Source organism: Schistocerca gregaria, chromosome X (assembly GCF_023897955.1).
Source record: "Schistocerca gregaria isolate iqSchGreg1 chromosome X, iqSchGreg1.2, whole genome shotgun sequence".
Taxonomy (NCBI): Eukaryota; Metazoa; Arthropoda; class Insecta; order Orthoptera; family Acrididae; genus Schistocerca; species Schistocerca gregaria.
The window spans coordinates 222,203,414-222,275,502 of NC_064931.1; the positions used below are offsets into that span (position 1 = coordinate 222,203,414).

At 41.6% G+C, this 72,089-nt stretch overlaps 1 long non-coding RNA gene across 1 annotated transcript; it reads left to right on the top strand.

Moving 5' to 3' along the window:
• Window positions 1–12,350: 12,350 nt before the first annotated feature.
• LOC126298595 (uncharacterized) lies at window positions 12,351–36,731 on the top strand. The gene is made up of 3 exons (XR_007552628.1): window positions 12,351–12,415; window positions 14,340–14,413; window positions 36,106–36,731. It is a non-coding gene; the product is annotated as an uncharacterized LOC126298595 (long non-coding RNA).
• The last annotated feature ends 35,358 nt before the right edge of the window (window positions 36,732–72,089 follow it).

A 72,089-nucleotide genomic window follows, 5' to 3' on the forward strand; every position in this document is an offset into this window, starting at 1 on the left:
TTTGGGATCTAAGAATAAACACTCCAAAGACGTGCAACAGTCTTAAAATTTTAGGAAACAGTTTTAGGGTTGAGTCTCCCCTTAAATTAACTGTGTGCAAAATCTGAATTCACTGTTTGCAAAGAGAGGTTTTTAAGGAACATATCCCCAATGTAGAAATATCTTTAGGTCAAATAGCAATAGAACAATGCCTGGATGCTGGACAAGGTGTCAGGAAATGTAACTGCAAATCTAAATGTACCATAAATAGATGTACTTGTCGCAAAAATCAACTGCTATGTAATTCAAAGTGTCACCAATCTCTAGATTGCAGTGATAAGTTAGCATAATTTTATCATAAGTTTCGCAAATTAATTTCCTTTTAACTGTAATACTGCTTTAAACCGTTTGGTTCTTTGTATTATAGCTTTTTAATGGACTCATGATTGAGTATCAACTAATTTGTTGACGTTTTGATTGCGTTGACTTGACTCGTTAGATATTTATAAATATGTTGATTTAAGCGTACAGAAACGTTGCTGCTGTTCCAGCAAAGATCTTATTTTCACTGTAACGAGTGCCTAGTAGGTAATGTACAGATTATCTAGATAATTTTGAGATTATCTAGGTAATTTGAGAAATGAACAATTTGAGGCACTTCAACGGTTCACCCTAGTTAATCTGCACACTACCTCGATAATGTGGGGAATAACTGATTTTTGTGCTTCAGCGGTAACAGGAACGCCATTTTCCTCACCTTGTGTGTGTGTGTGTGTGTGTGTGTGTGTGTGTGTGTGTGTGTGTGTGTGTGTGTGATAATATATATATATATATATATATATATATATATATATATATATATATATATATATATATATATATCCTGTGGTAAAATTGACTGTTAGTGTTGTGGAACACGTTATCATTGTCACGTCAGTTCAGCTACTAAATATTTCCTTGTGCTGCGATGCCATTGAATCTAGTCACTGAGTGCCCCTAATTCGCGCTATACCAATCAGTCTTAACGTTTCCGCTAGGTTTATTTTCGAGTATACATGTATATCGAACTCCTTTGTGCATTTGGAGCAGTACCATTGTATCGTTTGGTGTCTGCACAGAAACAGCACGCTTTCAGACTTATATTTAATTTATGGCAGTTTATTACAAGGGATACTCATTCCGCTTACTATCGTGTGCTTTGACATTGTTTCTACGATAATCACGTAGAGAAGACGCACCAAGAAGCAAGTGCTGTGAGTGAGACACTGGACTCATATTCGGAAAGAGCGGTCCGCCCACTAGTTTTACATTTTCCATTGCTTCCCTATATCAGTTGAGATGAGTATTTGTATAATTCTGATAACAAGACCGCTTCCTATCACTTCTACAGTTCGAGCTTGTGTTCCATCTCCAATGACCTGTTCTGCGACAGAACATTAAACCCTGATCTACATCCTGACCTCCCGGAAAAATAAAGCTGAAACAAATTCTCGCTATGCACTCTGATAGTGAAATGTTCTGTGTGTCAGGTACACTATTAAGCTCTGGGCCCCTCCCCCGAATCAACCAACCAAGCTTTTGAAGAGAACTTGCGTATTAAGAATAAAGTAGCTACCACTGCCCTAGAAAGTAACTGCGAATGCATAGAAGTTAACGTTTCACAGAAACAAAGGCAAAAAAGAAACAATGAATTTATGCCTTGGGTTCCTGACATTAACTTTGCAAGTCCTCTAATAGCTCTACTACACTCCTGGAAATGGAAAAAAGAACACATTGACACCGGTGTGTCAGACCCACCCACCATACTTGCTACGAACACTGCGAGAAGGCTGTACAAGCAATGATCACACGCAGGGCACAGCGGACACACCAGCAACCGCGGTGTTGGCCGTCGAATGGCGCTAGCTGCGCAGCGTTTGTGCACCGCCGCCGTCAGTGTCAGCCAGTTTGCCGTGGCATACGGAGCTCCATCGCAGTCTTTAACACTGGTAGCATGCCGCGACAGCGTGGACGTGAACCGTATGTGCAGTTCACGGACTTTGAGCGAGGGCGTATAGTGGACATGCGGGAGGCCGGATGGACGTACCGCCGAATTGCTCAACACGTGGGGCGTGAGGTCTCCACAGTACATCGATGTTGTCACCAGTGGTCGGCGAAAGGTGCACGTGCCCGTCGACCTGGGGCCGGACCGCAGCGACGCACGGATGCACGCCAAGACCGTAGGATCCTACGCAGTGCCGTAGGGGACCGCACCGCCACTTCCCAGCAAATTAGGGACACTTTTGCTCCTGGGGTATCGGCGAGGACCATTCGCAACCGTCTCCATGAAGCTGGGCTACGGTCCCGCACACCGTTAGGCCGTCTTCCGCTCACGCCCCAACATCGTGCAGCCCGCCTCCAGTGGTGTCGCGACAGGCGTGAATGGAGGGACGAATGGAGACGTGTCGTCTTCAGCGATGAGAGTCGCTTCTGCCTTGGTGCCAATGATGGTCGTATGCGTGTTTGGCGCCGTGCAGGTGAGCGCCACAATCAGGACTGCATACGACCGAGGCACACAGGGCCAACACCCGGCATCATGGTGTGGGGAGCGATCTCCTACACTGGCCATACACCTCTGGTGATCGTCGAGGGGACACTGAATAGTGCACGGTACATCCAAACCGTCATCGAACCCATCGTTCTACCATTCCTAGACCGGCAAGGGAACTTGCTGTTCCAACAGGACAATGCACGTCCGCATGTATCCCGTGCCACCCAACGTGCTCTAGAAGGTGTAAGTCAACTACCCTGGCTAGCAAGATCTCCGGATCTGTCCCCCATTGAGCATGTTTGGGACTGGATGAAGCGTCGTCTCACGTACAGCACGAACGCTGGTCGAACTGAGGCGCCAGGTGGAAATGGCATGGCTAGCCGTTCCACAGGACTACATCCAGCATCTCTACGATCGTCTCCATGGGAGAATAGCAGCCTGCATTGCTGCGAAAGGTGGATATACACTGTACTAGTGCCGATATTGTGCATGCTCTGTTGCCTGTGTCTATGTGCCTGTGGTTCTGTCAGTGTGATCATGTGATGTATCTGACCCCAGGAATGTGCCAATAAAGTTTCCCCTTCCTGGGACAATGAATTCACGGTGTTCTTATTTCAATTTCCAGGAGTATATTTCCACCCGGTTCTGAATTTTTGCTCCACTCGAAAACTGCATGAGGAAGAAATAACGAAGTGACACTTCATTGGTTTAACATTTTGGATCCCAGAGTGCTATGACTATCTGAAGCTATTTAATGGTTTCTGTTCTATACTAAAATAATAGCCTCATTCTTTTTCTAGTTTTCACACGATGTGACTCATGTTACTTCAACATTAGTTTACTATCGTATAACTTCTCCAATGGACGCAATTTTTATGTAGTACTCTTAAAATAACATTCTTAAACATGGAACAGCTAGCGGATTTAATAATATTGGTTATAATATCAGAGTGTTCATCTCTTCCGTACTGTTAACATGCTCTGACTCGATTAAGCTGTTTGAAAACGACATTTTGACTCAAACAGAAAGTAACTACTTAAGCAAATATGGCTCAGTTGGTAGATCAGATGCACTTACAATGAAGAACGAAAACGGTACTGCTAACTTGTACAGATAAGTCAGTTTTATAAATTGAAGAGACGAAAATTTAATTTGTAAACCAATGTAAAGTTTAGTGACACAGTTCTTGCTGAAGAGATGAATAACATTCTATTACTTCTGTCTCAGATATATATAGACTTTCATATGGCATGGTCGACTATTTATGATTTCTCAGGCAGTTCTTTGACCCAGATTCGAAATACTAATACAACACTTTTCATTTTGTGTATAAAGTCTGTTAACTCATTTGTAGATTACCACTATTTATCAGTACATTGTTTTGATAAACAACTGTTAGAGAAAAAGACGTATACTACAAATAATCTTGATTTTCTGTTGGTTTTAACAGTTTGTGTGTCTAAAGGTAAATCAAAATCTTTTTTTTCCTTTTAATGTGTACTGGTAATGACTTGTGAGACAAATGCCCATTTCGTGGAAAATTGTCATATTCAGTTACTTTTGCAAAGAGCTAGTTAGCTGATTATCAAAAGCAGTGAAGATACAAGTAATCTTTAAAGACATTCTAATGTTCGAGACGTGTAATAGCTGAAAAATTTGCATTCAGTGCACAGCTAGACCTCATGTAATATAAGTGTATTTTCCTGTAAGAACCGTACTGCCTCTGAACAAATTCTGCATGTACAGACAGTTGAATCCATATCTAACATATTGGATTTAGCACGCTAGTTTGGGAACAAATAATCGCATAGCAGTCTTGTTACGCGACTCTTATTGATTTTCTACAGGCGCTGCCAGTTTGTTACTGGCTTCCCCATCCCCTCCCCCAGTACAACCGTCGTTATAACGATTTTTAACGTGCCACAAATGCCTTGGATTTCGATAGTAATAACTAAATTTTTAATAGAATTATTATTGAATAAGTAATAACAATAATAATAATACTTTGTTGCGATATCGCAGCATTTTTTGTTTTGAGGTTTTTTTCGCTTAAAATGGGTTGGCATAATATTGAGGAGGCGAACTCCAATAAGAAAATAGGTGAATTCCAAATAGATCATATCGCAGTTTCGTATCCACGACACAAGGAGATATTAAGTGTTCAAGCACACAAAGGAAAAAATTTTGACAGACTGTTTCCTAATCCGAATGAAACTAAATTACAAAATTAAGCAAAAAGACTTCAGCAACTGCTAAATTTGACACTAGCAAAATCCAGCCACTGCTGTGAGCAAATGAAGTAGACAAACTGCATACACAAATTCTTAACAGCCCAAACACATGATTATCAAAACTAAGAAAAATCAAATTCCTTTACAAAGATGGAAAAACATAATTTATAAAACTAAGACTGAACAAGAAGTAAAATCTCGACATAAAATATGGACTAGCAACCAATCAGCAAATGCACATGACATGCTTCTATCAGCTAGAAAAGAAAATTATGCAAATAAAAAAACAATAACAAGTCACCTCTGTGAAATTGGACATTCCCTAAAAGACACCAAGACGTTTTATAAAACCTTTAAACAAAGCAAAATGGATACAATCGCCAAAACTGCTGCTTCAAGAAAGAAAATGGATAAGTGGTACTTACCAACCAAGGAAACTGCAGAGAACTTTGCAAATATTTTGAAAAAATACCTAAATTTCCTTGAACCTCTTGGAAATATTTCCAGCAGAACATCCACTAGAAAGAATCTGATGAAGACGGAAGTGTTGCAAAACTCCTGAAATGAGCTGTCTCAAAAATCTTAAAAGAAATTATATTGATTACGCAAAACATCTTGCAGAAAGATAAAATTTCTAATGACTGGAAAACTGCATTGACGTACCCACTACATAACAAGGGAGACAGAACGGATGTTAATAATTATAGAGTTAGTTTTCTTCTTCCCACCCCATACAAAAGCATCTATGTGTCTTCTGGACCACGCTCTACAACTACCTCACTGCAAAACTGGCGAGTCTCAAGCATGTTTTAGACATAACAGATCCTGTCCAAAACAAATTTTAATTGTGAAACGAATTTTCAGGCATAAAAAATTTAAAATAAGAAAGCAGTTTGTAAACTCGTATCTTGTAAGAAGGCTTGTAAATTAGTGGAAGTTCTCTCTCTTCAGAATTCTGGACGAACAAAGTGTGGATCTCAAAACCACTGCAGTTATTACTGAAGCATTAAATGACACAAAATCTTAAGTAAAATTCAGGGGAGAAATCTCGGAACATGCTCACCCCTACTTTCTGTGTCTTAGGAAAAGTAATCCAAGAACGGCGGAAACTAAAATCAGAGCTAAAAATTGGCAAACAAATGAAATCAGGAATAATCAACATTAGTATAGACGTCTTAGCTTTTGCAGGCGATCTGGCGATTCTATGCGGTTTTCCAATTCCACAATCGATTTTCGCTGGCATGTAAACACATAACCGTTTTTGAAATGTGCTTGGATTGTCAGGGTACGTCTTGTTTTCAAAATATTCTACTCATATACTACTTAGTACCCTCCATCTTGCGGTGTACATATATCAAACTACTTTTCGGGGAGCTTGATAACAGTTTAAAGTAAATAAGTTCTGTCGACAAAACTGTGGCCCAATTTTGTAACGATACACAAAAGGCTAGAGCGGAAAAAACAACTAAAAGACTTGTGCCAGTTTGTAATAAGTGAAATGTGGTTTAATAATGCTGCTGCTACTACTTGCAGTCATTCTTCCTCAGTTGCTAGTTCAGTTATTTTATCATATAGATACGAACTAATGTTATCCGTGTTTATCAGCTGAATGTTTGGAATTACAACGAATGTATTCTTCAGATTTTCGAAAATACACACAATTTCATACCACTAACCTATTATTTCCATGGTTTAAAAATGATACACAATCTTACGCACACAATTGTGAACACTGCTATTAGCTTAAAGTGAAAACTGGTAATGATTACATCTGTCCTGGATAAACCGCTCCTGGCTGCTGTATCTAAACGAACTGATTTTGGTAAATAGCGACTGGCCGCCATTGGGTCAGCTGCGCATGAGCGAACGCCTGAAGCGTTTCCTGCCACCTAACGAATACGGTTGGCAATAAAGCAATAGTTTTCTGACCCACCAGGTGGCAATACAATCAATTCTGGCGAAGGGTAACGTCCGTCGAAATGAAACAATTCCAGTCACCAAGCTAGGTTTCGTAAACCGATTTTCCAATGCCGCTTCTGGATAGCCATGTAAACACTTCAAAATCGATTCTGGAAATACGCTTCTAATTGCGGTTTTCCAATTCCACAATCGATATTCGCTCCCATGTAAACACACAACCGTTTTTGAAATGTGCTTGGATTGTCAGGTTACATCTTGTTTTTAAAATATTCTAGTTATGTGGTCGGGTTGACGTATTTTGCAGTAGAGAAAAAATAGAGCATGAAGCTGCCTATCTCTAACAATTAAGTGAAGAAAAATAGCAAATGTACTGACTAAATTGGAAACGGTAACGGCGTTTTCCAGAAGCCATATTTAACTGGGCTACCAAATCCGCTTCAGACCTTAACATTTAAACACGATAGCGAAAAATTGTTTCCGAAATTCGGTTTACGTCTTTCGGAAGATGTGTCACATGCAGACTTAGTGAGTAAGAGACGTGATGTCATTGTGTCGTTAAACTCAATTAGAAGTCAATTACGTAATGAACAAATTATTCGAAAAATAGTAAGTGCTTAGTTATGTTTACATTTCATTGTAATTGACGCATGTCTTTACAATGCAAGTCCTTACTATGGCTTATTATAAATATGAGTGAACTGTTAGTTCAGGCGGATAGGGAATGAATCCTTCTACTAACTTTTCACTTCAAATTTTTGGAAGGGTAGCGTTTAATGATGCTAGCCCGTAATATATAACAGAAGTACCAGTACCAATTATTTGAGGTTTGCTAGTAATGGTAGGAGAAAAGCTGTGTAATGTCTTTTAATAGACGCCCAGCCCATTAATGTATCCGCGCCTGCACTTAGCACCCTGCATTGTTCTGTGAGTATGTAAATCAAAAAACTTCTTTTATCTAAGCTTTGTTAACAATTTGAAGCAAATAAGTTCTGTTGACAATACTGTGTCGCAATTTTCTAATAATACGAAGAAGACTGGAGTGGAACAAAACATTTAACTAAAACTTCTGTGCTATTTTGTCACAAGTAAATTGTTTTATAATATTGCTACTATTTGCAGGCATTCTTCAACAGTTGCTACTTCAGTTTGTTTATTATGTAGATACGAACAAATGTTACCCGTCTTTAGCAACTGAATGTTCTGGGTTACGACAAATGTATTCTTGGAATGTTCGAAAATACAATTTCATATTAGTAAACTAATATTTCCATGTTTTAAAATACTCCAAGAACTTACGAATACAACTGAACCAGTATTATTAGTTTCAAGTCAAAATTGGTAACGTTTACTTGTCGTAAACACTGGGCAGTACGGCGTCCATAGGGTGGGCAACGTGTGCTATATCGATAAACCGCTCCTGGCTGCTGTACGGATACGAACTGATTTTGAAATTTAGCGGCTGACCGACATTGAGTCAACTGCGCATGAGCTGACTGCTGGAGCTTTCTCCTGCCATCTGACGAATACGGTTAGTATTACATTGAATCAGTTCTGTCTAATGAAAACGGGCATCGAAAATAAACACTACCAGGAAGACATGTGGTATAATACTGTCCTTCGAGCCAATTAGAAGTCAGTTAGGAAATAAAGTCCTCGAAAAAAATAGGAAGTGCATATTTATGTTTTACATTTTACTGCAATTGGCGAATGTCTTCTCAATTTAGATCCTTGCTATGGGTTTTGTTAAGTATGCGTGACTTCAGCAGGATAACAGGGATTGCTAACAGTCCTTGTTTTCAACATTTTCATTTCCCAATTTTTGGAAGGGCAGCGTTTAGTGACGCTAGCCCGCATTATAAAACCCAAACAGGCGACCGAATTACATGAGATTTGTTACTAACTGGAGATGTTAACTGTGTAAGGTCTCTTAACAAACCCCGCAACACGTAATTTATCCGCGCCTGCGTTTTGTACCCTGCGTGCGTAAATAAAGATTTTTAGGTAAGCTTTGTTAACAATATGAAACAATTAAGTTCTGTTGACTATACTGTGTCGCAATTTTCTAATAATAGATTGAAGACCACAGCAGACCAAAACATCTGACAAACCTCCTGGGCCAGTTTGTCGTAGGTAAATTGTGGTGTACTAATACTGCTCCTATTTGCAGCCATTCTATCTCAGTTGCTACTTCAGTTATGTTTATCATATATAGACGAACAAATGTTATCCGTCTTTAGCAACTGAATGTTTTATTGAAATGTTCGAAAATACAATTTCCTGCCAGGGAGCTATTATTTCCATGGTTTAAAAATACTGCAATAACTTACGCACACAACTGTAAACAGTATTATTAGTTCAAAGTCAAAACGGGTAACGTCTGTTTTGTCCTAAGAACTGGACGGCACTGCTCCGGTAAGCATGTGCAACGGGGGCTATATGGATAACCCGCCCTTCGCTGCTGGGACGGAGACGAACTGATTTTGAAATTTAGCGGCTGGCCACCATTGAATCAACTGCGCATGAGCGATCTGCTGGAGCATTCCCCCTGCCATCTGACGAGTACGGTTGATATTAAATTCAATCATTTCTGTCTAAGGAAAACAGGCATCGAAAATAAACACTACCAGGAAGCCATGTGGTATAATACTGTCCTTCAAGCCCATTAGAAGTCAGTTAGGAAATAAATAAAGTCCTCGAAAAATAGGATGTGCATATTTATGTTTTACATTTTATTGCAATTGACGAATGCCTTCTCGATGTAGGTCCTTGCTATGTGTTTTGTTAAATAAGCGTGATTTCATCGTATCAGATGGGAAACGCCTGGTCCCTGCTTTCAACTAAAACTTTACGCAATTTTTGGAAGGGCAGCGTTTAGTGACGCTAGCCCGTATTATACAATCCAAAGAGGAGTCCTAATTATCTGAGGCTTGTTACTAATGAGAGATTAAAAATTTAGTAAAGCCTTGTAATAAACACCGCAACTCGTAGTTTATCCGCGCGTGCAACGTTTGGTGCGTGCGTAAATAAAATATTGTTAGGTAAGCATTGTTAAAAATTCTGTTGACAATTTTGTGTCGCCATTTTCTAGTAATAGACAGAAGACCACAGCAGAACAAAACATCTGACTAAAACTCCTGGGCCAGTTTGTCGTAGGTAAATTGTGGTTTACTAATACTACTCCTATTTGCAGCCATTATATCTCAGTTCCTACTTCAGTTATGTTTATCATATATAGACGAACAAATGGTATCCGTCTTTAGCAACTGAATGTTCCGATTTACAACGAATGTTTTATTGAAATGTTCGAAAATACAATTTCCTGCCAGGGAGCTAATATTTCCATTGTTTAAAAATACTGCAAGAACTTACCCGCACAACTGTAAACAGTATTATTAGTTCAAATTTATTTTTAAGGAAGAGTTAAGGCTGTTACTCAAAATAAGAGGTCCAGAAAAAAAAAATACGGCGAAACTCGGGCATGATGTCAACTGAAGTTTTTGCCACAGCAGTAATTGCAAGTAGAAGGTGAAAATTTACAGCAAAAATAGAAGAGAGTTATTTTTAGATTGGGAATGTTAATCGGTGTTCAGTGCATCTGCTTTTCCTTTTATCTATCTTGCAACATCAACTGTGCTATACATTCCTTAATTCGTGGGTTGAATGCAGATGATTTTCCGATGCTTTTACTACTTGCCTTTCACACGCCTTTTAAACGGTTACCATGCCTTAATACCATCAGAAAGATTGTTGCTAATGGTTCACAGTAAGAACACTACTCTGATGGGAAAATAGACGACAGCTTGTGAACCGCGATACGTTGCAGGAACCTGCACATCGGCGACATCTATCCGCATTGGAAGCAAACCATCACCGCGGTACCTCCGTACCTCAGCGAAATTCCCTCTGATATGATGTAATTGCTTAAAAAGCCTGTTAACTTATTTACTTATTGTATGTCGTAATTTGCTGAGCGATACAGGTAGGGATAGACACCGTGGATAGACATAAGAATTTAAAATTCGTAAATCACGTCTGACAACCGAACAGCAGACGCTTCCAAGGCAGGGTATTACCCCGTCCCCCTCTTCTTCCGGCCCATAAAAATTATGTGGAATTGATAAAGTACAAAAAAATTATACACGCGTGAAAGAAAGATTTTGCATTTTCACCAGTATCTTGTCGCCAGACGTTGGCTATGTTGGTTCCTGCAACGTGAATAATAAATGCACTTCGATCTAATTCTGAGAGGTGGAAGAGGGATCAACTAGGAGTTTTTCTATTACTACTTTATTTGTTGAATATTTCACACTTGTTAATTACTACCGCTGCTTTACATACCTGTTCTGCTGCAAGTTCTATCATGAACATCTGTAAGCATCGAATAACTATCTTCGGCTGCTCCCCTTTAGGTAATAAGGCACCAAATTCTTAAGAATATTTGTAGCATTAATTCATGCTTTTAGCTTTTAATTTATAGGAGTCATTTTTCTCTCCGGAAACATGGAATGTATACTTCATTACCAAAGTGGCCGATTCAGATATCGTGGACACTTTCCAAAAGTGTTGCCTAGGAAGTATCTTTTTCTCACAGTTTTATGGTGTCAAAAATTACTTAGTAATAACTTCTGAGACGTAAACGCACATGTTACTGCAAAAATCGAGTTAAAGTCTCACTGGAGGCAATTTACTGTACATATCACTGTTTTCAATATTCCTTAATAATATTATGCTGTTTATTTCCTTTATTGTACTTTGTACGCCCACAGATACAACATGATCTCGGATAACGTGGTTCACTGATGTTGCTACGGACGGTACGAGATGCTGAAATGCGGAACATTGTATGGGCTGCCTGCTGAATTGTTGTGAGGTCATAATTAGAAAACACAAAAGGGGGTAAGGGGGGGGGGCGCAGCGGGCTGCACTCCTATAATTGCAACATTCTGTCAGGTGTTGTCACAAGTAATAAACGTTCACAGTGTTCTGTGACAGGAAGCAGCAATTGCACACCTCATCTGCATCTCTTTTGAGTTTGCAGCTGTGGAGACTGAATGTGGTTTAAGTAACGAAAACAGAAGAGTATCTTAATCCCCAAATATCTCTATCTTTTAGGCAGGCGGAAACAGCTAGAGAATCCATCACAACTGACAAAGTGCTTTTATTGCCGAAGAAGTGATGCAGCAAACTGAGCATCACAACGTGATAGTTGCACTTAGTGTGGAAATTAATCAAGCGTATCTCGCGGGGTCGCGGGTAGAGCCAGACTGTGTGTTTAGCTTTTAGTTCAGTCACAATGACGTATGAAGAAGAATGATGAACACTGTTTGTCCTCTCCCTTCCTTAACGTTTGCCTGTAGCGATTTAGAGAAATCTGGGAAAACCTGTATTAAGGGGGTCGAGTAGGGAGATAAGGAGTTAGTGAGAAAGAGGATTGTACCTTTACTCAGCTCGTATAATTTTCTTTTCTTGGGCACTTAAAACTGAAACTGCTGTCAGCAATCCTTAGTTAGCAGCTGTGGAATTCGTTTGCGTATGTAGTCTATGGGCTATTCTGACTCTCGCAGCTATACTAAATATCCATTTAACTGTAGCTAATCTCCGTTCTGAAAACTGTTTAAAAAGGTAAAGGTCGAATTTCCCGCGTTACGCAACGGAACAAGTATTGCTCCGAGCGGACGGAATCGGTACTAATTCTCAACTACGTCCCATCGTCGGCTAGCGTCGGTTCAGCAGATGAAGTTAGTTGTGCTTCAGGTAACCTTAACCAATGATTTTACTGACAGAAGTATTGGCACATTAAACGCTACAGATAGGATTGGGTACAGAGAGATGATTGTTGCATCTTTAATAAAGCAGTACATGTTTTAGTTGCGTCCGAGACGAGTTCGTCTGTCCTGATACACCCATGTCGTCTGCTGCGATTAGTGTAGTAAATAAGCGGTTTCAATTATTTGATGCAATCAGTGACAATGTTAATTGTTTGTAACTATACTGTACGTGTCGTTTGTCGGTGAACTAAAATTGTGTGTGGAGTGATTCTGATTGTAAGGGCTCATGCTTAAAAACTTCAGATGAGGGCTGTAGTTTACGGCGTGCCCTGTGCTACATATCCCCAAAGTAAGTTTTAAATATCTTGTTGACTTTTCTCAGTAATATGTGACTCATCTAAAGTGACTGATTATCATTTTAATCATTATGAAGCACGTATACACTTATCAATGAGCTGTTTTCACTTTGAGCTTTAAGGATGCAACTAAAACATACGACTTAACTGTAGTTTTAGGTGGAGATACTTCTATTACTCGTTAATCGCGTGAACTTATTCTTGCTTTTTAGTTTAGACTTGCACTTGCTTATCTAGCAATCTTTCTGTTGAAGTTTTCATTAACACTTTTACATTTTTTAAAAGTTATTTACTGCTTTTTTAAACCTTAAACTGCGTGTGTAGCGTGCTGTGGTGTTCCCTTATCTGCGCTATCCGAAATTCCAGATAAGTGAAAATCCGATGTAATAGCTGTTGTTGGCACAATTCATATACGGTGTGTATACTGTTCCTAATTTTAAGATATGCCTGCATAAAAATACCTGACCACACCTTACTTGTGAGTTAAAGGTGCTGGCAAATAATGAACATTTTGAAAACGTTTCTTCATACCAATTCTTCCTACTGTATAGACTGATTTCTGCATAGAACGTGCTTGTATTTTTTGTACATTAATATTTAAAAATTTACAACATCCATTTACGTAAATGGCCAACGTGTAGCCATGTTTTTCCAGTGAAAATGTACCTTTGTAAACCTGCTGACACGTTTCACAACAAAAGAGTTGTCGCTTATACGAGACACTTTAATTAAACGAAAAATTTCTAACATTAAGTTGATCTGTGAGTTGAAGATTTAGCTAAATTACTGGAATAATTATTCGAAGATAAACTGAGTAACGTACTGGAAGTCCTCCCCACCCACTCTTAGTTTTTATCAAAAGCAAAATGCAGTTATGCGGGAAGCTATACCACCATACCAGAATATTATCCTGAATGTCAGACAAGAACGTCTCTTGCAAAGCATAGACGCAATTTTGTCATTTACTTCCTGCATCTGATGTTTTATAGAGTCAACAGAGCATTGTAGATCTGACTTGTGCTTTGTTACTTCGAAAAAAATCAATATGTTCTCTCTCTCTCTCTCTCTCTCTCTCTCTCTCTCTCTGTGTGTGTGTGTGTGTGTGTGTGTGTGTGTGTTTTGAACTACTGATCAAAAACGAAATATTTTTGTAATTGTTGATTCTTTTTGTTTTTATGTTCGCACGTGCGTAACATTTTTATTGAAACATATACCTTCGGTGTTTATCTTCGATCGTGCCCTCTGGTACGAGAGAAAAGCACCTTTTATTCTGTGAGAGTAATAAGGATCCCTTATTTTCTAATTTCCTTCTGCTGCTCTGTGGTACTGCTTCTCTAGAAGAATAATGTGATCCTCTAAGTCATTTTTTGGTATATTTAAGCTTAGTGTGTTACAACTATCGACGTCACAGACCAATACTACTAGAATATATCATCAATGTTAAGCGCACAGCGAATTTAAAATATAGCAAATGTCTGTAAAGATTCTGAATGCCACATTATAGCATTTCCACTCGGGCACTATATTTTCTGGTCTTCAATTTGCTTTTTATAGGGACACCATGCATTACCAATCCAATGGCAGTGAGGAGGAAAATGAAGTCCAGACATTTCCTGAACATTATTCAGGTTTGTTACGACATAAATCATTGTACAGGTATCATTACCATCGTTTTTCTAATACTTAATTAACTTCTGAGTGTAACATGACTCCCGTTCAAACATGTTTCCTTTGATTCGTTGACATCAATAGTTGAAGAAAGATGTTTGACACGGTAATCATAATACTGACCGCAGTTTTCTGGCTTTTTAAAGTTAACTCTAAAAGCTTCCTAAAGTAAACCACTACACAGCTGTTTCGTGATGCTTTCAGAACATGCTTTCGCGAAGTGTTATACAATAGTGAACAACAATTTTTCGCCTGACATCTGAACTTAATCTATACATCTTGTATGTATTATCATGTTCTCCTCCTCGTGTTCGTATTGTGCAGGCGATTCAACTTTCCTCCACCAATCTTTATACTTGTTTCGATACAGACGGAAGCTGAAATTCGGGTGCTCTTTGGCGCTATTGTGTATTATGTCCACTTCCTTGAGGCACTGTGTTTGCGATCAAATAGATTCGATTAACTGAGTCACACCTGCGCTTGACTTTTAATAAGCATCTAATGATAGAAGTAAATCTATACTCCGTTGATTTGGTAGATTTGTAGGCGTGGCCAAGAATACAGGACTGTAATCATTAGTTCACTGTTATGTACAATAGCAGCAAACATTGCGATATAAGTTTTCGAAAACTGCTGCGTGAGCAATGGCGACAGACTAATTTATTCTTTCAGTTTAACAGCATAAAAGTTGCGATAAATGAAAATTAAGGGACACATTACTACTAGGTCTACTTACAGCATTCACGTCTTCAACCGTATTACTCTAAATTCATTCAGCTTTCCGAACTCAGGTTGGCGCAGACCAGTCTGTGCTTGTTTCTTACACACTTCCCAAAGTATTAGAATCCAACAGCCTAGTTTTACAGAATGTCTGAGTCACTAATTCGGAGAGGTAAGTTTCTGGGATGCCTACCCCATCAGTAATACAAATCAGTGCACTCATTCTTTGTCCAGGGAGTGGCACAGTCTAAAAGACCGGACTTCTATTCGAAAGAAGTGACCTTGATAGCTTTGCCATGCATTTTTTTTATTAGATCTAACATTTATTCTCTAAACCTCTTGACACGCATGACGGTATAGCTCCTTTAACAAAGCTTTAAGTGAAGGGTGCATGCTGAGAAGCTGATACCAGCGCCGCCGCCCCCCCCCCCCCCCACCCTCCACCCCAACCCCCAGAAAAATAAAAAAAAGCTTTAGTTCCCTTCTCACAGAAACGTAAATTTGTTCAGAAAAATGGTACAAAACATATGTGCTTAAATACGCAGCAATTGAGCCTTGTTTTTCAAACCCAACACCGTTGCTCCACGGGTCCAACTGCAGCTCATTCTGAAGGGTGGAGTCTGCAAAACACCTGAGTGAAAACTCCCTTTACACCCTTTAGGCCTATCGTATAGTGGTAGAGTGCCAAAATATTCACTGCTAGTTGGGTTATGTGCGTCTGCGCGTGAAGTACCGTTGTATTGGCGGGATGTGTCACAAAATTATTCTTTAAGGAGTAACGGACTAAAAAAAACGTATCCTTGACAATTTTTTTGGATGGAGGAAAAGGTGATAGAGAAACAATATTTGGGGTAGTTATTGAGCATATACTTAAATATATTACAAAAAATAATCTTTTGGAAAATATTACAAAGTGACTGCACTGCAGAAATTCTCCAGAGGCATGTTAAATTTGAGGTGGTCTGCGGCATGCACTATAACTGATTTGATTCTGGAGAAAAGAAAAAAAATCTGTTTAATCTACAAGAGTGTAGCAGGTGAAACGTAGGGGATTTTAGAAACGTGTAATTGTTTGAATAACGTCATTCAGTCTTCATAAATAGAGACAGTCATTTGTTAATAAATATTGTTCAAATTAGGTAATGGAAAATACCCCGTGTGGATTCACTGTGAAATGTTATTTGAAATTTGTGGTTAAATTTTCGAATAAAGAGATTGAAAATTGTTGGAGCTAGGCTGCGTGCCGTTTCGAAAAATCATATCCGGGGAAAAACGCGTTTGAAGTTTTGAAATGCTGTATAGACATCAACAAATGAGAAAATTCTACTTGCAGAAAAATCTTGCCATCAGTCTGCTATTCCAGGACTGGCCTCTTGTACCGTTGCCGTTGCGATCGATCATAGAACGACTGAATTATCGGTAGTGGCAATTCAATGAATGCACAAAACTTTACTATTCCGTTTAGCCCTATTCCAAACAGGCGAGTTGTTAGGACGATTTGACGGTTATTTTCTTATGTGCTACTTGGTATAATCACTTTTGGGGAGTTCGGACAAACAATTATTGTGATGGCTCTGAGCACTATGGGACTTAACTGCTGTGGTCATCAGTCCCCTAGAACTTAGAACTACTTAAACCTAACTAACCTAAGGACATCACACACATCCATGCCCGAGGCACGATTCGAACCTGCGACCGTAGCAGTCGCGCGGTTTCAGACTGTAGCGCCTAGAACCGCTCGGCCACTCCGGCCGGCAATTATTGTGAAGCCTCAGCCTTGAGGACATCGTCCTTGCAATGTGATGTCATTGCATGTTTTACGTTGTACGTGTTGAGAAATTACAGAGAAAACTGTAAGAAAACTTCTAATCCTATAGCTCAATCCTTAGCTCACGTCAAAATCCTGGTCACTGTCTTTCAGTTTATTAGCACCGGCACTGACTTCTTCCCCTCTGCTTTGCTTCGAAGTCGCGTTCGATACGTTTTCGTACTTTTTCCGCCAGTGTACACTTTCTTACCCCTCATTCCTACTTGAAAGACAAACTTGGCTAAATCGAGTTGCTACTAGGAAGGCTAAGAAACAAAAAAAGACAAAACTGTATACTATAAGATCAAAACTATCGAAAAGTCAATACTGTACACGAAAATCAAGATTTGAAGCGAAGCAACTGTCTTTCCGTACATGTACTGAGCCGTTTCGGGTCATTCGAGGCTCTAGAACCGCAGTTTGGAAGTCGATAGATTTTTTTTTTACAGGCATTATAATTTTTGCCTCATATTGTAGAAAGTTCAAATAATCTCTTAAGCCAATAAAAAATTATGTTTGAAAATTTTACAGCAGGGTTACTCCTTAAGGGCCGCATGCTATTTACTTCCTCACCATCTTCCAATCACTGATTCGCACAGTGTGTTCCATAGCCCTCATCACAAAGGAGAGCCTTTGGGGATGTGGAACAAATAATGTTACGCATGTACTGACAGAAGCAGCCAATATAGGTTAGAATCAGCTAAGACTACTGCTAAGCAACAGAAGTTGATAACTGTGAGAATTACTTCTACACTGTTGTTAATTACGGCTATTAATTTTATTTTACACGTGTCACCGTTATCTTCAGCGTGAAAGCTCATATGCTGCAGCTCTCCATATATTTTATTTTGTGCAAGTCAGATCATCTGTGCACAACTACTACGATTTATACAAACTTGAGCCTCCTTATTGCAATGATGTCTTTGTATCCCTTTACAAGTTTTTTACTCCCTTCCCCACCCACACCTCCCTTCATTACCAAGTTAACCATTCCTTGACACCGTACTTTAGAATTTGACCTGTTAACCGATTTTTTTAAGTCAAGCTGTGACAACTTTTTTGGCCTCCATTTAGACTATTTTTTCATTAGTCACTTCATGTACCCACTAATAGTGAGCACTATTCTGTGACACCACATTTCAAAGATTTCTATTCTCTTCTTGCGTGTGCTGTTCATTGTCCACGTTTCGCTTCCATACAACAACAACAACAACAACAACAACAACAACAATTTCATTAGCACCATCATCATCATCATCATTATACATATTTTGGGCGGAACGCAAAAGCGCGAATTCTACTTGCACTAGTCCGGTTTGTTTTGTGTAATTTCTGAGCTCGGGTTGCAGCGACATTCTTTAAACAAGTTTTTTCGGTCACTACTTAAAAAGCTCAGGCTCAGTCAGGAAAGGCCGTTGCCTATTTACTGGGTTACTTCTGGCTTTTATTTGAACTAGTCCACATAAATCACCGTAAATTTAAATTCAGAGATGCACATTGGCTCTAATACGATATTGTGTGTTACTGCAGCGTGACCTCGCTATATGCTATAGTGAGCCCTATCTTCGGCAGTATGTCTACAACAAATAGGTAGCACGGTTTAAGGCCATGCTTAAAACAGAATTTCTCCAGTTAATGGAAAGTGAAATAATGTTGTGCTTTCTGGTGATTTTCTCTGACAGAAAAAAGGCTCTGAGCACTATGGGACTAAACAGCTGTGGTTATCAGTCCCCTAGAACTACTTAATCCTAACTAACCTAAGGACATTACACACATCCATGCCCGAGGCAGGATTCGAACCTGCGACCGTAGCAGTGACACGGTTCCGGACTGCGCGCCTAGAACCGCGAGACCACCGCGGCCGGCCGTAAAAAATACCGAGGGGAAAAAATTTGAAGTGCCGATCAACAACTCTGTGGCTGATTACAGGCTTCAGCGTAGTAGTTGCATCCCGCACTACAGATGATAATGTATTATGTACTTTTTCAAAATAATAATAATTTTGGGTTGCACTGGAACATTTCTAACATTAAACAGTACTATGATACGTTACTTAACACAGTTGTAAAACTCTGTGTGATATACATTCGTTGATGTTATATCACCTTTTGCATTTTGATTGTTTAAATTTTTGAAGGTTGTATCGGACATCAGATTGTAACGTCGGAAAAACACTTTTTGTTGTAATATAATTTTAATTGTTCATTGAAGTGATACGCGCTGCTCGATGCAAACTCGTGAATTCAACAGTTAACGCTCTTAAGTCTTCAAGGTCTTTCATAAAATCGTAGCGAAACCCCTTAACCGCCTTCATATAGGAACGATGCTATATTTATAGTTGCCTTGCATACAGAGTATGGAAACCCTGCGAGAAATGCGTGGTTGAACATAAATGCAGATGCAAGCCACGCCTCCAGGTTGCGCTCTTGTATTTGACGACAAACAGAACCTGTGCAATATCCTTAATATGTTTTAAGTGTCTGTCTTCGCCAGAACAGTGTTCTGTGTAGATGTGAGCGCATTCTGTCGGAGATAAGTGAATTGAAATTGAAATGTCCCCTTAGAAGAATTATACACGACTGTGCTTAAACTGACAATATTTTTAGCGCAAGGCAATCTGACTTTCAAAAATCACTACAAAAGAATGACCCTGACTAACATTAACCTATACGTCTCACAAATCACTTACCTCACAAAAATCTTGGTTACTCGAACTACTGCCAGCTAAATAAAAGATTCAAACTACGGAAGGCACTAACTACTGATAGGCATTGTTAGTGAATGAAAGATTTTAATAGAGAACAGACAATGTATTTACCTTAATAGTCATAATCTATATAGCAGTTCATTACATCCAGTCTTACAAATTTCAAAACTCCGCCCTTTCTCTCCCCACATCCAACACTGCTGGTGGCTCACCTCCAACTGTGCAACACTACACGCTGTTAGCATCCAGCTGCCCAACTCTACAATGACAAGTATTACAACATTGCCAACCAGCCACTGACTGCACACCGCAGAGCCAGTGATTTTCATACAGAGCACTACGTGGCGTTACCAATAAAAAAACCTAAACAGCCTACTTACAAAATGTAATCAAAACGTTGGTGGTCGTATGGTGATTCTTCCGTGGCCAAGAGAGCTGAAGTGTTTGGTGTTTCAAGAGGCACAATATCGAAGAGTTATACCGCAGGGAAAGCGGAAAAGCATCAACACTAAGTCACACCGCGGACGAAAATGTGTGTTTAGTGATTGTGACAGAGTCGTTGGAGAGGATTGTAAAGAAAAATAAGAGGATAACAGCAGTAAAGAGCATTGCAGAGCCGAATGCGCACCCCTGAAGCCTGTCAGAACCAAAACACGATGGGAAACATTACGCAGGGAAATGCAATGCAAGCTAGAAATAGAAAGTCAGTCATCAGTAATGCAAATGTCGGTAAAAGGAAAACGTGGTGCCGAAGACATAAAACCGGCACTATGGAGCTGTGGAAGAAAGCAATTTGGTCGGATAAGACCTCTTGCACACTGTTTCCATCTTATGGCTGAGTTTACATACAACGGGTGAAACCTAGCGTGAGTTCGGGGCTGATTTGGACACCCAGCTCGTGGTATTCTATGGGCCTCGTGGTTACTTTGTAACGTCGTATTACTACCTAGGATTATGCTACCATATTGACTAATCAGATTCATCCCATGGTACATTGTTTGTTCTCCGATGGGGTTGCTGCGATAAAAAGGCGACAGATGCCCTATTCACACACCTCTCATCGTCCAGCAGTCGCTTTCTGAGCAGTTGGACGAACTGTCGCATCTCATCTTGCCACCACAGTCCCCAGGTCTTAATATAACTTAATCTTTGTGGTCTACTTCGGAGAGAAGGTCGCGTTATCGCTATCCATCTCCATTATCGTTACCTGAATTTGCCACTATTTTGCAGTAACAATGGTATAAGGTTCCCTTCAAAATCATACAAGACCTGTATTTATCCATTCGGGGAAGACTAGAAACTGCAACCGGTTTTCTACACCGTATTAGGCATCGTAATGTTTTGTTTTTGGTGTTCCCTCATTTTTCAAAGGCCGCCCTCCTCCTCCCCCTCCCCTGCCCCCTGTACCTGAACACTACATTTAAGATCTCATCTTTAAGTCAAAAGCATATGCTTGGTATGTACATTTTTAATATAATTGTACAGTATTGTTACCTGTTGATCACTGAATACACTCGGTAAGAACATTGTTCCCTAAAACATGTCCACCTCTTTGGTTTCCCGTAAAGCCTTAAATCTATTACGTGACGTACTTGTTGGAACTGAATAAGTCTCACGCATTTCCTTGAGTGTCATTTCAATAAGTCTTAAGTTTTGTTCATGTTATTTTAATCCCAGTTCCTACCTGTGTGCTTTATCTTTGCCTGATTAAAAAAAGAATCGTAAACATTTAAGTTTTTGTGGTGCCTGTGCTGTGCGATACAACCTGAACGTACCGTTATCATACTTTAACACGCTCACTGTTATTACTTGTTCTAGACATCGTCATAGCTTACAATGAAGAGAATATAATATAGTTTTGTCTGTGGGTACAATAATATGTAGTATTTCTTACATGCAAACAAAACACAAAGCTGTGAAGTTACAAAAAAGGAATTAAGCAATAATTCTAACTTATATGTGCATAATAAGTGTTGTCGAAAGCTTAGTGGGTCTATATGACTCGATTGAAGCGCAGTAGAGATAGCTATTCAGTAACTGATATCTATATCTGCAATTAAAATACAGATCGTATTTGCGACTGATTGTTTTCCAATTCGTTGGCTTTAGGGCACGATGTGCCGATTCAGCCATTTCAATACCGGAATATCAATAATGTCACGTACGTAAGGAAAACACTACACCCAATCTCCAAACCAAGAAAATACCTGACCTGACCTGGCCGGGAATCGAACCCAGTCGCTTTCGCTTAGCAATCCACCGTGTTGACTGCGCAGTTACCGATGTGGACTTCCACTATAGTTCAAACATGTTTTTATCATCAGAGTGACTTGGTACTACGGCTCGCATCACGTCATCGAGAGGGGGTCAGCTAGATGAGCGGCGTTTAACATCCACAGAGTACGAAACAATTTTTGACTGGTTGCCGTCCAAGACGGAATTGTAGCCACAACGCAGTAAATGAAGCTGAGATGACTTCAACATTAAGAATACTATCGCGCAGGCAGTCTGATAAGTAAAACCTATCTCATCTTCTAGAGGCCACAGTAAAGTAAGTAAATTTAACTAACGTCTGGTATTTACACCCAAACGTCTTTCAGGCGTAAGGGGTGGACCAATTGATTTAATACATGAGAGAAATTAAAATTTGTTGATTGATCTGCAGGACGCAATACAGTTAAAATCACCACCAAGCAGAATACCCGGAGCACTCTTACATAGTAGATAAATAATTTCCTCTTCATTAAAACGCAAACGATCCACTGTGCGACCAGTGCCTGAGGCGGCATAGAAAAGAACCAAGATAAGATTAAAAAGTTGACAACGTAAGCTCCTGCCAGAATCCAAATTTTCCACCTTAGCAATAGGAATGCCTTTGCGAAAGAATAAGGTGGTCCACGTAGAATATTCGGGTGGCATATTAAAAATCATTAGACCGAACATGTCCACTTTCTTTACGTAGGAAGCAGATTCCCTCTTGACCAGTATACATGACACGAACGCGGAACCACACAATTGTAAATATGATGGAATATTGCAGTTGACATGCATTTCCACGGAACGAATACCACTGTAATCTGTGTTGAGTAGTCCAACGTTCACGACGGAAATTTTTCACGTTATCATAAGGAGTCAATATGTCATTTATAAAATTGTCATCTACCTCCGGCGTGAGGTTGAACACTCGAACATTTGTATAGTTAATTTCAGCATCTGCGAGTGATACCATACTAACGGAATTATCGCGCTGCTAGAACGGGACTTGCGACCTATGTCGCGACAATAATATTTCAACATGAAGGGCATCCACAAATTTCACGTAAAACACGTACTCGTCTGCGTCAAAACAGGCAGTAGGGACCTGATCGGAATTCACATGAATTATTTCTAGAGACCCGGACTGCACGTGACGCGTTGTTTTATTGAAAGTAAAGATTACAGTACCTTTTCGTGGAATACACGTGGAAACCATGGTAGCCATAGCAGAGCAGCCGACGCCGCTGCAAGTCGACGAATACAAACGAAGAGTAAGGCGGACCGGAAGCGCAGACAGAACAACACTAACGAGGAAAATTTCACTCAAGCGACGGTGCGGCAAGTAAGATAAACAGGAACCTTCCCGCTCAAATGGTTCAAATGGCTCTGAGCACTATGGGACTTAAAATCTGAGGTCATCAGTCCCCTAGAACTTAGAACTACTTAAACCTAACTAACCTAAGGACATCACACACATCCATACCCGAGGCAGGATTCGAACCTGCGACCGTAGCAGTAGCGCGGTTCCGGACCGAAACGCCTAGAACCGCTCAGTCACCACGGCCGGCTCCTTCCCGCTCGGTGCTCGAAATGGAACTAGTAGAGCGGCAGGTGTTGTCACTGGCTCTTAGTGTTTAAATACAGTTCTTGTCTGATACAATCTGTCGACATATACCGTACTACCCGACGTTCAGCTACTCACGTTTTTATCTCACCTTGGAATTCTCTATTCTACGTACTGTCCCTTCATCTACAGTTCTCAGCAACGACTCATGTCATGATACCTGCCCAATAAGTCTCTCTCTATGGATCATTATGCATCTCATTAGGCATTTTTGATCCTTGACTCATTTCAGGACGTCCTTCTTCCTCACTCGATCAATCCATCTGATCATCAACAATCTCCTGTAATCCATGTTTACAAAGCCTCATTTCTGTTATCCGCACTGTACATAGCTCACACTCTTACGAAGATGTGCTTTAAACACAGCTTTTCACGAATTTCTTTATGGTCTGTAGCGTTATGTTTTTGGATATTAACAGCTATTTCGTTTTAGAGAGCCTCTATGCTGTGTGCGAACCTTGCTACTATATCTTCTTTGATTATTCTATAGTTAAATCAGTCTATCACTTAAAGTTTCTCTTGTCCTAGTTTAACATTTAGCCATCCAATATGTCCACCTACGGCGCACTCCACCAACTCTGCCTCGTTGTTGTTTATGTGCGTACTGCAGGGATCAGCTAGCACGCCCGCCTTAATTCCTGTTCCCTTTCGGATGATATTCAGATGTGTGTGAATTCCTAAGGGACCAAACTGCTGAGGTCATCGGCCCCTAGACTTACACACTACTTTAACTTATGCTAAGAACAACACACACACACACACCCATGCCCGTGAGAGGACTCGAACCTCCGCGGGGTGGGCCGCGCGATCGGTGATATGGCGATCCCTTTCGGTAACGGCTGTAGTGTCATCAGCGAGTCTTATCATACGAGGGTCAGTCAAAAAGTAATGCCTCCTATTTTTTTTCTACGTTTAATTGTCAGGAAATTTAAATGCAGTTACATAGGTTGAAAACCACAACATTGAGGATCATTTTGTCATTTTTCAATGTAATCTCCGCCCATCTCTACAGTTTTGGTCCATCTTTGAACAAGGGCATGTATCCCAGCACGGTAAAAATCAGAGCTCTGCTTCCTATGCCATTGACGCACGGATGTTTTGACGGCCTCCTCATCTTCAAAATGAATCCCACGATGAGCTTCTTTTAGTGGCCCGAACAGATGGAAGTCTGATGGTGCCAGGTCAGGGCTGTATGGGGGATGAGGCAAAACTTCCCATCCAATTTTGACAATCTCGTCAGAGGTGTGACGACTGGTGTGTGGTCTTGCATTGTCATGCAAAAGAAGAACATCTGCCATTGATTTTGTTGGGCGAACTCGCTGAAGACGTGCTTTAAGTTTTTTGAGGGTTGTGACGTATTGAACAGAATTTATTGTGCATCCCTGCTCCAAAAAATCAACCAGAATCACACCCTCTGTATCCCAGAAAACTGTTGCCATAACTTTCCCTGCCGATCGCACAGTTTTGAATTTTTTCTTCCTCGGCGAGCTTGTGTGACGCCACTCCATTGACTGCCTCTTTGATTCGGGTTCAAAAAAATGCACCCATGTTTCGTCCCCGGTCACAATTTATTTCAGAAACTCATCTCCCTCCAAACGGAAGCGCTGCAAGTGTTGGGAGGCTATTGTTTTCATTGCCTCTTTATTCTGATCGGTTAACATTCTTGGAACCCACCGTGCACAAACTTTTGAGTACCCCAATTGTTTAATAATCGTGATCACACTGCCTTTACTAAGAGAAATAATGCGACACACTTCATCTGCAGTCACCCGACGGTCACCACGAATGATGTCATCAACTTGCTGAATATTGTGTGGAGTCACTGCACTCACCGGCCTGCCGCTCCGCTTTTCGTCAGTCAACGGTGTTTGCCCTTCAGCTTCCTTACAACGACGAACCCATCGTCTAACAGTGCTGACATCCACTGTCACAACACCATACACCTTCTTCAGTCTTTCATGAATGCATATGGGCGTTTCACCTTCTGCATTCAAGAATTCAATCACACAACGCTGTCTGAAACGAACATCGATGTCGGCCATCTTACAAACTTCTGCTGTGCTGCCACCTGTTGACACAGAAAGTTACTACTGCAGTGGATTGCAGAAGAAGGTTTGAGGAATGGCGCCAAATTCAAATTTTTCACTTAACTTAATTTTTTTAAGTAGAAAAAAAATGGGAGGCATTACTTTTTGACCGACCCTCGTAAAACTTTCGTATCGACGTAGTCCTTGGCTCCTCAAAATACAAATGAACAAATGTTTCAAATGGCTCTGAGCACTATGGGACTTGACTTCTGAAGTCATCAGTCCCCTGGAACTACTTAAACCTAACTAACCTAAGGACATCACACTCATCCATGCCCAAGGCAGGATTCGAACCTGCGACCGTAGCTATGGCTTACGTATTCAGGCTACCCCAGAAAAAGAAACCGACACGCTTTAGGGACAGGATGTTTATACAAAACAATAACAAAATGTGAAGTAGAAATGGGCTCTAAAATGCGTACCATAAGAGCTATTAACACTTGTTTAGTAGAAGACACGTGTTTCACACGGCGAAGCTCATACCTCCTAAGGCATGCATTTTTTTCTTGTTTTGGTGTAAGGAACTTGTCCCTAAAGCTTGTAAAACTATTTTATTCAGTTCCACATTACTATTACACTTCTCCAAATCTACGAATGTAATGTATTTTTCCTTTTTCCTTCAGTTTGCCTTTTATTACCAACTGCAAAGCTTAGGTTGCTTCTCCAGTCCTTAAAACCAGACTGGCCTTCTCCTGAGCTGCTTTCAATGTTTCTTTTCATCCTCTGATAACGTGCTCTCGTGGGTATTCTTTACGCTTGTAATAAGAGACTGATTGTGTGATATTTTCACATCTATTCACTCTTGTTTTCTTTGGAATCGAAATAATTCCATTCTTTTCCAAATGTATTGGAACTTCCTTTTCACGTTAATCACTTTTGAGCTTGTACAGTTCTTGTTCTGCAGGACAGTTTGCGCAAAGCTATTTGAAATTCAAAGGTAGGGATAGGGATTGCAAATCCCTCTCATATTCTTGCTCGTCGTCCCCATTGTCATTTGGCTTATTTTCTCCTAGGATGAATCCATATTTTAATTTTATTTTCATCTCTAATCATTGCTCTCCTTGTCTGTGCGCGTTAAATTGACTTGATTATCATCTGTGCGGCATGTTCGTTACGTTGCTCCAAATTTTTGTCTATACAGGGTGCTTCGAGATTGCTACTACAGTCTTCTACGGGTCTTAGAGGGGACTTAATAGATAACGTTTTGATTAGGAAACTACAGCGTGTTTCAAAAATGACCGGTATATTTGAAACGGCAATACAAACTAAACAAGCAGCGATAGAAATACACCGTTTGTTGCAATATGCTTGGGACAACAGTACATTTTCAGGCAGACAAACTTTCGAAATTACAGTAGTTACAATTGTCAACAACAGATGGCGCTGCGGTCTGGGAAACTCTATAGTACGATATTTTCCACATATCCACCATGCATAGCAATAATATGGCGTAGTCTCTGAATGAAATTATCCGAAACCTTTGACAACGTGTCTGGCGGAATGGCTTCACATGCAGATGAGATGTACTGCTTCAGCTGATCAATTGTTTCTGGATTCTGGCGGTACACCTGGTCTTTCAAGTGTCCCCACAGAAAGAAGTCACAGGGGTTCATGTCTGGCGAATAGGGAGGCCAATCCACGCCGCCTCCTGTATGTTTCGGATAGCCCAACGCAATCACACGATCATCGAAATATTTATTCAGGAAATTAAAGACGTCGGGCGTGCGATGTGGCCGGGCACCATCTTGCATAAACCACGATGTGTTCGCAGTGTCGTCTAAGGCAGTTTGTACCGCCACAAAGTCACGAAGAATGTCCAGATAGCGTGATGCAGTAATCGTTTCGGATCTGAAAAATGGGCCAATGATTCCTTTGGAAGAAATGGCGGCCCAGACCAGTACTTTTTCAGGATGCAGGGACGATGGGACTGCAACATGGGGCTTTTCGGTTCCCCATATGCGCCAGTTCTGTTTATTGACGAAGCCGTCCAGGTAAAAATAAGCTTCGTCAGTAAACCAAATGCTGCCCACATGCATATCGCCGTCATTAATCCTGTGCACTATATCGTTAGCGAATGTCTCTCGTGTAGCAATGGTAGCGGTGCTGAGGGGTTGCCGCGTTTGAATTTTGTATGGATAGAGGTGTAAACTCTGGCGCATGAGACGATACGTAGACGTTGGCGTCATTTGGACCGCAGCTGCAACACGGCGAACGGAAACCCGAAGCCGCTGTTGGATCACCTGCTGCACTAGCTGCGCGTTGCCCTCTGTGGTTGCCATACGCGGTCGCCCTACCTTTCCAGCACGTTCATCCGTCACGTTCCCACTCTGTTGAAATTTTTCAAACAGATCCTTTATTGTATCGCTTTTCGGTCCTTTGGTTACATTAAACCTCCGTTGATAACTTCGTCTTGTTACAACAACACTGTGTTTTAGGCGGTGGAATTCCAACACCAGAAAAATCCTCTGTTCTAAGGAATAAACCATGTTGTCCACAGCACACTTGCACGTTGTGAACAGCACACGCTTACAGCAGAAAGACGACGTACAGAATGGCGCACCCACAGACTGCGTTGTCTTCTATATCTTTCACATCATTTGCAGCGCCATCTGTTGTTGAAAATTGTAACTACTGTAATTTCGAAAGTTTGTCCGCCTGAAAAATGTACTGTTGTCCCAAGCATATTGCAACAAACGGTGTATTTCTATCGCTGCTCGTTTAGTTTGTATTGCCGTTTCAAATATACCGGTCATTTTTGAAACACGCTGTATGTTCGGAAATGTGAGATTTTCTTACAAATAAAATTTGAAAATCTGATGTCAAATCTGTCGCTTCACGAACGCACCCAGCGGAGACAATAAGCTTTGATCCGTGTGTTCTGCAGGATCCCGTGGTACTTATCGTCAGGTTCTCTTCTGTGGGATGAATGATTTCCTCCTCTAAAGCAGAGAGTGTGGCGCTTCCTTGGAGCACCAATCCTCCTAGTTGCGAACGTACCAGGTTCTCGCAATTATTTCTGTTGGTTCAAATGGCTCTGAGCACTATGAGACTTAACAAACTATTTTTGTTCTCGGCGAAAACGGTATGTGATGTCATAATTACAACAGGGACAGACGACGGCGCCCTCATTTCAGTTTATGAGCGTACTGTGAAGTAGGAGATTTAAAAGTGATCTGATCTTCGAACTTATTTTATATCCAAAAGGTACATTTCTGTACATGGTTTCCTTCCTTAAACCCTATCTATTAAATATCCTCTATAACCCCTAGAAGCCTGTAACAGGAATTATGAGACACCCTATATATCTTCCTTTTATTAATTCTTCTTTAGTTTTGATATATCTTCGGCATCTTGTCTATTTGCAACATGTTTTCCTTATTTTCATCGTTATTTGATAATTCCAGTGTCTCATTTGTTATCCACGGCAAACCTCCTTTATGTCTTTTCTCTCCTAGCAGTTTTTCTGCTACATTCACTACCAAATGTTTATTTCCATGCCATCCGTTTCCCACGCCAATAACTCCTTGAAACATTGCTTTTATTTCCTTCAAGTTTGTTAAGTTTCGTCGTTTCAGCTACTGTCTCATAAAATTATTTTATTTGTACCAGGTTATTGTCAGTGACAACGCCAGCATCTGGATGACAGTTAGTGTTTAATTTTATTCTTAAATCTTTGAGCCTCCTGGTAACTTCAGTAAGCACTTCCTTCTCAGTGAGTTCTTGTAAAGCGATCCACAACAACTAACTCGTCTCCAACACTGACTTCTAGTAGCGTTTCTCCTCCCCCATTCACTTGCTGAGAGAGCTGTCCCGTTATTATTGTCCCCCTCCTGCCACAAACGGCTGCATTCCAGTCTCCTACCAGATTAAAATTTCGTTCCTCTTCAGATCTTATGAGTCAATATTGTTATACACGTATTTACTTTCTCTATCGTTCGCATCTTTCTGTGTTACGTATACATGTGTCATCAGTGTTTGCACTAACAGACCCAGTATGAATAGGCCCATTATCTCATTCCAAAAATCTCCTCCTGGCCATGGCATCCCACAGATTACTGATATACCCACCTGCGTCCTTCCCATCCCACATATAAACTGTCTAGTTTCCACACTCATATCTTCCTAACATTCCACGTGTCCGCCCAAATAGCATTCACTTTTTGTCTGATAACTCTGTACGAGTAGTCCTTGCCCCGATCCAACTGGAGACTGCTTTACCTCCGAAATTTTTTTACTTGGGAGGAAACAATCTTGACATTTTTAGCATATGGTTGCATGTACTGAGGGAAGATAATTTAGTGGTTGCCTGTTAGTGATGCGAAAGACACTTCGGTTTGGTTGTTACATACTGATGATTCTGTGAACAGTTACAGAACCACTACCAAATCGAAATTTACTTCGTGCGTTGCTACTACCACAATGGTCATTTTTAAATAAGAAGAGACTGAAGTCCTACATAAACTGAAGCATATGAATTATGAAAACCGCAACAAGCGGTTGGAAGTATGCAAAGATGCACCTATGGTCTGAGCAAGGGGAGAGGTGGGGGAGGAGGAAGGGGGGAGGGTGATACTCATGTTGTTAGTTTTGCAGCAAATATTGATAAAGATAACGAATTTCTTGTCAAATGGCCCTGAGTACAATTACTTAAAATCTATATCGATTGCATATTCTGATTTTCTTGAAACTGTACTGAACTGATGCGTCTCTGTTTAGCGACGCATGGTGCTAGCAGGGACGGCTACCCTCCCCTGCCCGAAGCTGGATGCAGCCTTGGCAGCACGTAGATAAATGAATAGTCGCAACTTTCAGCTGCGTTAGTAGCGGCTGCATGACAGATGACAGGAGAAAATATTGAATTCAAAGTACATAAAAGTGCTAGGATGAAGTATAAAGAGCAGTGTCAGCACACTAAGTGTACAATGTTGGTTGATTTTTTTTATGAAGTTTCCTTCAATAAAAGAAACTGCTAACGAGGGCCAAAATAATCTGGCATACGAAATTCATTCGAAGAAGGAAAAAAAAAAAGATCCGTAGACATTCGCGAAAGACATTTGCGATATAAGTAGTATTCGTATTTACACATTTTGGCTACATATTTTATTTTCCGAAGAACTAACGCCACGGTTGTAAACCGTTTTGAGATTTAATTTTCCTATTCTACGATGCAAAGTGCATCGCGGGATAGATTGGTTTGAAAGTCTCGCCGGACGGAATATTAGTCTTAAGAGTACATTGGCTGGTCTGGAGCGCTGTCGAAGGTGTGGAAATGGAACCAGGAGGTAATGTAACTCTTCACATCTGACGTAAGAAAGACAATGCGTTATCATGCGCGTATGCATATCCCATAGAGATTTACAAACACCACAATGATTTTAACGTGAAAGAAAGTGATAAGTTAAATAAAATATGGATGTTGGCTTTGCTCCAACAGAGTGACGTTCTCGAACGATGGCGCCAACCGTAGGTAATCAGTCATGTAAAAGTGGCATCACATGTCGAATGGAGGCGGTGCCATCAGCACAGCTCTATAAATACGGGGGAATTGCCGACTCTTTCAAAATGGTTCAAATGGTTCAAATGGCTCTGAGCACTATGGGACTCAACTGCTGTGGTCATAAGTCCCCTAGAACTTAGAACTACTTAAACCTAACTAACCTAAGGACATCACACACATCCATGCCCGAGGCAGGATTCGAACCGGCGACCGTAGCGGCAGTATTACAGTACTCCACTGCTGTTGTTGTGGTCTTCAGTCCTGAGACTGGTTTGATGTTGCTCTCCATGCTACTCTATCCTGTGCAAGCTTCTTCATCTCCCAGTACCGACTGCAACCTACATCCTTCTGTATCTGCTTAGTGTATTCTTCTCTTTGTCTCCCTCTACGGTTTTTACCCTCCACGCTGCCCTCCAACACTAGATTGCTGACGCCTTGATGCCTCAGAACATGTCCTACCAACCGATCCCTTCTTCTAGTCAAGTTGTGCCACAAACTTCTCTTCTCCTCAATCCTATTCAGTACCTCCTCATTAGTTATATGATCTACCCTTCTAGTCTTCAGCATTCTTCTATAGCACCACATTTCGAAAGCTTCTATTCTCTTCTTGTCCAAAGTAGTTATCGTCCATGTTTCCCTTTCATACATGGCTACACTCCATACAAATACTTTCAGAAAATTCGGAGTAGGTATTAAAATCCACGGAGACTAAATAAAAACTTCGAGATTCGCCGATGACATTGTAATTCTCTCTGAGACAGCAAAGGACTTAGAAGAGCAGTTGAACGGAATGGATAGTGTCTTGAAAGGAGGATATAAGATGAACATTAACAAAACCAAAACGAAGATAATGGAATGTAGTCGAATTAAGTTCGGTGATGCTGAGGGAATTAGATTAGGATATGAGATACTTAAAGGAGTTTTGCTATTTGGGGAGCAAAGTAACTGATGATGGTCGAAGTAGAGAGGATATAAAATGTAGACTGGCAATGGCAAGGAAAGCGTTCCTGAAGAAGAGAAATTTGTTGACATCGAGTATAGATTTAAGTGTCAGTACTCCACTAATATAAGCGGTTTTGACAAAGACCACTTCGTTATGGCCCTGCGGCTGGAAACGGTCTCTGGAACGGCGAAGCTGGTAGCCTGTTGAGGTACTACTGTGTGAGCACCTGTGGAAAGTGATTGAATGATGGTGAAATAACGAGTAGGTCGTCTGGTATTGGACCACCACGTCTCATCAGAAAACCTAGACGTAGGAGAATCCCTCGCTGTGTAATCCAATATAGGCAGTGATCTGTGGCACGTCTGAGGACAGAGTAGAATGCTGGTGCAGGCACAAGTGTTTCGGAGCACACCGTTCAAAGACCATTGTTGAACATGGAGCTTCACATCACACGACCCCTACGTACTCCTGTGTTGACCTAATGACATTATCAGCTACAACTGCAGTGGCCACAGCATCTCTGAGTTTCCACAGTGGATTGTCGAATGAATCGCATTTCTTGTTACACCACGTCGACTGTTGGGTCCTTACACACAGTCATCAAGGCGAATGGCTGTACGAAACATGCACCGCGCCACACATGCAGGCCGGCGAGGGCAGAATTATGTTAATGGGGTGCATTGAGTTGGGCATCCCTGGGATCTGGGGTGGTAATCGGAGACATCATGACGGCAGTGAACTAGATGAACATTACTGCGGTCCACCTGCATAGTTTTAATACTTGCCGTCTCCCCCTACGGCAATGACGTTCAAGAATGGCTATGAGCACTATGGGACTTAACATCTGAGGTTATCAATCCCCTAGAACTACTTAAACCTTACTAACCTAAGGACATCACACACACACCCATGTCCGAGGCAGGATTCGAACCTGCGACCGTAGCAGTCACGTGGTTCCAGACTGAAGCGCCTAGAACCGGTCGGCCACACCGGCCGGCTCGGCAGTGACGTATTCCAACAGCACAACTCTCCGTGTAGCAAGGTTAGAATCGTGCTGCAATGGTTTGAGGGCATTATAGTGAACTCACATTGATGTCTTGGGCCGCAAATGTGTCTGATCAGTACCCACAGCTGCGCGTCCGTAAACCACCACTCCTAATTTGCGGGGATTGCTTCACATGCACGTAGACATCTGGTACCACATACTTGTGGAATCATGGCAAGGACTTTTAGAAACCATGCTAAGTAGGATTTGTCGTACTGTGTTTGGAAAGTGTAACACGCTATTAAACAGGTAGTCACGTTGTTTATGCTCATCGGTTATGTTGCTTCAGTACTGTTAACTGTGCTGTGCTGCCTGATTAATGTAGCGGCTAGAGTCTGCGTTACAATACTAGAGTTAGATAGCTGGACACAGATCTGGGTAATTTTATCTAATTTAGGCTGCGTTGCGGCATGTCTTATACAAAACACGTGCAATTATTTAATACCGACACAGAAACAAGAGTACTATCGTTTTTGTTACTCCAATTTTAAAGACGTATTTTGACTTCAGACGTTTATTATGTTCTCTTCCTCGCTCTACGCCGTTCCTTATTATGTTCTCTTCCTCGCTCTACGCCGTTCCATGCTTTCCGTTCCATTGTCGGCTTTGATTCCCAAAGGGAAAAAAAAAGCACAACAGCCCTCTTCTTCTTGGTCTACTACTGATTTTTTTTCTCCTAGGTAGTAGCTCTCCTCCAACCATGCAAATCACGTAGCCACATAGTCGAAATGGGTTGTCACACTACTAAATCAACTACATTCTGTTTCTAATATACCCTATTCCCACTGGCTCTATTACCATCTATCGTGGTTACCATTTTAATTTACATTACATTCCTTTGGGACATTACTTCGCCAGTAGGTCTAGTAACCCGTTTCACGCATAATTACCAAACTCTGTTACGTTTATTCTAGTCTGCGGGTGTATGACCGTTAGCACGCTTTCATACTGCTCTTGTAACTGTGGATGTAGATTTCCTGCGAAGAGTTCAGAGAAGCGTGATCCAGCTAGTCGCTTAATGACAGGTGCGCAGGGTGGTGTGCTCGAGTATACTCTTGAAGACTATATATGTTTCGTAAAAAAACGTGCTGTCACTGAGTGTATTTGAAATATTACAACTGGCCGCGCTTACTGAATGTGGTATGTGTGTTTAACATCCTCACATTCATAAGTTTTGTAGTTATTTATGCCCTGTGGCAGGTAATTTATTTTTAAGTGATTATTGCTCTTCGTGAATATTTCTGACATGCCTGACAGATAAATTTTATTTTCGACGTTAAAAAAACTGTAGGTGTAGATATGTATCATTTTAGAAACAGTGTATACTGTTGATTATTGGGCAAATCAAAGTTATAAATTTAAAAAATGACACTTAGACGCTGAATCGAGCTCTCGAATTCTAATATTCTACAGCAAAAATCTTCCCACTGCACTAACTGTGTAGCACATATACATAACAGGGCGTCGTAAACTGGCTTGCACAGCTATGTGTTGACATAGCACAGATCGTTATTTTTTAGTTTTTTTATTATACTCCAGTTATGTTTGTTGTTGGTTTTTGCTGTTTTTATTCCTGGGTTCCGTTCTGTTGTTTCGTATTTATATATGTAAGTATGACCAACGAATACATTATTGAATTGACGAGATAAGCTCTGTGATATAAGGAACCGTAGCTGCTGAAATTTATAAGCATAGTTGCGTTAAGTAATAAAAGATTGATTTCCCTGATAAGAAAAATGAAATCCTTTAAATTTTATTTAAAATGGAAGTTTTTACAAAAACTTGTTGATGTGAACTACGTAGGCCCACGTGGATCCTCCCTTGGAAGCGCTTCATGTACATAGTTTTTATATGATCTCATTTATTTACTGCTTCCTTTAGGCAATTAAGTGGAATGTGGTCTGTATATAAAACAATGGAAAATGCATGTTGTCGTTATAATTCTATCGACGTTTTCTTGTATAACGTGCGTGCCATAGAGGACTATTCCAAATTTTTGATTATTTTCTCAGAAACAGGCCTTGTCCTGGAGAGCTATGGAAAGTATTTCAGTGTTATTTGGAATTTGAAATACAGATGCAGACGCTATGAACATGAAATCATCTCCCCAGTTATATATGGTGCTGGTTTTTAAGTGCTTGGTAGATTCTTCTCTTTGGCAATTTTCAATCAATTTCTTACAGTGCTTCACTTAATTTGGAACGAGCATAATTCCCTCTGCCACTCTTTCTGCCATATTATCCAATGTATCACCCAATCCAATCAGCATATTCGAAAAATTCTGTATGTTATCATAAAGTTTTGAGCCATATTGCGGTGGTGCCACAATTCGCCATGTTTGCCATCAGTACTACCGAAGCAGTTTCGAAAGTTCCACGCGTGGCAGAATTCTTTTAAAATTCGCTTCAAGTCCTCAGGTAATGAAAATGTTACACCGGCCATCATACCATCAGTTATAGTCTGGGAAGCTTCTTCCACAATATTGTGCAGCTTAGAGTGACCGAGGTGGAAACTGAAAGAAATAGTTTGCAATGAATCATCAACTGCAAGGGACTAGGAAATTTCAAGAAGTTGTGTGAGACGTACTATTCATAAGCCTCACAGCTTGCAATACTTATTTAGAGATACTGAATCTATCTCCTATATACAGACTATGTTGAAATGCAACAGTTTTCAGGCTTGTATTATTTTGTATGTGTTTTATTGTCGTATGGCGTACTGTGATTTCTACAAGTATTTTAACCTTTCTTGTCTTGTATATACAAAAATCATATTATAACAAATGTTTCACATTAGTAGTGCTCTTGTTATTTCACGTTTTTACGTGAATCACAGTTAAAAACAGTGCATCTTTGGTTAATTCGTAATCATGAATATACTGCAGTTATCCATCATCTCTCTGTTCCTAAATATATTGTATGTTATGGATCTGTGCATAAACTTATAGCTATTTACTGTTGTTTCAGGTCGCGAACTGAAAGTGCACAGAGTGTCATCATTTAGGAAACTGATTAACAAGAGTACAGTACTGTTACTGAATCGGAAAAGTGGCAAGTGAGGCTATCTATGAAACTGTAAGCGTTGGTGGAGACCTATATTAACCGAATTCGTCACAGTTATCATCACAACCTTCAATTTGGCATGTTCTTACAGTCTCTAAGTACCACGTGAAGAAAGAACGATGGACTCTACTCCATTTACGTCTACTTAATTGTTAAAAAGGGCAATGGGGCAAAGGTAACAGTGGCCAGTTGTGGTCTATCTGTCGCTACAATGGCTGCTACTGTTAAGAGATTATTAACGCTCAGACGACGGTCTGCTTAAGATCGAGTGTACTAGGTGATTACAAGGCTTGATTGAAGCCAGTGTACAGAACTTCATATTATCACAATACTTTCAATTAAATATAAATTATTTTTCGAATTTTAATAATAATTTTTTAATGAATGAATTTTGGTTTATAAATTCCTCTTAAACGTGATATTAAATTTGTGTTGTAACTGATTCTTTTCATGTGATTTATATTCTAAATTCAGCCACAAAACTTAATGCTGTACAAAGAAAATAATAATCCAATTAAAATCAAGAATTTCACCGCAATATGCCAGTCTGATAAATAATTTAATAGTTCTCTGCATTCAATGTAAAACAGTTCTTGTAAATATCAGTTGTCAAGATTTATATGGTCTCCCTACAGTGTTGCTCAGTACAGAAAGACTCCAACATTTACTAGCCAAAGGTAATTTTTATAAAAAACTACAAATCTTGAAAGGGGATAAAAATACGTAATATACAGAAACATAAACAGAATTTGCAGCCAATCTCACCCGAAACAATCAACTTTTTGCAGGATGTAATTGTACTTCATAAAACCGTGTTACTTTTAGTTTTTATGGTTAAAGATAACTGTAAAAACTTAAAAAAGAACAAGTACTTTCGTCTTCTGAAGAGGTTATGAAACGCCCATTACTCTCAGTTCCTTGCAAAGTGCTTGAAATTCCACTTCTGAATGCCATAACTAACTCATTTCAGCGTTATTTTGCTCTTTATCTTTCTCCTGCAGTGCAACAGCACTTGCTAGCCAACCCATAGTTACGACTTGAACTCAGTAGAACACCTTTGGGATGAAATAGACTGCCGACTTCACTTCAGACCCCAGTGTCTAGCATTGCTATCTTACTTGGTTTCAGTTGTTGAGGAATAGTGGGACGCCGTTCCTATCTTCAGGTCTCCTGTGTGTGCAAGGTCGATCAAATGCGGCAAAATGAAGATAAACTCTGGTATAGTGGAAACAGTCCCTATGATCCAGTTCGACTTCACATTGCATCTGAACAATTTTCTTATTAATTTTCTGGGGGCAGTAACTACAGGAAGCGGAAAGCGTGATGTGAGGTAGAAATTCTCATGAAACAGAATTTAACTGATTCTGTCAGTTTCTTAAGAGGAACAATTACCCACGATAAATAAAGAAGGTACTACTGAAACATAAAGGACATTACAATCTCATTTATATAATGGTTGCATGGGGAATGACATATCACTGGGGACAATTTAGTGTATGAACTTCAAGGTGGGGACAAGATAGTAATGGACAATTTCGTGAAAAGGAAGATAATTATGCATCAACTAACTTATCTGACCAGCACGTAATTCACTACATAAATGAAACATTACATTCCACCATCACTGTAACTAATGAGAGAGAGAGAGAGAGAGAGAGAGAGAGAGAGAGAGAGAGTTCGCAAGGTCAGAATCAGAGCTTTCCCACTTAAGTTGACAAAGTCCATATTTAAAAAAGTAAACAAGAAAATCCACTCAAAATGGGGTTCATTCCGCATCACATTATATGTTCTGCAATTGTAATGTCAAAGTTTGTCACAAAAAATCATGAGGTTGCACGCAAAGTCATGCCTCAAAGTATGAAAATATACTTCAGAGCTGTGTGAACTGATTCGTGTAATGATATTACTAGTATACAAGTGACTGCTTAAGGGAATGAACTCTATGCGGAGTGCAAACTGACTAATACTGTTCCACAAATGGCTCATCACATGAACAAACTTAAAACTGAGTGGAAAGCGAGAAATTATTCAGAGCGAAACAACTCTGGCAAATTTGATGCACTCCACCATTATCAAACAAAACACGGAATATAGTCAGTCACAAGAGAGGCCGTTGCTGATGGCACATGCTCAGTTCTGATATGAACAAAGCCAAATTTCCAGACCACCCATTTCTCAAGAAAATTAACCAAAACAAATTCAATAAAATGAAACAAAAGCATCCCCGAATGTTCTAAGAAACGAGTGAAATAATTTCCTTATATCTGAACAACACCTAACCGCACTAACCGAAAAAGACTTCTGAAGGAACAGCAGGTCTTAACAATGAAGTCTCTCGAACATGAATCCCAATTTAAAATGGCGAGTGGGGCAGGTGGGCTACAGGGATTTTTTTTTTTTTTAAGTGATGGGGGCAGTTTCTGGACATCTCAAAATGCTCGTTGTGAGAAAGTGAGCAACAGTCTTGTTCGCGGAAAAACAAACTTGGTAGACTTTTGTGGGGAAAGCTTTTGGTATCGATAGTATAGGGTAGAGCTAGAAGAGTTGAAACAGGTAGGAGCAAAGACGCACTTTCCTGTTATATCCTGCCTAATTGTCAAAGATGGTGTGTCTAGGAAACCTGCTTCTTGGACTGCTAGACAACAAATAAAGAAAATCGTATTAATGAAAATGTTCAAATGTGTGTGAAATCTTATGGGACTTAACTGCTAAGGTCATCAGTCCCTAAGCTTACACAATACTTAACCTAAATGATCCTAAGGACGAACACACACACCCATGCCCGAGGGAGGACTCGAACCTCCGCCGGGATCAGCGGTACAGTCCATGACTGCAGCGCCTCTGACCGCTCGGCTAATCCCGCGCGGCTCGTATTAATGAGTTTTTATTACAATAAGATAAATGACAATACTTGACTTTGGGAAATACATACATGTGTCGCAAGCAAAGGGTGACATACAGTATAATCAGTGTCCTTCGGTATAACGATTCCAATACAATTGAAGTAATACGGTGGATACTTCTATCCAGGTCGCTGGTCTTAACGCTTTTGTAGAACTGGGCCGCGGTCAGTCGGTGCTGCGCTTTTGTTCTCTGCGGCTAGAGGCCGCTGCTGTGGCGTCGTCGTCCTAGAGGAGAGTCGGTCAGCGTGCTATTGGCTTACTACTTCTTCACAGCCCTCTCTGCTCACGTTTCCGACTGGCGCGCGGACTGTTGACTTTATGGGGTAACATTTCCATTTTCATACTTGCCGGTATGTAGCAGCACCGGTCTGCTAGTAGTTGTGCACGACAGGCGTGCTGCAAATTCTGTAGAAATTGTGAGCGTATTCGCAAGTTTTAGGAGGGAATTTTCTTAATGACTGGCCAGGCGAAGAGCTTGAAATTTTAGGAACCTAAGACGTTGCTACACTACTGGCCATTAAAACTGCTACACCAAGAAGAAATGCAGATGCTAAACGGGTATTCATTGGACAAATATGTTGAACTAGAACTGACATGTGATTACAGTTTCACGCAATTTGCGTGCATAGATCCTGAGAAATCAGTACCCAGAACAACCACCACTGGCCATAATAATGGCCTTGATACGCCTGGGCATTGAGTCAAACTGAGCTTGGATGGCGTGTACAGGTACAGCTGCCCATGCAGCTTCAACACGATACCACAGTTCATCAAGAGTAGGGACTGGCGTATTGTGACGAGCCAGTTGCTCGGCCACCATTCACCAGACGTTTTCAATTGGTAAGAGAGCTGGAGAAAGTGCTGGCCAGGGCTGCAGTCGAACATTTTCTGTATCCAGAAAGGCCCGTACAGGACCTGCAGTATGTGGTCGTGCATTATTCTGCTGAAATGTAGGGTTTCGCAGGAATCGAATGAAGGGTAGAGCCACGGATCGTAACATATCTGAAATGTAACGTCCACTGTTCAAATGGCCGTCAATTCGAACAAGAAGTGACCGAGACGTCTAATGAATGACACCCCATACCATCAGGCCGGGTGATACGCCAGTATGGCGATGACGAATATACGCTTCCAATGTGCGTTCACCGCGATGTCGCCAACACGGATGCGACCATCATGATGCTGTAAACAGAACCTGGATTTATCCAAAAAAATGACGCTTTGCCAGTCTGTGAGTGACGACATTATGATGAGCCCATCAGGTAATTTTCCTTCCTGATCGCATTTTTATTTGTTTTCGATTATACACCTTTATGAGTTTCAGCCTAAACGATCATCACAATATCTCAGAGAATTAAAAAATATTAATTTACTACAGACACACATACTTTTAGCATACACGTGATACGTGGTTTAAAAAACAACAGAACGAGTGCGCTCAAACTCTCGATTTTGTTTTCTCATTTCACGATATTAACCATAGACTATGAGCACACACAGCACCAGAACAGTTCCATCGGAAAAATAACTTCGTCCAGAAACTTTCATTTTACAGTGTCGCCAGTTTTTGCAGATTGCCCGTTTTAGGATTCTGAGATGCGGCTAAGTTTATTGCCGTTCTGAAGTGAACAAGCCTGTGCAGCCGCCTGACGATAGCCAGGTATATTTCAAAAACTGTACGTTTCCTTTTCACAACATTCAAAATAACGGAACTTGCTCAATAATTCAATATGTTAAATACTCTCTGTTCAATACTTATGGCCTGAAACATAAAAAGTTTGACCATTTCAACTCTTTATTAAAATCACAATTTTGTTGAAGTATGAGTGACGCATACCTCAGAGACAAATCTCCCTATAATTTTTCAGAATAAGTTAATATGTCCTTTTGACAGAAGCAGAGTTACAGAGAAAAGTTACAGATATTCCTACACAGTCATCTTCATTGAATTCCTGACAGTCATTACAGCGTTGGCTGCAGTTCTCGGATCATCTCCACACCCAGTAGCTCTATTCAGTACCTGATTACATGGAATGGGCATGATGTATTTAACTAGCAAGCAAAACACAGGTGATTTAGACAACATTCTGCAGAGTAAGTATGAAACTGCCACCCAATAAATTTATACCCGTTTTAGGTTTGTGTCTTCTTTCCTACTGCTTTCGTGCATCAACTGTCCTAAAGCTGTAGTGAGAAGACGCACCTTGCCTTTCCGTTGTAAAAATATCAAACTAACATTAAACACTCCACACGCCATTATCATTAACCTGGCTATCGCTCGCATTATTCGGTTATTCGTGAATTCCTTTGCTTGCCCATTATATACACTGCTGGCCATTAAAATTGCTACACCACGAAGATGACGCTCTACAGACCCGAAATTTAACCGACAGGAAGATGATGTTTTGATATGCAAATGATTAGCTTTTCAGAGCATTCACACAAGGTTGGCGCCGTTGGCGACACCTAAAACGTGCTGACATTTCTCATACACAAACAGCAGTTCACCGGCGTTGCCTGGTAAAACGTTGCTGTGATGCCTCGTGTAAGGAGGAGAAATGCGTACCATCATGTTTCCGACTTTGATAAAGTTCGGATTGTAGCCTATAGCGATTGCGGCTTATCGTATCGCGACATTGCTGCTCGCGTTGGTCGAGATCCAATTACTGTTAGAAGAATATGGAATCGGTGGGTTCAGGGGGGTAATACGGAACGCCGTGCTGGATCCCAACGGCCTCGTATCACTAGCAGTCGAGATGACAGACATCTTACCCGCATGGCTTTAACGGATCATGCAGCCACGTCTCGATCCCTGAGTCAACAGATGGGGACGTTTACAAGACAACAACCATCTGCACGAAGAGTTCGACGACGTTTGCAGCAGCATGGACTATCAGCTCTGAGACCGTGGCTGCGGTTACCCTTGACGCTGCATCACAGACAGGAAAGCTTGCGATGGTGTACTCAACTACGAACCTGGGTGTACGAATGGCAAAACGTCATTTTTTCGGATGAATTCAGGTTGTTTACAGCATCATGATGGTCGCATCCGTGTTTGGCGACATTGCGGTGAACGCACATTGGAAGCGTGTATTCGTCATCGCCATACTGGCGTATCACCCGGCCTGATGGTATGGGGTGCCATTGGTTACACGTCTCGGTCACCTCTTGTTCGCATTGACGGCACTTTGAACAGTGGACGTTACATTTCAGATGTGTTACGACCCGTGGCTCTACCCTTCATTCGATCCCTGCGAAACCCTACATTTCAGCAGAATAATGCACGACCATATGTTGCAGGTCCTGTACGGGCCTTCTTGGATACAGAAAATGTTCGACTGTTGCCCTGGCCAGCACTTTCTCCAGATCTCTTACCAAATGAAAACGTCTGGTGAATGGTGGCCGAGCAACTGGCTCGTCACAATACGCCAGTCACTACTCTTGATGAACTGTGGTATCGTGTTGAAGCTGCATAGGCAGCTGTACCTGTATACGCCATGAAAGCTCTGTTTGACTCAATGCCCAGGTGTATGAAGGCCGTTATAACGGCCAGAGGTCGTTGTTCTGGGTACTGACTTCTCAGTAACTGTGCACGCAAACTGCGTGAAACATATCACATATCTGTTCTAGCATAATACATTTGTCCAATGAATACCCGCATTTCGTATTGGTGTAGCAATTTTAATGGCCAGTAGTGTACAAAAACTAGATGTCACTGTAACAATTAATTTGAGCAATACGCCTTCTAGAAACATTTTATAAGTTCTTCGTCAGTAAAAAACCGTACAAAGGAAAAAATTAAAACATATTTCTTCATATTACTATTCATTGAACTTTTTAATAAACGAATAGCCTTTCCTCGAACTTTAAAAAGTACAAAGTTAGCAAATTTGTTATGCCAAGACTACATCATTTGGATCAAAACTGAAAGAACTGTTTTTGGCTTAATTTTGGAAAGAGGATCATTTCAGCCTTGCTTGATCAGCGGTGAAAGTCTCATCATTATGCCTGGGGCAGGCAACGCGTTAAAACGCTTTATACTTTGTTCCAAGGTATGTACTCTCGAATGCTTCACGTTCTGGTATACATCATTCGTCTTTCTAAATTACTTTAATGATTAGCAAGAAATGAGGGCGCTGTCATTGGGTGGTGAACAGAGGATTTGTTGCCAGTCTTTTAATACACGTAATTTTTGGGGGCTGGGGAGGGGAGAGGCAGTACACTGGGAAAACTGAAGAGGCTCTCTCCTGGAACTGTATATAGACGGAGGAAGCAAGGAACTGATCAGGACCAGGGGAAACAGAGGGGACAAAGGTGAGTAGGAACTTCCAGTTTATAGAAATATGAGAATGGTAAAGCTTAATTAAAAACTATGATCAAGTATCAAAGACTTGAGAGTCAAGTCGAGAAGAGCCTCACGTTGGATTTGGAGCAGAAAATGTCCAGCACAGTGCAAGCGTTCAAATGTTCAAACGTGTGTGAAATCTTATGGGACTTAACTGCTAAGGTCATTAGTCCCTAAGCTTACACACTACTTAACCTAAATTATCCTAAGGACAAACACACACACCCATGCCCGAGGGAGGACTCGAACCTCCGCCGGGACCAGCCGACACTGCAAGTGTGATCAAAAAGCCTAACTGTGTGCTAAGATTAGGAACAAGAAAGTGCTACTGCCTAGCAGTAGGCTAGTGAACATGAGTGAGATGTAGGCTTTCAGTTATAAGGTACGCTTTGGGCCAGTGTACCAGGGCACCAGCATTATGAAACCAAGTGCAAGGCTAAGTCGAGTGATACATGTCTGAGGGTCTTTATGTAAGGATTTTACAGGAAAGGACCACAGTGATAGTGGGTGTGGTGAGAGAAGCGGAGCATATGACATAGCTGGCCTTGAAAAGAATATCCCTGACTCAGGGCAGAGTGATGGCAAATGGCTTCGTGCTCTGGTACCAGTCGAGACTGTCTGTGGAGGGGTGTCACTAGGCATAGTGTGCACCTAAAAAGAACTGCGGAGGTAAGGCTGGTACAGCTGAGTCATGAAAGTATATGGGGAAAGGCGACCTCAGGCTGAGCATGGTTAAATACATGTTGCCATCAGTAGGACAAGTCGGTATTTTTTAAGATCAATTCAAACAATAGCTTCCACTGCCTAAAGAGTATCTCCGTCAAATAAAAAAAAATCTTTGAAGTGTACAGTATTTTGTGTGCTTGAGTACTGGTGTAGAGAAACTGAAATTCAGTATTTTGTATTATTTGTGTATGAAAGAACACTCTCTTACTGTAGGATTACTTCAAAGGATGGAGTAGCATGTATTTACGTCAGAAAAGGAATACAGTTTGGGCAGAAACATCACCTTAGTTGTCCGTAAAGGCAAAGATTTTGCAATATGAACTGTTGAATTAACAGTGCTCGACATCAAGAAGAAATTAAACATTTTGCGCGAATGTAGCGATCATAGTAGCGTTTTGGATATTTTCTGTATAAATTAACAAATTTTAGATGTAGTCTTATTCAAAAGTTAATATAATTTTGTGTGGAGACAAACAAACACAATTATCACAGATGAAACGAGTAACACTCTCACAAACATTCTTTGCAGTGCTGTTATGTCCCTGTTGGGTAACAGTGGAAGGGAAACTACAATGACTGCTTTGGTAATCAACTATTTGGTAACAAACGTGGACAGAGAAAAGAGTGATATAGCTGTGAAAGATATTTGGCTGTCAGATAATTTCTGATAAACAGTAATCAGGTGGGAAACAAATTTTGTAAACTCAAGGCCTAAAAAGAACTTAATATGCAAGATTTTTAAGAGAACTGGCCGGCCGCTGGTGGCCGAGCGGTTCTGGCGCTACAGTCTGGAACCGCGCGACCGCTACGGTCGCAGGTTCGAATCCTGCCTCGGGCATGGATGTGTGTGATGTCCTTAGGTTAGTTAGGTTTAAGTAGTTCTAAGTTCTAGGGGACTTATAACCTCAGCAGTTGAGTCCCATAGTGCTCAGAGCCATTTGAACCATTTTAAGAGAACTAGCAAACTAAAATTGTGATGAACGGTATAGAGAAACAGATTTAAGTGAAAAATTCTCAAAGTTCTCAACATTATTTAAACTGAACAAGACGTTACCCAAAGTACCCACATCAGTAGCAATGACACAGAAAGGCAGATGGATAACACATACTAGAAAATGCTCCCAGAAACTTAAGTACCCCAGTTCCTTGTGAAAGAGTCAAAATGAGTTAACGCTGTTAAATTTCTATCATAAGTACATAAAGATTCATGGGAGGGTGCTGATTGCTGCAAAAAATGGTATTTAATAAGAAAATAATATGCGATGCAAACAATAAAGGCAAAGTCATTTCTAATGTCTTCAGCGTCCTAGGTTAGCGTTCTTACTCCCATCGCCCAAATGTTTTATTTTAGACTTTAGTGTTTTGGACAAAGACAGAAAATTTTAATGCAAAAAATCAAACGAAGCCTTTTTAAAGAAGCTTTTAATGCTTTTAGTTTACATAAATAAATAAGACGCCTTATAACATTATACTTTCTATATTTTCAGATGTGAACACTTTTGTGAACCCAGAGTAATGTAATGAGCAGGATAACTCTATTGTGGTCATAGCTGATCCAACAATCCGCCCTTACCCCATTGTAGTTCGCAAACAATCCGTAAGTATTGCAATAACTCTGAATGACCGCTCTACGTGGGCTATGGTAACATGCAAAGTGCAGAAAATCCGTACGGCTAGAACTATAGTAGAAATATGTTATTAAAATTGCTCTTATGAAGAGCATTGAGAAGGCGTCGAGGGGTAAGTGGCTAACAAGGGGAAGGCCTCAGATACGGCCAACCGATTCGGCTCAAATTTGGTAGGTCGCTTGTGTACAACCTAAAACGAAGGAATCTAAGATATTTTGGGTCAACACCCCCGCAATTTTGAGAATACCACCCCTAAAGGTTATGACGAGCAATGGACTCAAAATTGGAGGGATCGATAGGTAATTGTAAATAGAGCATTTTTCATCATCAGGTATGGGGTCCGCAAGCGCAAACTTTTCCAGAAATCGAGGTAAGAAACTTTTACAACATCCGCTTCTGTATCCACATGGTGAACACTTTTCGTCGACAGCACCGACAGCGCAACGGCCAAGGTAACTGCCGGCACGGTAGCTCAGTGTGTTCGGTCAAGAGGGTTTAGCTACCCTCTGTAATAAAAATAACTGAGTAAACGGATCAAGGAACTACGTGAGCGGGGGTCATGAGACGTCCGCCACGGTCATATACAACGAACAAAATGAGACCTAAAAAAAAGTAACTGGCTTTTCGTTAGTATTTTTAACCTATCTCAATTGGTAGGAATGAGAGGGTTAATAAGGTAAGTAAATTAATAAGGAATGATAATAATATGGTAGGAAGACTAATTTCCCAAACGCCGTGAGTTATTAAAGTATTAAAATTTTAAGCCTTGTCACATGATTGCAACTTCGAGTAAGAGTGATGCGAATTCCTCACGAGGGATCACAGATAGCCAACCGCGCGACGCTTGTTTACAGTGAGGCACGGGACAGAATGCACGCGGGGAGAGTTATCTTGTCCCGGTTGCCTCTTCGTCATATCATAGTTGTGAACCTGGAAGAGTGAAAGTGTCCAGCACGAGTGTTACAGAAGTCAATCGGAAAGAGTTGTTTTCCGTCATTAGGATGCCGCGAACCTCGCGGATACATGTAGTGATTTTTCCATCGTTAATGAAATACGTTTTGTGAATGAATTCAGTATTTTTCCGTAAATAACATGTGACGAATTCTGTATGTAGCTTGTAGTAATAATGGAGGATGTGCACCCTTCGACTAGAACCGTAATATATAGTTGGGAGCCTGTCACAGACGATGGCAAGCGGGAAGTTACCGCACGTCACTAAATACGTCTCTCATAAGGAGGTACAAAATATAGACGATATACAGAAAGTCGCGGCTCTTTTCAGCAGGCGAACGGCGTCACTGATGACCGGTTTTAATCGTGATTATGTGATCAACACCGATCAAACAGGATGCTAGTATCGGGTGAACATTCGACGCACGTTATCGCATAAGGGAGAAAAACAAACCTATGTCGCAGTTGGTAGTAATAAAGTAACGCATTCGTACACGGCACAATATGCCATCACAGCCCCTGGAAAAGATTTGCCTAACGTTTTCCTGTGTTAACAAGAAACGAATGTTCCATTTGGTCCTCGGGTTATAGAAGGAGGTCAATCGTTTAACCGACTCGTTGAAAAATGTTTACATTACCCGATCCAAATCCGGGAAACTGACGAATGCGATTTACAGAACATTTCTTGAGAATGTTTTAAAACCATACGTTTCTGATAACAAGTTTTGTCTAATATCGTATTTCTGGAGTGGACAAATCAATACAATATATGACAATATTTATAGATGGCGACGGGCATTCACATGCACAGCAAACGTAATACCGCCATACTGCACACCTGTGTACCAGCCGTGTGATGTTTATTTGTATTGCCAGGTTAAAAACTTTATTTTCAGGCTTCGGAATTGCAGTTTAGTTCTGGAAACCCAGCGGGAGCTGCACAACCGCACGAATGCAATAACTATTCCCAACATAATTGATAACCAACTTTCAGCACCGATTTTTCAGGCATGCGTGGTACGCTTCAAAATTAATTCCCGAAAAAGACATTTTTAAACGTAAACCAAATTTGTTTTTCGCCCACTCTTCGGAAGGAACCGTGTAGCCGTCGAAAGATTGAATTCATTAGATGTTCTTGGTTCAGTGAGTATATTCGTTTCGAATGTTTAAATGACAAGTGCCATCCATGTAGTTGTTCGAAAGTGAGGACACGTAACAGTGACTGGAAGAGCCATTGTAAAGTGACCTGGAGTAGCATTTTAGTTGTTTACTATCCCAAGAGGTTTGAGAAATTTATTTGTCTACTTTATTGTTATGATTCCTTATTGATTTACTTACCTTATCAATCTTCCTATCCCTATCAATTGAGATATGGAAAAATACAAAAATAGAACATACAAAAATAGTACATCCACTAGGTTTCTTAGAGATTTGAACCCCGTTTCTCCGATTCCCAGTCAGTTACTTTGGCAGTTGCGCAATCAGTGCTGTCGGCGAAAAGTGTTTACCATGTGGGTACAGAGGCGGCAGTTGTAAAAGTTTCTTACCTAGATTTCTAGAAAAGTATGAGTTTTCGGACCCCATACCTGATGAGGAAAACTGTTCTATTTACAATTATCTAGCGATCCCTCCAATTTTGAGTCGATTGCTCGTCATGACCTTTAGGGATGATTTTCTCTAAATTGTGGGGGTGTTGACCCTAAATATCTTAGATTCCTTCGTTTTAGGTTGTACACAAGCGACCTGCCAAATTTGAGCCGAATCTGTTGGCCGTGTCTGAGGCCTTCCCCTTGTAAGGCCCAAAATTAAGTGCATAAATGTTTTTAACGGCAAAAGTGCGCCTTTCAAATGCTGCTCATTAATGTCTACGTGGTACAAAAATGCCATGATTTCTACGCGCTCTGATACTGTACAATCGTCTAGGCTTATGTAATTTCTTAAGAAAGCTAATATATCCCTCATGTTGTCTACGTCAACGTACATTAGAGTTAACTTTCCTACAACTGTATGTAGAACAACATCGGAAACATTTGGTGTAAAACTGTTTTCTGCTCTCAGGTTTCAGTCTTCTTTTGGTTTTTAATCTACGAAGGATTTTCTATTTCCTTTCCGCTTCTCTGTTCTGCAAATCGCAATATTCAGTTCAGTTGATACTGGAATATTTTCTGCCAGCTTGCAACTTCCAGTGTATATAGATCCTAACTATTTGTCAGTTTAATTCCTCGACCTTCAATATCTGTTGTGGTTTCCCTTGCTTGAAGCACAATGTTACGTATGTTTATTGGAGCTAGTACTTTGTACCACAGTGAACACATCGAGAAACACTGAAATGATTTCAAATACTTCTTAATGACCGTTAGTTCAGTACGTGTCTCTGCAGTCAAAGTTAAAAGCAAGTTCAACTACCCTTTGTAATCCTGGCAAATAATTAGCAAATCGACGCACAGAATCTATCCGCGCAGACCATACCGTTTCCGACAGCCCGTGAAGGGAAGATACTTTCTTTCAAAACATTCCATCATTTTAGGCTATAATACGTGTTGGAGGATATTCCGAAAAAAGTGACTACGTCCATGCAACTCTTCACAGCATGGACACCACAAAAAATTAATGAATGAGCACTGCATGGAGAATAATTGCCAGCGGATTTTCTTTTAATATAGGCTTTTGAGCTCCCTGATAGATGCCAGTCATATAGCTCCCCTTGACGTATGCCTGCCCGAACAGTATGAAAGCCGTAAGCTATACAGTTTCAGCTTATCGCAAATCATTTTAAAGATCGACTGACCAGTCTTCGGGCCACAGTCAACAAAGTCAATTTTCTCCATCGAGGGTAACGTAGCCCTCTATGAGAACCTTTTGTTGTGTTTGGGCTTCATCGGGAATCGCACCCACCATAACAAAGAAGTGACTTATGTTTTACCTCTGTTAAAATAATTTGGTGACGAAAGTACCCTACTAGATCTATATATTCGTTCTGAACACCGTGTGAAAGGTGCAACGAGCCATGTGCTTTCCTCCTTGTTCCTTCTCTTCAACTTGTCTTAAATGTCCTTTCATAATTTGATCAAACTTCTTCAAAAACTCTTAAAAGGCAAAAAAAAATGTCGTTCCGACTATCTCCGACGAAGTCACTCACCTCTCAGAGCTAGATCTTTTTCCATGAGAAAAGGAATCGCTTGGATTGCACGATATAATACTTCTTTTCAATACTGCTGTTATCTTACAATATTTCGGTCTAAATGATATTCTATGGCTGTACTACTATGTAACACATTGTCTAATTTGCACCATACTACGTACGACGTGTTGTGATCAGCGCTGTTTTTATGTTCACTTTTTCCTTTAGCTTTTCCAGCCTCTCGATAATCCCCCGCCATAGCATACAGCCAAATCAGACTTTAGAGACATCCGTGTGTCGTGAAAACAATCCACCAACAAAGTTATACAATGCTTACTTTACTTGGCTCCAAATGAGCCAGTCTCTTCCCTTTTTAGTGGTGGTGACTATGGCTAAATGAAGAAACAATAAACAATAATTCGCTGATGACCAAATTACACAATAAATAGTTTCTGGCTTAATGCTCAGACAACAGAATAACTTTTGGCAGAAGGTCAGTTCTAATAGAACAACAGTTAATACCTCTATTAACTAGTCTACCAAAAGCCCGGTATTCAAAAGTACTTAAGCCAGCTCAAATTAGGCTGTCAACGTAATTCAGAAATAAACAAGTATGCCAATTGCGTTTTCTCGAGTTAGACATCAATCACAGGTGAGAGGTTTTACAATTTGGCGCAACCAAAGTCGACAACCAGCATAATTCATAGATGCAGACTGTTGATATGGCGTCTTAGTCCACACGTAAACTGGTAATGGTCCGGATCCTAGTGAGTGCCCCGCGACGACGACTCGACGGAGTAGCAGCAGTTGACTGCGACGCGTTTTGCTGGATGTAGCGAAGTAAGTCCCGGATTGTGGAAGACAGGTTGGTCTGGGCACCTAGCCCAGCGGGTTACTCGGTAAAGACTGCGTTCTGTATTTTTCTTTTTTCGTTTGTTATTTCATTCCCCCTTCCCCAATGTTGAGGGTAGGGGGTGATGGAGGCTGGCAGCGGTACAATCAACCCACTCTTCAGCCAGCAGAAATTATTCTCTAACTTAGATGCTTAACACAAAACAAGCAGACATATTTACCATGAATTTAAAATTATTTTAAAAGGGACGTTGATGGGAGGATGTGAGAAATAATGCTGTCTTCATGAATAGTTTAAAAACAATGATAAAACTGTGAGCAGGCAGCACAGTTAGAAACATTTGAAAAAACAAAACACTTAAAAACTCTTGAAAAACACGGAACACGATACAAGAGAGGCTGACTATTAAAAATGGAACACTTTACAATTTCACTAAAACTCGAAAAGGACCTGCCCTGGGATGTTACATTGCTGATGAAAAGAAAGGTGGGGAATAGGACAGTGGTGGTAATGAGGACTGAGGGCTGATAAGAGATGATGAGACTGCGGTGGCTGTGGGGGACAGGGAGAGAGGGGTAGAAGATATTGGATGTATAAATTTGAAGGGTAACAGGGTGGGGGCGACAGGTAAGGGTAAAAGGGGGTGATGAGGAATGGGGAGAGGACGAGGGGGGAGCCAGGGGGGGGGCGGAGGTGTGTTGATGGTCTGTGCGGATAGATTCTGTGCGTAGATTTGGTAGGATGGGTATATGTCGGGGCGGATTTCGTGGTGTGGGAGAGGGAGACGGTCTTTGGCAGGTGTGTGTGTGTGTGTGTGTGTGTGTGTGTGTGTGTGTGTGTGTGTGTGTGTGTGTGTGTGTGTGTGTGTGTGCAGGTGGAGGGTTGCTGGGATGTATAGGTAGAGGAATGGCAGCTTGGAAAGTAGAAGGGACACGAAAGGATTGTTGGCGTCCAGTTTATTCATAGGTGTTCAGTGTGAGTAAGGAAAGGTGGGAATTTGATGAGTTGATAAGGAGTCCTTGTGGGGGAAGGTGTGCGAATGCGAAAAGGGAGGCGAAAAGCATGGGGTTCGAGGATTTGGAGGGATTTATAGAACTTGGGTGGGGCTGATATCGATGCAACATTCGCATAGCAAAGGATGGAGGGATCAGGAATTTGTATGTGTGAGGGACAGTGGAAGGGTGTAGTTCTCATGTTCGACCAGTTAGTAGTTTTAGTGTATTATGGGCTTTCTGTTAGATGGTTAGTAGGTGAGGTTCCAACGTTAGTTGCCGGTCGACGGTTATTCCAAGGTATTTTGGTGTGCTAGTCAGCTGGACAGGACGGTCGTAAATGGTGATGCAGAAGTCGTGGAGACCGAATGTGTCGGTGGTGAACTCTACAATTATTGTCTGGATTTTGGAGGGATTAATTTTAAGGAGCGACTGGATACACCAGGATGTAAACAGACTGAGGTGGATTTGAAGGAATCGTTTGGGCTGCTAGAGCATTGGACGGAGGGCGAAGAAAGAGGTGTCATCAGCATCCTGAAGCACGTGGACGGGGCGAGGTGATTTTGGTAAATCGGCAGTGTATAAGAGGTAAAGGAGAGGAGAGGACAGAAGAGGAGAGAGAACAAAACCTTCGGGCAATCCTGCAGTGAGGTGGTGGATACGGTAATTGGTGGTGTTAACAATGACATAGTATCGGCGATTTGATTGGAAGGATGCAATAAGGTGAACATAATTCATTGGAAGTGCATAAGTCTGGAGTCTGAAAAGGAGGTCATAATGCCATACACGGTCGTATGCTTTCTCTAGGTCAAGGGAGACAAAGATGGCGGATTTACGACTGTTGGGATAGGAGATGTGTGGGGTTCGAGAGTTGATCATCAGCGGACAGAAGCCACACTAGGTAATAGGAAGCAGATGGTGTTGGTGCAGATGGCGGTGGATACGTCGGCAGAAGATGGATTCAAAGACCTTGCTAAAAACTGAGGTTAGGCAGATGGTGCAGTATCAGTGGAGTGTGGAAAATTAATATTTTGGATGTTTTCCACAGATCGGGGTAGTAAGTCTGTGGAGAGGATAGTGGTGTACAGGATTGCAAGGATGATGAGAAGCGAGATAGGACATTTTTGGCGTGTCGATAGGTAACGTGGTCGTGAAAGGGGTGTGTTATGGTTTCTGAGAAGTAATTGTTTTATGTCCTGTGCTGTCACTGGGGTGTTTAATTCTGTTTCTGGTATGCTGTTAAAGTACCGGATGCTGGGAGACAGGTGTGGAACTGTGGTATCTGTGCGTTGTGGATAGTAGTGAATTGGCAGTAGTCAAAGTGAGGATCGTCTCGGATTGATACGGTCTGAGAGAGAGGATGCGAAGTGATTGGATTTGCTCAGGTCGTGAGGTAAGGGATGTTTAAGTGAAGATTGGAGTAGTGAGGAATGGGGTAGGTGTCAGTAAGTCAGTGGAATGCTTCCCAGCGTTCTGTGTGTGCACGGCCTTAAATGGGCTGCCCGCGGCAGAATACTCTGTGCACTATTTTCAATCGCGTGTCTAGGCTCAATAAATCAGTACGTCACGGCCTCTAGCGACGTACCTGGACTCTGCTTGGAGGCCGACAGGGTGGCCCCTACTTCGTCCGGGATCTGCCTGGCGGATCTGTTGTGCAGGTGGCCGGCGCGTGTAGGCGCTCGGCCGAGATATACACTGACGGAAAACAAATGGCAACACAAAGAAGGAGCGGTGCGGCATAAATGAGAATTGGTAGACGCGTTTCTACATCTGAAAGATTAGATCTATTCACATTTAGCGCCAGTCGCATAAGAAGATGAAATCTGGTTTGCTTTAAATACACGGTGTAGCGGTGACACAGTGAGTACGAGAGAAAGTGTGCTGACTTCCTACGCATTAACACAGGTAGCATAGGAGAGGTGGCGTGCTCTTTAACTACTAGTAGTTCTGTTGCTTGAAGCTCAGGTAGATATATAATCGGACGGTGTTTGTTGCTTCCGTCTAACTTATTTTGTGAGTTTGTTTAAGGCGTTGTGAGCGACCTTTGAAGAGTTGTATGGTTCAAATGGCTCTGAGCACTATGGGACATACCTTCTGAGGTTATCAATCCCCTAGAACATAGAACTACTTAAACCTAACTAACCTAAGGACGTCACACACTTCCGTGACCGATTCAGGATTCTAACCTAGACCGTAGCGGTCGCGCGGTTTCAGACTGTAGCGCCTAGAACCGCTCGGCCACCCCGGCCGGAGAAGAGTTGTAGGCTGAGGTGTTAGCAGTTATAATTATTGGTATTTATACAAGAAAAAGAACAAAATTGTCCACTTTTTTCGAACCAACCTAAAGGTTTGGCTACAGAGAAAGTAATGGTAAATATTTTTAGGCCTCCAACAAATCGAAGTACATTTTCTAAATGGGTGAGAGCAATTCTCCGAAAAGACTGATGTAACTCGCAGTTGTTTTGTGGGCGGTTCACATTTTGGTGTGTAACAACAAAATCAGACTTATAAATAAATTATCGGTAAACAATTTGAAATTCCAAGACAGGGGTGGTCTCTAAAACCAGGAGCGATTCAGCAGTCCCTCATTTGTTTCCTAGTTTAGTGTAATATCTATCGAAAATATTGCACTAAACAAAAGTGCCAGTAAAGCACTCGCAGAAGAGAAGGTGTGAGAAGAAAATGAAAACAAAACGCAGTTGCATGTCTGCCAGAATTACGTTAAAACAGTGTGAAGTGCAAGAAACTGGAAATTGTGCGATTACATAATAAATTAACAACAGCGAATGCTGAACTCAATCTCATGAGAAAGCAGCTCTCAGATGAAAAGCGTGAAACGGTTCGGTCAGATGTCCTAGATCATTGTAAATTCAGTACGAAACAGAAAATCATAGTTGCCACTATGTTAAAGAAATGCCAGTTTAAAAACAAGAGAATGCGTTATGCGATATGAGAACGAGTTTCTTGTTGACAGCCTGCTCTTAAAAATTAAGTCAAAAAGATATAAAAATTGTTTGAAGCACGGATTGTTGCCACAACCTTCCAAAACACATCCCCAAAACTTAGTAAATGATGTCAAATACTTATGTGAAATTAACACACAGGCTGTAGATGCAATTATGAATCATTTTCAGGAAGAACAAGGCGAAAACTAATATGTGCTGGTGTTTGACGAAGTAAAGCTCCAAGAAAAGTTACATTTAAATAACGCTTGACTTTTTCGTCCATTTATGGGAATATACTCCCGACGATTGTAATAATAACTTTGCAGATCATGCTCTGGTGTGAAATGTTTGTTGATCTACTGCATAACTAATCAATCTATTACTGTATATGCCAGTCGCAGCGTCAGTCCTGGTAATGTCTCGCATATATTGATTGAAGTAATTATCCAGCTAGAGCCAGCCGGAACGGCACATGCTGCGTTCACTTCTTATGGAACTCAACCCAATAAAAAGATAAGGCAGTGTCTTGGAATCACTGTCGTAAAAAATAGTTATTTGCTCTATATCAAATGCAGTTGACGAAACCAGAAGAATATGGGCATTTTCAGAAGCTATTCATGCCATGCAAGAAATAATTGATGTGATAAAATTCATGTACTTTTTAACGTTGACGTCATCAACTACAATTTTTAGCTAGGAGATACATCCCCGGAATTCGCCAGATTGAAACTTTGCCACAAAATAACTTCCACTCACTTGGATCCAACCTCACTTCGACGTATAAACGTATAATAAACCATGCAGTAACTCAACACCCAACGGCATTAAATTTTTAAGGAAATTTAAAGCCATGTGATTCGAAGACAGCAAATCAACGAGATAAATCATTAGATAGAGGGAAAAACTTCGTGGACGCAGTTTAATTTTCGTAATGATACTATGTACTAAAACGCAGAGGTTCACAAAACGTTAATGAAATGGAGAAGCATTCTCGCCGATGAAAGTAATAGCTTTGCTTCCGAAACAGCTCTCCACCTCTAAGGGTACCCACTGGTAGTACCATAGGAATACTTACATACTTATGGATAAGAAGTCTCTGTTTTCTCCTGATAGTAAGGTCCCAGAGTCGCATTAAATCATCCGTCTATAATAGACTTTTTTAAGCTTGGTCAAGTTACAGTGTTTACATCCTTGTAAAACTTTCGTTACCTCTCTGTGGAAACTGAACATAAATGTGAATTTTCTTTGACATAATACGTAAGACAAATGTGGCCTTTAGCTAGGTATTAGCAACAAAAGAATCGAGGCTGTGATTTGGAACAACAAACATAATGAAGGAAACGTTATATTTTCCACATAACTTCACAGAGGCTCAGTTCTATCAAAATTGTAGCACCGTGGGCTGCTTTTGCCGTAGTAACATGTACTTCCGTGGATCACCTGACATCTCGCTGCGGAATAGCAGAACTAGAGGAGTCAGCACACTCCCTCTTTACTCATTATGGCTTTGAGATTCGGCGTCGTAAGTTGACGTTAGTTAAGAATGCGACAAAGACGCCATCATCAACACCTCACCGACTTTGAACGAAGTCGTGTAATAGGGCCACGAGAAACCGGATGTTCTTTCTGCGATACTGCAGAAAGACTTGGCAGGAATGTAGGTGACTGCTGGCAGCAGTGGTCATGAGAATGTACGGTGGCAAGGAGACCGGGCTCTGGACGGCCACGTGGCACTACCGAGAGGGAGGGCCATCGTGTTTGGAGTATAGAGCTGGCGCATCGTACTGCATCTGCAGCAGCAATTTGAACAGCCGTTGGCAACAGTGACACAAAGAATGGTTACAAATCGGTTATTTCAAGGAGAGTTCCGAGCCAGACGTTCTGTAGCGTGTATTTTACTGACCCAAACTACCGCCATTTGCGACTTCAATGGTGTCAAGCGAGAGCTCATTGGAGGGCCGGATGGAGGTCTGTTTAGTTTTCTGATGAAAGCTGGCTCTACTTCGGTGCCAGTGACGACCATGTGTTGGTTAGGAGGAGGCCGGCTGAGGGCTTGCAAGCACCCTGTCTGCGTGCTAGACACACTGGACCTATAGGTAGAGGTATGGTCTGGGGTGCGAATGTGTCTGACAGCAAGAGCACTCTTGTGGTTATCCCACGCACCCTGACTACGAATTTTGTACGACAGTCTGGTAATCCGAACTGCGGTGCTGCCACTCATGAACAGCATTCCTGGGAGAGTTTTCCAACAGGATAATGCTCGCTCACCTACCGCTTTTGTAACTCAGCATGCTCTACAGAGTGTCGACATGTTGCCTCGATCTGTTCGATCACCAGATCCGTCTCCAATCGGGCACATATAGGGCATCATCGGACGACCACTCGGTCGTCATCCACAAACAACATTAACCGTCGCTGTATTGACTGACTAAATGCAACAGGCATGGATCTCCATCCCACAAAATGACATCCGACATCCGTGCATGCGTACACATTTGCACGGAATGCTTGAATTCAACATTCTGGTGGTTACACCGGTTATTAACGTATCAGCGTTTCACGTTTGCATTACTTTGTCTCGCATTTACGTTAACCGGTGATTTTGCAGTGTTAATCACTTAAATATTTTACCTAGACAATTATATTCCCGTAATTTCATTACTCTACATTAATTGTTTGTTGATGCTGTGATTTTTTTCCGTCTTCTCTATCTATACCGACGTGGTACCATCACTGCACCGTCGATGCTACAGATGATTCTCATTGTCTTTCTTGCTCATCAACATCTGAAAAATTTTGAATCATGGCACTCATTTTTGCACGAGAAGGTCGTTCTTAAGTACGTACACCAAAACCACCTTAATCGGTTATAAGTGGAACAGTCTAACAAATGATGTACCTTCTCTCTGAGAATCCTTATCCAGCTCTTTATCAATTAAAGAAGCCTCAGCGTTATATGATCGTCCTTCTGACTTTCCCAATACTGTGTTTAGCGAGTAGCACAAAGGTTGACAATGCCTGGCCCTTTCTCATAGCATTCTCGTTTTCAACTTTACGCTTTCGATTTTGATAACCTGATGAAGCACTGTAACATTTTTCCACTCACGCGATTAGTTTCCATAATAACAAAACTCTTAAAATTGTGTGATGCAACGGTACAAAATCCTAACTTCCTACAGAACCGCAAAATATGGAGTACGTGCAGCAGGCAATTCAGCTCAGCTGACTTCTTAACACTACTGATGAGTAATGACAAACCAACATACAAAAACTTTTGCATATCCACAATCAAACGAATTCGTATCTGTAATCTCGGGTTGTTAAAATTTCTCTCGATCGCAGTGCCTCTATAGTAGCTAATAGCAAAGGTTGACTGATAGCAGTTCAGCCGGCGGGCCACCTTCTCAAGTGAACAAAAGTGGAAGCGTAAACCCGTTTAAAATGACCTAACCGTAAACATTTTTATCTGAAATGTCGTCCTAATGCTCTAAAAAGCGAAAATTGTTTTGAAATATCGAGAAGAAGAAAGTGTCAAATGTAAAGTCATAGACGCAATTAAAATTTTTATGTTTATCAACATACTGATATAGAGGGTAAATTAAAAGCTTCGTAACAGAAATATCGTTTTAAGACTTAATTAATTTTACTAAATAATGTGATTTAAATACCTATATTATTATCATATGAAACCTGCCAGAAAAAAGTTTGAAACTTGTGAAAATGCGCGCCACAGCTCAGTGAGCATACGAAAGCAGAACTTGATGAGTGGCGTGAAGTTTAAAATTCAAACATTCATATTCTTACAAATAACGCAACATACATATTCGATAAGAATGTAAATAAGTTTTTTTTGATAATGAAAACATTCTAACTATTTTTATTAAAATCATTTTCATACACTTCCATTAAAATGTATCAATTTATGAAAATTAAACTACGTTCATAAACATTACAACACTTGCACGTATGTACTAATATTTTTGCTCTACAGTGTCTGATGTATAGGTCGTTCCCTCCATCAAAGCACTACTATTCTGAATTACACTCCTGGAAATGGAAAAAAGAACACATTAACACCGGTGTGTCAGACCCACCATACTTGCTCCGGACACTGCGAGAGGGCTGTACAAGCAATGATCACACGCACGGCACAGCGGACACACCAGGAACCGCGGTGTTGGCCGTCGAATGGCGCTAGCTGCGCAGCGTTTGTGCACCGCCGCCGTCAGTGTCAGCCAGTTTGCCGTGGCATACGGAGCTCCATCGCAGTCTTTAACACTGGTAGCATGCCGCGACAGCGTGGACGTGAACCGTATGTGCAGTTGACGGACTTTGAGCGAGGGCGTATAGTGGGCATGCGGGAGGCCGGGTGGACGTACCGCCGAATTGCTCAACACGTGGGGCGTGAGGTCTCCACAGTACATCGATGTTGTCGCCAGTGGTCGGCGGAAGGTGCACGTGCCCGTCGATCTGGGACCGGACCGCAGCGACGCACGGATGCACGCCAAGACCGTAGGATCCTACGCAGTGCCGTAGGGGACCGCACCGCCACTTCCCAGCAAATTAGGGACACTGTTGCTCCTGGGGTATCGGCGAGGACCATTCGCAACCGTCTCCATGAAGCTGGGCTACGGTCCCGCACACCGTTAGGCCTTCTTCCGCTCACGCCATAACATCGTGCAGCCCGCCTCCGGTGGTGTCGCGACAGGCGTGAATGGAGGGACGAATGGAGACGTGTCGTCTTCAGCGATGAGAGTCGCTTCTGCCTTGGTGCAAATGATGGTCGTATGCGTGTTTGGCGCCGTGCAGGTGAGCGCCACAATCAGGACTGCATACGACCGAGGCACACAGGGCCAACACCCAGTATCATGGTGTGGGGAGCGATCTCCTACACTGGCCGTACACCTCTGGTGATCGCCGAGGGGACACTGAATAGTGCATGGTACATCCAAACCATCATCGAACCCATCGTTCTACCATTCCTAGACCGGCAAGGGAACTTGCTGTTCCAACAGGACAATGCACGTCCGCATGTATCCCGTGCCACCCAACGTGCTCTAGAAGGTGTAAGTCAACTACCCTGGCCAGCAAGATCTCCGGATCTGTCCCCCACTGAGCATGTTTGGGACTGGATGAAGCGTCGTCTCACGCGGTCTGCACGTCCAGCACGAACGCTGGTCCAACTGAGGCGCCAGGTGGAAATGGCATGGCAAGCTGTTCCACAGGACTACATCCAGCATCTCTACGGTCGTCTCCATGGGAGAATAGCAGCCTGCATTGCTGCACTGCATTGCATACACTGTACTAGTGCCGACATTGTGCGTGCTCTGTTGCCTGTGTCTATGTGCCTGTGGTTCTGTCAGTGTGATCATGTGATGTATCTGACCCCAGGAATGTGTCAATAAAGTTTCCCCTTCCTAGGACAATGAATTCACGGTGTTCTTATTTCAATTTCCAGGAGTGTAGTTTGACCACTAATTATATATACATATATTTTTAAACAATTCCTGGAAGGGCCACAGGCCGTAAGAACTTGTTTTCGAAATTATAGGTGCAGATTTTAATACCTGCGTTTCATTTCCATTTAGCTTGGCAAGGGCACCGATGCCCCTCCCCCCCCCCCCCCTCTCCCCCCCCCCCTCTGCTAACTCTGACAACCCTAGTCCTGAATGTCATTAAACAGGAAACAGGGAGAGAAAAACAAAATCATAACGTACAGATTATAATAATGTAATAAATTATTCACGCCAGCTAGCATAATTTGCAAATGAGTATTTTGAAAGTGTTACTGAGAAAATGCAACCAAAATTCACAATATGGCGGTCGGAACACCTCTGGGAGCAATATTTAGAGGTGTGCTGGTGTGTTGGTGTGTTGACTTTACGATGGGCTGAAGAAACTTTAACACTGGGAATGTGTACGGGTTACAAGAGAGATAGTGGACACATACAGAAAAACAAACTGTCAATGACCAAGCACTAAGATCAGCGATCTACACTCGTCGCGACACTAACAAGATTTAAAGATTTTAACTTGGTCAGACCTGTCCCTGTTTCTGAGTAAAATAAGCGACCTTTTTCACCTGTACAGAACATTAATCTTACGCAACAGTAAGCTAATGGAATAACACAGTGTTGACAGAACGTACTCTCTGAATTTCAAGGTCCTATCAACGAAGTTTGCTGTTACGTTTTCCGGAGTAAACTACTTGTTCTATTATGAAATAATATTATTAGTAAGAAAATCTTTGAATTATCTTCAAAAAATGGTTCAAATGGCTCTGAGCACTATAGGACTTAACATCTATGGTCATCAGTCCCCTAGAACTTAGAACTACTTAAACCTAACTAACCTAAGGACATCACATACATCCATACCCGAGGCAGGATTCGAATCTGCGACCGTAACGGTCACGCGGTTCCAGACTGAAGCTACTCAAGTAGCAGGTGTCCTTTCATAGTTTTGAACGAATAGTGTAAATCTGCAAGGAAGAAAGACAAGGAAGCTTTCTAACATTTATATAGTTATGTCTAAGCTGTATAATTAAACTAGCAACGTACAAACTTACCTTTACATACTACGGAGATTTGAGCAGTACGAGTACCATGTTTAAGACTACTCCAAGATAATTAAGCCGGCCGGTGTGACCGTGCGGTTCTGGCGCTACAGTCTGGAACCGCGCGACCGCTACGGTCGCAGGTTCGAATCCTGCCTCGGGCATGGATGTGTGTGTTGTCCTTAGGTTACTTAGGTTTAAGTAGTTCTAAGTTCTAGGGGACTGATGACCACAGCAGTTGAGTCCCATAGTGCTCAGAGCCATTTGAACCATTTTATCAGCGCCCAACATTACTCAACTAAGATGTTTAGATCTTGTTGGTTAGTGGGCTAACAATGCGGTAGCACGAAGCCACCCAGTTCTAGTTCGACTTATCTAGTGCCTGCCTACCAAATTCAGCACAATGAATCCTCTTTCGATCTCATGGCTACTATATACCACAATTACCAAAAAATAGAAACAGCTCTCGCTACGCGCGCGTTTGCAGCAGAACACCAGGTTTAAAAGCTGGAACAGAACTGGACACCGAACTGACTCCAAACATCTACCAATCAAATGTTCCACGTCACTACCGGCGGCTTGTGATAAAACCGCTTTTCGTCCAAAATCTCTTTTGGATTCATACCGAATACATCCTTGCAGCTCTCCAAAGCTCCAGAATCCCTAACCTGAATTTGCTCGCTTTATAATGAGCTTCCTTACGCAAGTTACATGATGGAACCTCGGTAAAATTTTACCAGACTACTTATTTATGGTAACTGAATGACGAATACCATCAGTAATATGACGTTCAGATTCAGCTTCCCGAAACAGTACCTTTCCAATCAGACTCTGTACACAGCGAGATGCACTCACCGACCTCTCTGTAAAAGTCTGTCCATAATTTTACTGCCACTACAACCGTATAAAACAATATTGTAACTATTAACACAAATAAATGAATAGCATTAGATCTCTTTTAACAATGTACAGGTTATTAAGTCGCTGCAGTGTAGAGTTGCGGGCCTCTCCTGCTATCTGCGGTGCATCTTTGCCGCTCGTAACGTTAAAACGCGAGCATCTCTGGCTCCACCAGTTTGTCACCTCCTTCCGAGTCTTTCTCCCTCTACAGCAATATGTAGGGTGTAACATGTGTAAGTGCAGATACTGTGTATGTGATACCTTAAGACATGCATCAGTGTGTTATTTTTTCTCAGCATCGAACAGTCTTCCCACAAACATGTCACAAACTTTACAACCTGATGTTTTCTGCACTGTCGTAACTGCACCTATCAGTAGAGACTAACCGTTTGGTGTCCTTGCATCCACACTTAAACACCTGACCTGCTACCTATGGGAAAATAAACATTGATGGCTTGCTGTTGCCACAGTATTTGGAGATATTAACCAACCTAAAAATGGACTACTCCGAATAGCTATAATTATTAATATGCAAATGATGTAAATAATGATGTAATGTTGTTCAGTACACCGCCCACAGTCACCAATAGAAATATCTGCACTAATCCTGTTACACCCTCTACATACAACACACACACACACGCCGATGAGCCAAAACATTACGACCACTGCCCGTTGCGAGGCTTTATGCTCCCTGATTGCGCTGAGGGCACATGGCAATGTAAGATTAGATCAAAGATTAGATTAGTACTTGTTCCATAGATCATGAATGCGTCACGTCGTAATGATGTGGAACGTGTCAGGTTATACAAGGTGTCTATACAAGATATTACATGACACTTAATATTTTTAATTTTTTGTTGGGGTTGGGGAAATTACCCACTTACTATATCCAAAAAATCAGCTAATGAGTAGCATGAGTTGCCATTAAGAAATTCTTTTAATTTCCTTTTAACTGCTATATGGCTATCTGTCAGACTTTTGATGCTATTAGGTAAGTGACCAAAGACTCTTGTGGTAGCACAATTTACCCCCTTCGGAGCCCAAGTTAGATTTAACCTTGGGTAGTGAAGATCATCCTTTCTCCTAGTGTTGTAGCCATGTACACTGCTATTACTTTTGAATTCGAACGGATTGTTAATAACAAATTTCATAAGTGAATATGTATATTGTGAGGCTACAGTGAAGATCCCTAGCTCTTTAAACAAGTGTCTGCAGGATGATCTTGGATGAGCTCCAGCTATTATTCTGATTACACGCTTTAGTGCAATGAACACTCATTTAAGCAATGATGAGTTACCCCAGAATATGCCGCCATACGAAAGCAGAGGATGAAAATAGGCGTGGTAAGCTAATTTACTGAGATGTATATCGCCAAAATTTGCAATAACCCTAATAGCATAAGTAGGTGAACTCAAATGTTTCAACAGATCCTCAGTGTGTTTTTTTTTTTCAATTCAACCCCTCATCAATGCATACACCTACAAATTTTGAATATTCTACCTTAGCTACCGATTTCTGATCGAAGTCTATATTTAATAATGGTGTTATTCCATTTACTGTGCGGAACTGTATATACTGCGTTTTGTCAAAGTTTAATGAGAGCCCATTTGCAGAGAACCACTTAATGATTTTCTGAAAAACATCGTTTACAATTTCACCAGTTAATTCTTGTCTGTTGTGTGTAATAGCTATACTGGTATCATCGACAAAAGTACCAGCTTTGCATCTCCGTGCATACAGAATGGCAAGTCATTAATATGTATTAAGAACAGCAGAGGACCCAAGACCGAACCTTGCACCACCCCTCAACTTTCTACGCTCTTCCAGTTAGGTATAATTTGAACCATTTGAGCACTGTCCCGTTCATACCACAGTACTTGAGCTTATCTATAAGTATATGAGCAGAGCAGAGCAGAGACGAATGGAGAATAATTATTGCAAAGATAAGCGGCGCAAATGCGGAAAACCGTCGACTTAAGCGACTTTGACAAGAGCCAGATTGTTGTGACCCAGTGGCTGGGAGCGAGCATCTCAGAAACGATGAAGCTGGTCGGCTGTTCTTGTGCTACTGACGTGAGCACTTATGGAAAGTGGTTGAAGAATGCTGAAACCATGAGTAGGCAACAAGAAGCTGGATGTCCATACCTCATCACAGAACGTAGGGATCGGAGGCTTGACCGCTCTCTAAAACACAGGATAGGTGGCAATTTGTGGCAGATGTTATAACAGAGTACAGTGCTGGTGCAGGCACAAGAGTTTTGAAGCGCACAGTTAAGGGCGCAGTGTTAAACATGGTGTTGCGTAGCAGAGGACAACTACGTGTTCCCATGTTGGCCCAACATCATCAAAATGGTTCAAATGGCTCTGAGCACTATGGGACTTAACTTATGAGGTCATCAGTACCCTAGAACTTAGAACTACTTAAACCTAACTAACCTAAGGACATCACATCAGGATTCGAGCCTGCGACCGTAGCGGCCGTGCGGTTCCAAACTGTAGCGCCTAGAACCGCTCGGCCACTCTGGCCGGCAAACATCAGCAGCTATGATTACAGGGGCACGGGGAGATTGGACCGTGGGCCAAAGAAGTCGTGTCGTGTGGTCGGATGAATCCCGCTTATTGTTATACTAGATCGATGGTCGTCTCCAGGTACGCTGTCATCCAGCGGACCACGGACGCAGGTTGTTACATTATAGGTGACATTATCATGGACTTCCATGGGACCTGCGGTAGTAATCTAAGGCATCATTACAGCTGTAGACTAAGTTAACATTATGATTGATGTCTTCCCTAACAGCGATGGCATCTTCCAGCAGGACAACTGTGCGTGTGACAAGACCAGAATCGTGCTGGAATGGTTTGAGGAGCGTGATAGTGACCTCACGTTGATGTCTTGGCCATCAAATTGGGCTTATCTGAATCCAATAAAACCCAACTGGGACGCTATCGGGCGCCAGCCCCACGCCCACACACCAATCGCCCGTAAATTACGGGAAGTGTGTTACCTGTGGGTAGGAATCTGGTGCCACAAACTTAAAAACCCTATCAAGTACTTATAGAATCCACGGCACGTAGAATCACTGCTGAGTTGCGTTCCACAGGTAGACCAACACGCTTTCAAGTAGGTAGTCATAATGTTTTGGCTAATCAGTGTATAATACTATGGTACACTACATCATCGTGACCGTATCTTTTAGTTTTACACTTGACTAATTCTATCCGTAACAATTTGAAGTGATACTTAACCCGTAACGTACTGTGCAATATTACTTTTTGCACGTCACAAGCCTTTCTTCTATTTGTCACAATGGCGTTCATCTCCCCACCGTGTTGTCAGTTATTGCGGGACGGCGGATAAGAGGCCGCTGACAAATTAACAAAGGTAAAGCGACAATCATTTATTCTTCCGTATACAGCAGCTTTGTTGACACAGCTAGCAGCCAGGAGTGGACGCCGGCCCTCTGGTGTACATCGAACTGAACACACACAAGGGAAACTCCCCAGCACACCCACCTCAGATTTATTGATAAGATGGCCCAGTGGATAGCCCGTCAAAATCTGAACACAGATCAAGCATGAAAACAGGAATAAGGAGTACTGAGCCGTGAAAAAAAAAAATAGAAACATTGAATGGTCCAAGCGCAATAAGTACAATACTGAGGGGAAATGAACAGACGCGGCGTCGTGGGGAGATGCTCAAGGTATTGGACTGTGAAGTGGGTGAGCAGTGTTCGAAATTTCCTAGTACAATTTATTTATTTTTTCTTCAGAAGATTATGAACTGTCCGTTCCGTCATTGAAATATCTGATCTCTTTCTGTAGTCCTGGCAGTTGTCATACTATACATTGTCATGAGATAAGAATACGTTACCGTCGCAAGTAAACGTGATGAATAGTGAGAGCAGGCGAGCTACCATACAGGCGTCTCACAGAAATGAAAACAACAAATAAAGGGTATGAACTGTGTTACAACAAAGGATTTCAAGAGTCAAAACTTCCAAAACGGAACGCAACTTCAAAAACGTAAAAACATGTTTCCACTGAGTACAGAGAAACTGTGTGATTGTGAAACTGTTGCTTTCATTTGTTGCAGCTCATGTGACAAACTATTATGTTTTCATCATTTCCTTGGAGTGATCACATTCATACGAACACCTAAATGGGGCAAGGAGGCATATCTCTATCACTTACGAGGCGTACAAATTCGGTGCGTCGAAAAGATATTCCCATCACATGACACACATACTGGGGCACTGATGCCGTAAATGACATACCAAACGTGTTTGCCGGTGGAGGATTCGGTTGACTTGTCTCCTTGTCATCAGACGTTCGTGGTTCCCGTTCGAAAGCCACTTCCTTTGGGTTGCTAATAGAGTAGTTGTGCAGTATCAACTGTCATTAAAGGTCTCTTCGTTACACCTCGCTATTGCAAACTGACGTCACACCACGGCATGGACTCAAATTTGAATACAACGGAAGAAAACCGAAAGTGGCACGGGGGGGGGGGGGGGGGGGGCGGTATGAAAACTGCTCGAGCACTTGGCAGTCCAACACGATGGTCACCTTTTCTTTGTATTTTCCGCTCACTTCGTTTACTTTGCTCGACTTCTTCTTTTTATGAATATTTTAATACATACATAAAATCAACCACGACATCGTTGCTCTTTCAGGCTTCTTTGACATCTTCGCCTTGGACAGTTCACTGTTTCTGTTTTGCTTTCTTCAAAGTTCAATACACATTCTTCCGGTTTCGTACTTGATCTATGTTGGGGCTTTGACTCTATGAGAGCTGAACACTCTTACCACTAAGTCTGAGGGGGTTGCGATCAGGAGTTTCCCTTGACAGCAGCCTTCGAAAGCACGGCCAGCTCACTGCGTAAGCAGGCTGTAGCGGGCAGTAGTACGCTAGCGAGGAAACACAGTGTAAAGTCAAATTCGCACTTAGCGTCATGTCACATCAAAACATTTGCAATTCATTTCAAATGGCGACATTCGCACCGGCCGTCAACAGAATAACAGAATAGCAGAGCACGGCATGGCATGGCATGGCACCGTCACCTATGGAAGGAGGATAAATTGGCAAGAAATCCAAGATGACAGTGTCATGCTGGTAGACTCGGAATACTGGCCCTGGTTCTATGACGTTAGAACCCGAGACTTGGATTTTATTTATTTATTTACACGTCTAGTTCCGTAGAACCAAATTGGGGAGAATATCTCCTAGGTCATGAAAGGTATAAGTACATGAAATTACAGCATGGAAGTAATAACAGATAAAATAAAATGTTCATGAATCCCCCCCCCCCCCCAAAAAAAAAAACAATGTCAGGCCGTAAGTTTAAGTAAACGCAGTCAACAATATAATATACGAATCAGCTTAATTTTTCAGGGAACTCAACAGAATAGAAGGAGTGACGCAGAAGGAAACTCTTCAGTTTCGATTTGAAAGCGCTTGGATTACTGCCAAGATTCTTGAATTCTTCTGGTAGCTTATTGAAATTGGACGCAGTGGTTCACTGGCCGCCTTTCTGCACAAGAGTTAAGTGAGTTCGATCCAAATGCAGACTGGATTTCTGTGTATTATTAATTAAGAGAAAACTGCTAACTCTTGGGAATACGCTGATATTGTTTACAAGGAACGACAGTAAAGAATATGTACTGAGAGGCAAATGTCGGAATACCCAGACTAGTGAACAGGGGTCGACAAGAGGTTCGCGAACTTACATCACTTATTGCCCAAACTGATGTGGCGGAACCGGTGTATAGTATTTCGTGACTTTCATTACTTATGATATTTCAGGTAGATCAAAAAAATATAAAACCAGTTACCTATTGTCAGCGTAACAATTCGTTTGATCTCAAAAGTGATTATCCCGGCTAATATTTGTCACTCTGCTAAGGAAATCTTCACTTGACGTTGTGTAGAAATGTCTGTAAAGCCGTGTGAGTGGCACTCAATTGCGTATCATTTACTAGATTTTACACAACTGTTACTTAACATGGAAGCACTTTTCTCTAGCAAAAGAAACATTTAGTCACAAAGTACTACCCGCGCACAACACTGACTTATGTCTCCTATTAAAATATTTCATGTAAATCGTCAGAAATAATTAGGCTTCATAGCTCAGCAAATAAGAAATTGATACTACGTAACGTGCTGTGAACACTATTTTTAAAGATTCAATATAAGTTGAATTCTGTTTTTTAAAGTAGGTTCTGGACCACCGGTGCACATTTCTTTCCATTCATTTATTTCTAACAGCATTTGTGTTCGTTAAAATTCTCGATTCAAAACTGCCGCGGACACATTTTTGCTAAGATGGCGGCACACAGATTTCTCAAATAATAATTAACAATATTTAGTGACAGGTTTTCTATTTGCAGACCTCACACGTCTCACGTCCTTACAGTTCATCCGTTAGCACAGGAAGAACAACCGAATCACAATTATCACAGATAACAAAAAAAGATAATTGTCGTTGTCCATGAGCGTAGTTCTCATAATTTCAATTCTCACAGAAATTAAATTACAGAAATAATTGTTGTCATTTTTATACGAAACAGTCCTTTTATACGTAGTATCGATAATATTTGTTGAAGTTCGATCACTTAGATCATTTTAACATCTTGTGGCTAGAACAGTGTGTCATGGATATTACACTGCCTGAGCCAAAAAGATCCTTTGAGAATGGAAATAGTTGCCCCAAAATACACTCCTGGAAATTGAAATAAGAACACCGTGAATTCATTGTCCCAGGAAGGGGAAACATTATTGACACATTCCTGGGGTCAGATACATCACATGATCACACTGACAGAACCACAGGCACATAGACACAGGCAACAGAGCACGCACAATGTCGGCACTAGTACAGTGTATATCCACCTTTCGCAGCAATGCAGGCTGCTATTCTCCCATGGAGACGACCGTAGAGATGCTGGATGTAGTCCTGTGGAACGGCTTGCCATGCCATTTCCACCTGGCGCCTCAGTTGGACCAGCGTTCGTGCTGGAGGTGCAGACCGCGTGAGACGACGCTTCATCCAGTCCCAAACATGCTCAATGGGGGACAGATCCGGAGATCTTGCTGGCCAGGGTAGTTGACTGACACCTTCTAGAGCACGTTGGGTGGCACGGGATACATGCGGACGTGCATTGTCCTGTTGGAGCAGCAAGTTCCATGGCCGGTCTAGGAATGGTAGAACGATGGGTTCGATGACGGTTTGGATGTACCATGCACTATTCAGTGTCCCCTCGACGATCACCAGAGGTGTACGGCCAGTGTAGGAGATCGCTCCCCACACCATGATGCCGGGTGTTGGCCCTGTGTGCCTCGGTCGTATGCAGTCCTGATTGTGGCGCTCACCTGCACGGCGCCAAACACGCATACGACCATCATTGGCACCAAGGCAGAAGCGACTCTCATCGCTGAAGACGACACGTCTCCATTGGTCCCTCCATTCACGCTTGTCGCGACACCACTGGAGGCGGGCTGCACGATGTTGGGGCGTGAGCGGAAGACGGCCTAACGGTGTGCGGGACCGTATCCCAGCTTCATGGAGACGGTTGCGAATGGTCCTCGCCGATACCCCAGGAGCAACAGTGTCCCTAATTTGCTGGGAAGTGGCGGTGCGGTCCCCTACGGCACTGCGTAGGATCCTACGGTCTTGGCGTGCATCCGTGCGTCGCTGCGGTCCGGTCCCAGGTCGACGGGCACGTGCACCTTCCGCCGACCACTGGCGACAACATCGATGTACTGTGGAGACCTCACGCCCCACGTGTTGAGCAATTCGGCGGTACGTCCACCCGGCCTCCCGCATGCCCACTATACGCCCTCGCTCAAAGTCCGTCAACTGCACATACGGTTCACGTCCACGCTGTCGCGGCATGCTACCAGTGTTAAAGACTGCGATGGAGCTCCGTATGCCACGGCAAACTGGCTGACACTGACGGCGGCGGTGCACAAATGCTGCGCAGCTAGCACCATTCGACGGCCAACACCGCGGTTCCTGGTGTGTCCGCTGTGCCGTGCGTGTGATCATTTCTGGTACAGCCCTCTCGCAGTGTCCGGAGCAAGTATGGTGGGTCTGACACACCGGTGTCAATGTGTTCTTTTTTTCATTTCCAGGAGTGTATAATACCATACGACATAAGCGAATGAAAATAAGCAAAGTAGACCACTTTTCGTGTCGAACGATCACTTACTTCAGCTACCATTCGTAAAAATGTCAGCGTTAAGTTTTTGAACAACACCCTGAAAATAGGCTTTCTATGACAGTTTACTATATCTGAACACCCAGAAATTTGAACTGTTCAGTCTCACTGATCATATGCCCGTTCTGTGAAATTAAAACGCCAGGTTAGGTTGAAGTGTGTGTTAGAAACTTTAAAAACTGAGTCTTACTGTGATTTAGTGTTAGTTTCTTTCTAAGAGCCATGAACTTGTGTCATGAGCTGCACGATTTGAAACAGAGCCAATGTTGCACACAACATGCTTTACTACCAAGCTAGCGCCGTCAGCAGACAGAAATATTTTAGAATTACCTGTAATACTAGAGGACATATCACGTAAAAAAGAACAGGAGTGGCTCCAACAATGATCCCCATTTGATTGTACCCCACTCAGACCCCGCATTACAGCGATTCTCAACACTGAACAATGACCTTTTGGTGTCTGTGTTAAAGTAAGAGGTGGACCAGTTGTGAGCTACTCCCAGTATTACGTAATTGTCCAACTTCTGGAGCAATATTTTGTAATCAATACAATCAAACGCCTTCGTTAAATAAAAAAATATGCCTAGCGTTCGAAACTTTTTGTTTAATCCATCCAGTACCTCACAGAGAAAAGAGGATTTAGCATTTTCAGTTGTTAAACGACTCCTGAAGCCGAGCTCTACACTTTATAGCAAATTATGTGATACAAAATGATCAATTATCCTTAAATACACAGCCTTTCCAATAATTTTAGCAAATACTAATGGCACAGAAATACGTTTAAAACTGTCTATATTGTCTCTTTCTCACTTTTTATAAAGCTGTATTTCTACTGAATACTTTAATCGCTCAGGAAATTGCCAATTCTTAAGTGAAAAATTACAAATATGGCTAAGTACTGGGCTAACATGTGCAGTTCAGTACTTTAATATCCTGCTAGGCACTCCACCACATCCACGAGAGTCCTTAGTATTCAGTGGTTTAATTACTGACTCAATCACCCCCTTGTCAGCGTCACAGAGGACTATTTCAGACATCAGTCTCGGAAAGGCATTTTCCACGAGATTTATGTGATCCCCTGTAGAAAGTAAGATTTTATTTAATTCACCAGTAATGCTCATAAAATGATTGTTAGCTACTATACATATAACCGACTTATCAGTCACAAATATGTTTACTACTAACTGACGTTATATCGTCTACCTTGAGCTGCTGACCAGACACTTTCTTCACAACTGTCCATATGGTTTTAATTTTATCCAGTGAATTAGCTATTGTATTTGCGTACAACATACTCTTTGTCTTCCTAATAATACTTTAAGCACCTTACAATACTGGTTGTAGTAGGCTACTGTAGTTTGATTCTGACTACTATCATTTTGATATAATTCCCGCATTTGTTCTACATGATATCCTTATTCCACTAGTCAGGTACCCGGGCTGCCTTTTACTGCTAGTACCCCGTTTAGAACGTCCTAATGGAAAAAATCTCAAAGAACATGAGAAATGTGTTCATTTGTCATTATGTTATCGGCACTATAAATATCCTGCCACTCTTGTTCCTTAACGAGGTTTCAAAAACTCTGTTGCCGTTGGGTTAGCTTTCCTACATAGTTTGTAATTATATGTGACATTTGTTTGGGTACAAAAGCCTTTTAGTGTTAAAATTTGTGCTTCATGGTCTGAAAGGCCATTCACTCTTTTACTAACAGAATGCCCATCTAGTAATGAATGAATCAAAAATATTGTCT